This window comes from Trichosurus vulpecula, chromosome 2 (assembly GCF_011100635.1).
Source record: "Trichosurus vulpecula isolate mTriVul1 chromosome 2, mTriVul1.pri, whole genome shotgun sequence".
Lineage (NCBI taxonomy): Eukaryota > Metazoa > Chordata > Mammalia > Diprotodontia > Phalangeridae > Trichosurus > Trichosurus vulpecula.
This window is the reverse complement of record NC_050574.1, coordinates 10228819-10300907: the sequence shown is the minus strand read 5'-3', so window position 1 is coordinate 10300907 and position 72089 is coordinate 10228819. Positions and strand designations below refer to the sequence as shown.

Here is a 72089-nt window from a genome sequence, read left to right as displayed (position 1 = left end):
GCTGTTACCTCAGCTGTCAGGTATGTGGCCATTTTGGACAGCATATCCTGGCACAGCCCCATGATGTCTACCTCAGTGGGCTCAATGATCTCCTTGGCCATCTCCACCACAGCATCATTTTGGCTGGGGAAGGAAGGAAGTAGAAATCATGGGGGGAAGGATGGGGATGGGGATGAGGTGGAGAGAGAGGGGAAGGGAGTGGAAGGGAAAGTGGAGAGGAGGGGAAGGGAGAGGAGGAGAGGGGAGAAAAGGGACTCCTAGATCTATTTTCCAGGTCACTAGTTTTTCCAATGAGATATTTCACATTGTCTTCTATTATTTTTTCATTCTTTTGGTTCTGTTATGTAATTTCTTGATTTCCTATAAAGTTATTTCTTTCCATTTGCTCCATTCTAATTTTTAAGGAATTACTTTCTTCAGTGAACTTTTGGACCTCCTTTTCCATTTGGCCAATTCTGCTTTTAAAGGCATTCTTCTCTTGATTGGATTTTTGGACCTCTTTTGCCATTTGTGTTAGTCTTTTTTTAAGGTGTTATTTTCTTCAGTATTTTGGGGGGTCCTTTAGCAACCTGTTGACTCATTTTTCATGATTTTATTGCATCAATTATTTCTCTTTCCAATTTTTCTTTTACTTCTCTTACTTGATTTTCAAACTCCTTTTTGAGCTGTTCCATAGCCTGCGACCAATTCATATTTTTCTGGGAGGTTTTTGATGTAGGATCTTCATTTTGTTGACTTCTTCTTCTTGTATGTTTTGATCTTCTTTGTCACCAAAGTAAGGTTCTATATTCTGAATTTTTTACACTGTTTGCTCATTTTCCCAGCCAATTACTTTACTTTTGAGTTCTTTGTCAAGGTAGGACTCTGCTTCCAGAATGGAGAGTGCACTGTCCCAAGCTTCAAGGGTTTTGTACAGCTGTATTCAGAAATATTTCTTGGCACCTGTAAATTTTCAGTTCTTCTAAGGTGGTATGAACAAAAGAAAGGTGTTTAGTCCTTTCCTGGCCTGTGCTCTGGTCTGTGAGTGACCTCAAGCACTCTTTTCTGCCTTGGAACTGTGAGAAGGATTCCCTTTCCACAGCTGCCAAAAGCTGTGCCACATCAGCATTCCTTCTCACCCTAGGACGACCACCTAGGACTGCAACCCAGATCCAAGCAGGGCAAAGCAAGAGAATACTGCCTCAGGACCAACAAAGAGATGCCTGCAATCTCCCTCTGGCCACTCACTCCACCCCCCACACTGTCTGTGGTCCTGGAGCTCTGGAAGCTGCTGCCACTGTTGCTGCCACCACCACCACCTCTGATGCCCAGGAGCTTGGGCCAGAATGTGCTCTTCACTCACCCAGGTCCAACAGAGTTTTACCACTGAACTTCTATGTTGTCTTTGGCATTTGTGGGTTTAAAAGTCTGGAAACTGCACAGTTGACAATGATTCAGTCCCCTGAGGCGTGCTCCAACCCTGTCTGTGTGGCCCATGATAGGCTGTGCTCCACTTCCAGCCCAGTGTGATAGACCTTTCCTGTCATCCTTCTAGGTTGTTTTGGGATGGAGATTTGTTTCACTCTGTCATTTTGTAGGTTCTGTAGCCCTAGAATTTATTTAGTCATTTTACAGGTATTTGGAGGAGTTTCAGGGAGAGCAAGTCGATGCTTTTACTCCATCATCTTGGCTCTGCCCCTTGTTTTACATGATTATACATATATAACCTAGATCAAATTGCTTACCATCTTAGGGAGGGGTGAAGGGAGGGAAGGAGAAAATTTACAACTCAAAATTTTATTTAAAAAATTGAAGGGTTTTTTTTAAGTTAAAAGTTAATTCAGCTTTATTTTGAGAATTTTACATTTCCTTTTGAGGAAATGGTTGGATCAGTTCACAATTCCACCAATGAATTAGTGTCCCAGTTTTTCAATATCCCCTCCAATATTTGTTACTTTCCCCTTCAGCATTTTAGTCAATCTGTAAACAACATATTGTAGGAATATGGTTTTTAATGCATTCTGCTATCTGCCTCCATTTTATGGCAGAGTTCATCCCATTCACATTCAAAGTTATGATTACTATGTGTCTTTTTCTCCATCCTATTTATGCCATTATTTCTCCTTTCTCCCTTCTACTCCTCAGACGAGTATTGCTTCTGACCACCATCTTCTGGAATTTTCCCTCCCTAATGACACCCCTCCCTTATCTTACCCTTTCCCCCTTGCTACTTCTTCCATCCCTTCTACCTACTCCCCATTTTGCTTTCTCCTTTCCCCTTCTACTGCCTGTAGGACAAATTTGATTTCTATACTTATCAAAGTATGTTGTTTCCTCCTCGAACCAAATCTGATGAGAGTAAAGTTCAAACACTGCTTTTCTCCCTCTCTTCTTTCCCTCTATGTTTTTGTGCCTCTTCATGTGGAATAATTTACCCTTTTCTACCTCCTCTTTATCTCTTCTCCAAGAACAATCCCTTTGTACCACTTAATTACTGTTTTTATTTTCACATCAGTTACTTTATACTGAAACCCTTAGTCTATGCATATCCCTTTCAATTGTCATAATAACTGTACCATTCTCAAGATTGACAAATATATATAAAAAAATATATAAATCAATGTACTCCTATATAAGGATGTAAATAATTTTCCCTTATTAAATGATGTAGTTCCCCCTCACCACTTACTTTTTTATGTCTCTCTCTTGAGTTTTGTATTTGAAGATCAAATTTTCCATTCAGCTCTGGCCTTTTCATCAGAAAGGTCTGGAATTCCTTTATTTCATTAAATATCCATCTCCTTCCCTGAAAAATTATGCTCAATTTTTCTGGATTCTCAGTGGTAGTCCAAGCTCCATTGCCTTTTGGAATATCATATTCTAATTCCTCCTTTCTTTTATTGCAGAAGTTGCAAGATCCTGAGTGATCCTGATTTGTTCCATGACATCTGAATTGTTTCTTTCTGGCTACTTGCAGTATTTGATCCTTGACCTGATAATTCTGGAATTTGGCTACAATATTCTTTGGAGTTTTCAATGTGGGATTTCTTTCAGGAGGCGATCAGTGGATTCAGTCTCCTTCCACCACCACAAGGAGCGCCTCTCCCCAACTTCTCTTGCTAAAAGGCCACTGAAGCCCCTCTTCTGGCTCCTCTATTTCAGGGTTTGTCCCAAGGTAGTATTATCTGGGTGAAGAAAGGAGGGATGAGAGCCATTTTACCTGGTCATCATGGCTCCTGGAATTTCAAGAAAGTGAGTTTCAAACCTTTAGACTGTGGGCTGGAGGCCTCAGGGATAGCTGTTCCCGAGGCCACGGGCCCTGCACTGGTGTTTCCCATGAGGCCTGGGGATTGATTGCCTCCTTAACCAGTACTTCCACCCTGAACCTGTTCCTGCTCTTGCATTTGGCTAGCCCAGCATTCTCCCAGACCTCTCCCAGACCTGTGCACTGGCTGAGTTCCTCTGCTGTTCCTGGTTGGTGTGGTCTGATGCCTATTCTGTGTGCCCGGTGCTCCTGCTCCACTCAGTCTACTAGTGGCTTTTAACTCTCAAATCTGCTCAGATTCACTTTTTTTAGATGTATCTGGCAGAATTTGTGAGAAAGCTCCAGTAGTTCCTTCCTTTCACAGCACGATCTTGGCTCCACCCCTCATTTTAGCCAATCTGATAGGTGTAAAAATCATATCTCAAGGTTCTTTTAATTTGCAACACTCTAATCAATAATGATTTAGAGCATTTTTTCTACAGATCTATAAATTGCTTTGATTTCTGCATTGGAAAACTGCCTGTTCACATCCTTCCTTTGACCATTTATCAGTTGGGAAATGACTTCCATTCTCATAGATTTGATGAAGTTTGATATTTTTTCCCAATATTCTGCTGCCCTTCTCTTCTTGGCTACATTTGTTTTATTTGCAGAAAACCTTTTTAATTTAATGTACTAAAAATTATTCGTTTTGTACCTCACTCTGCTCTCTAGCTCTGATTTATTCATAAAGTGCTCACCTATCCATAAGTCTGATGAGTAACATGTTCCATGCTCTTCTAATTTTCTTATAAAATATTTCTTTATGTTTAAGTAATGTATCCATTTTGAACTCATCTTGGTAGGTGGTGTAAGATATTTGTCTATGCCAAATTTCTGCCATAGTGATTTCCAGTTTTCCCAATAATTTTTACCAAATAATGAATCCCAAAATCTTACGTGTTTACACTTGCCAAATGCAAGGTTATTGTGTTTATTTGCTGCTCTAAATTGTTTGTCTCCTCTTTCCTACTGATCTACCTTTCAATTTCTTAGCTAGTACTAGATAGCTTTGATAATTACTGCCTTATAATATAGTTTAAGATTTGGTACTGCTAGACCTCCTTCCCATATATTGTTTTTCATTATTTCCTTTGATATTCATGACTTTGTTTTTCTAAATGAAATTTTTTATTTTTTCTAATGCACATTCAAAATTATAACTATTATTTGTGAATTTCCCTCCATCTTATTCTTGTTCACTATTTTCCTTCTCAGTCTCTTTTCATCCTATCCCTGTTACCTCATCTTCTCATCTTACCCACTTATTCCTTATTTTACCCACCCTTCTAAAAGTCCCTAACCCTCAATCCCCCAGTTTTCTTACCTTTTTAGAAATTCAGAAGACTTCTAAACCTCTTCAGATATATATGTTGTTTCCTCTTCAACCCAGATGAGAGTAAGTTTCCAGTATTACCAGGCCTCCATCCTCACCTGCTTGTGTCATATTAGTTTTTCCTTACAAGTCCCATTTTCATGAGAGAATTTCTCCTTTAACCTTTTGCTACCCAATTTGGTTTTTAGAATCACCTCATCATACACAACTCAGCCTCAACCTTTCTTTCAAACTGCCTTAGTAATGATAACAGTTTAGCAATACTATTACTAATAATAATAACTAATAATTAGTAATATTGATAACATTCATATATCATAAGTAAACAGTTTGACCTTAATTATTATCTTATGATTAGTCTTTAATTATTTCCTAATATTTCTTCTATTCCTTCTAGATCTTTTATATCAAATTTTCCATTGAGTTCTGGTGTTTTGTTACAAATACTTGAAAGTTTTTCAGTTCATCAAGAGTCCATTTCTTTTCATTCAAGCTTATACTCAACTTTGCTGGATAGGTTATTGTTAGATGCAATTTCAGCCCCTTTGCTCTTTGAAACATAATGTTCCAAGACCTGTGTTCTTTTAGTATAGAAACTGCTAGATCTTGTGAAATCCTGACTGTTTTTCCACAGTATTTATTTATTTTTATTGTCACTTGCAATATGTTTTCTTTTACCTGGGAATTTTGAAACTTCACTATTACATTCCTGTAAGTTTCCTTCCTAGGATCTCTTTCAGGTGGGGATAACTTTTGATTTCTACTTTACCTTCTTGTTCTAAAACTTCAGAGCAAATTTTTTTTAATAATTTCTTGTAATGTCGTACCCAGATTCCTTTTTTAATCATAGCTTTTACCTAGACTGACAATTCTTGTGTTGCATCTACTCAATCCGTTCTGCAAATCTGTTATTTTTCTAATGAGATGTTTCAGATTCCTTTCTATGAATGTTAAAATGAATGTTAAAAATTGCTTTTACATACAATTGGAAAAAATAAAACACTCCTTTGTAAAAATATCCATGAAGGCTTGAGCTTGGTTCTGAAATTTGGCTGATAGACAACAATGGGGTTGTTGTTGTTGTTGTTGTTTGTCCTTCATTCTTGAAGAAGACCAATGACATCAGGAGGGTGATGTCTTGTGAATTGGGTTTAAGTGAGGCAAGGCTGTGCAAAGTCATTAGCCTCACTCTCTCCTCCAGAGTCATCAGTGTCCAACGGCAAGACATAAGTCTGGACAACTGCTTATGGCCCCAGATACAGTGGGAGATCTTGACCTTTTTAGCTAAGGTCTTTCTGAGGTCTCATTTTTTCTGAGACAACACCCCATCAGTGATTAAAGGCTAGGCAATAATTGAGGCAAAAGATGGCCTAGCTTGCCTTCACAAAAGAATCAGTCTGGGAGTAGAAGACCCTCAGAGTTTCTAGCCAGAACAGAAATAATTGTTATTCACATTCACTCTGAGCCATCAAAATTCAAACACTGAGCAAGTGAGGCATGGGTTGGGGCCCATTATTGTCCAATCGGTGAGAGCCATAGTTATTTGGATTTAATGGCATGGTCAAGTAGCTCCATTTGAATCTCAATAGCTTTATCAAAGCTTGCTTTTGCTGAGTTATATTCCAAGAAATCATAAATGAAATTACATGAGACAAAAGAGTTAATTATCCCTGGTTGGTGGTTTTTTGGTTTTTGTTTCATTTTTTGTTTCATTTTTTGTTTTTTTGTTTTTTGGAAAACAAAACAATGACAAAAATGAGTAAGTGTGTGTGGGGCAATCTAGCCTCCAAATCCCAAGATATCTTGCAAAGTAGAAGTCATCAAAATTTATATTCATCTGGATAGAGCAAAAGAGAAGGAGGGAGGGCTAAGAAAGGGGAGGAGGAGGGAGGAAATAGCAGCGTTGCTCAGCTGGAACTGGCCACTAGTGGCCGAGCTAATACTACTCACAGATTGTTGTTCATCCTTCATTCTCAAAGAGGACCAGTGACATGAGGAGGGTGATGTCTTGACTTGCAAGTGAATTATATTTAATGAAGCAGAGTTGTGTTGGGGAGTAAGAAGACTGAAAATGTAAGAGGGGGCTGGGTTATCCCACGATGGACAACTCAGAGGCAAGAGAGCTTCACTCAGCTGAATCAACTCACAGTGTCCTCTTGTATATCCCCCCTGCTTAATGACTTAAATAAATATCTTATTTAAATAAATAACAAATCTCCTTTGTTTTATATTTGGATGGCTTAGAAGTATCTCATTTTGTGCTAGGGAATTGGCCTTTAGTCAGGTCTATTTTCCAGAACAAGCTAGAAATATAAATTTGACAGTTAAATCCATTATAATGATCATTGAATTAGTGGGAATAGGTATTATCACACACACACACACACACACACACAGAAAGATTGTATAGATTGCATAAGCATAGAGAAGCTCATTTAGAAGTGTGATAAGAAAAAAGGACCTAGATTTTTTTTTAGGACCTAGATTTTAAAAAGCAATATATAAAGACATAGGAGACCCACAAGAGTATACTTTCAAAAAATAAAAGAAAAAGACTATTAGAGAGAAAGTGATCAATAAACAGAGAGTCTTCAAAGATCAATAGGAAGATGACTGAAAAAGGCCATTGGATTAATTTCCAAAGGACATAATTAACGATTTTACAAAGAATAGTTCAGCAGAGTTACATGGATAGAAGTCGGCATACCAAGCATTGAGAAAAAGGGGACTGGTTGTTGCCCTTCATTCTTGAAGAGAACCAAAATGACATCACTACGTTAGAGTCAAGTTACAGGGTGTCCAACTGTGACTGATCCAACCAATACAAGCTCAGAATGCTCTACCACAGCTCAGGCATGGTCCAGGTGAACGTTTGAGGTTGATTCTCTGAATTTGAGCATCTTGTGTTTTTTTCGATATACTTCAGTTCTGCATTGATCATAGAGCAGAGCACTTTCTCTAGTGTGGGCCTGCCATGCTAAGTGCTCCTGTGCCAGTGTCTCCCATGTATCACAATCAATCCCAAAGTTCTTAAGAGAGACCTTGAGAGTATCCTTGTATCACTTCTTCTGATTACCATATGAGAGCTTGCCCTGTGTGAGTTCTCCATAAAATAGTCTTTTTGGCAAATGTATGTTTTGCATTCGAACCATGTGGCCAGCCCATATGAGTTGCGCTCTCTGCAGTAGAATTTGAATACTTGGCAGTTTAGTTTGAGTAAGGACCTCAGTGTCTGGTACCTTATCCTGCCAGGTGATCTTCATATTTTTCCTAAGACCATTCAGATGGAAGCAATTCAGTTTCCTGATGTGGCACTGGTAGACTGTCCAGGTCTCACAGACATACAACAGTGAGCTCAGCACAACATCTCTATAGAACTTTAGTTTGGTAGTCAGTCTAATATGTATTCTCCCCCATACTTTCCTTTGGAGCCTCCCAAACACTGAGCGTGTCCTCTTTTGGCACGTTGATGTTAAGGGTTTCCAGGTTTTAATAAAATTTTTCTTTGACCTCATCAAGGTTCATCATGGTAGGAGCATATGCATTGATGATGGTGGTATGGGATTTTCCTGCAAGAGGTAATCGTATTGTCATGAGCCAGTCATTCATTTGTTTTGATAGGCATACAAGCTTGTTGATTTGATTAGTTTTGATTGCAAAGCCTATGCCAGCTTCAATGCACTCCCTTTCATAGCAGCCACTCCAGAAAATCACATATCCAGCTCCAACTTCAGTAAGCTGGCCTTCATTTGTGAGCCCTGTTTCACTCAGGACTGCTATTTGGATGCAATTACTGGCCAAGCTCTCTTGCAACAAGAGCTGTTGATCTTTCAGGTCTCCTGGATTTCGTGTTGTCTATAAGTATGCATACATTCTGTGTACTGATGGTGAGTGGAATCGTGTTTGCAGAAGTTTTTGTACATTTTTTGTGTTTCAACCACAAGGTGGGATCCCTACTTGCTGTGGTAATCAGGCAAGGGTCGGGTAAGCAGTCAATTTTTAGGGCACCTTTTCTAGCCCCTTCCTCACACCAGGAGGTGAGCAGTGTGGTCCTTAAAAGGCTGGCAGACACCCATGGGGCTGGTAAATCCCACTGCAGCTTCTGGTGAGAAGACAACACTATGGCCTAGGCCATCTGTGTGCAGAGTTGTGACTATAGCTCCCAGTGTATCCACACCTGCTGCTTCCTCACTAGTCTGTCACCCCAGGACTTTGAGATAGGCAAAAACGGTAAAATGATGATCATAAACTCATCAGCCTTGCTCTCTCCTCCAGAGTCATCACAGTCCATCGGGACAACAGTCAAGATGACTGGTGATGGCTCAAGATGCATTGGTGTCTTTGATGTCTAATCAAGTTCTAAGAGCTCCAGTGCCTGCTTCAGCTGCCTTCATGGCCTTTGGAACATACTGTTTTCATCCACCCATTCCACCTGAGGAAGTCTTCACGTGCTTGGAGTAGACACCCCACTAACTTAACAAGTTTGAGTCCCCTCAGTTACCCTCAGCCTGGTTTAGGCTGTCTGTCAAAATGGTCTACTGGGATACAGCTGCTATATATGCTATAGCTTCTTGGAGCCACAGATGAGAGTTAGATGGATCATGTGGACACCAAAGGTGGAAAGTAGCCCTGAAAAGTACTAGGCAGCCTTCACACCAGAGGTGATAGTCTTCCCTGAACACACCCTTCATCCAATTGAGAAAAGAAGGACTAGTGAAGAAAAAGAGATGTAGGTTGATGACTTTTTATAGAAGCTTCATGATGAAGAGAAGAGAGATATTACAGCTTCACTATATGAATTCAGAAATTTGTGATTATGTCGTTTCCTTCCCCAATGGAATGTGAGTCCAACATATTTCAGTGAGCTGTAGTCACATGATATTGGCATACTGGAGTCACTCAGTGCTAAAGCTGACAGGCATACTTAACCTTACCAATATGGCATAGAATTCATAAAGGCAAATGAACATCATTGTAACAAAATTGTGATGTTTGCCTGTATCTTCCTCCCTTTCTCCACCATTTTTCAAAGGTATCTGAGACTATCTCCTTAATTAGATACGCTAATTCTTTTGACACTTTGACATATTAACAGTTCTTTAATGTCAAAGAAAAACATTTTTTAATACATGGTTCTGAACACAGTGCTTGACACTTAGTAGACACTTCAAATTTGCTTGTTAGATGAATGAAAGATTGAACCTAGAGTTTTAAATATTGTTATATTATTAAGTAGTGAATATATGATTGAACCTAGAATGATGAATGATTTACTCATGATCAGGCTACCATACGATAATAAAAGCAATAATAAAGTGATATAATTGTCATTGTTATACATTGATATGCTTAATCATTATGGTCACTATCACATTATTATTAATTATATAATAATAATTCATGTAGGGCTTTCAGGTTTACAAAATCTGTCCCATGTTATCTTATTTCATTTTGGCAGAAAACCTACCTTACTGCAGGACAGAGGTGGGGTATACATGTGATGTAATGTTCTCATCTGTCTGAGGTGTAAGGCGTTCAGGGAAGACTAGTATTTCTGTTGACTCCTTTTCAGGGCTGCTTTCCACATTTAGTATCCACTTGTCACCCAATTCTCATCTGTGGCTCCAAGAAGCTATAGAGTTCACAACAGCCACACCCCAGTAAACCATTTTGGCAAACAGGCTAACCCAGGTTGAGGGTAACCAAAGATTCCCCCTACCCCATCCAGGTAGAATGGGCAGTTAAGAACAATTCATTCCAATGGCCATGAAGGCAGCTGAAGCAGGTGCTGTAGAACACTTAGAGCTTGGTCAGACATCAGAAAAGACTCCAAGGTCGTCCAATGCATCCTGAGCCATCACCACTCATCTTGACTTTGTCTTTCCACTGGACTCTGATGACTCTGGAAGAGGAAATGAGGTTGACAACTTCAAGCAACTCTGCCTTATTTAAATCTAATCTATGCATGAATCAAAAGTTATCACCCAGACCACTTTACCATTTTTACCTACCTCAAAGTCCTGTGGTGACAGGCAAGTGATGAAGAAGCAGGTGTGGATACACTAGGAGTTGTAGTCACAACCCCACCATAGACAGCCCAGGCCAAAGGGGCATCTCACTGGACTGAAGGAAGCTCCCTGGGTGTCTGAGTCTCCTGGCATGTGGAAGGAGCTAGACAAAGTGCCCTAAAAATTGCCTGCTTTACCCAACCCTGTCTTGCTTGTCACAGCAGGAAGAAATCCCACAATGAAGTGCAAACTCAAAATAATATACAAAAACATTTGTAAACATGATTCCACTCACCATCAGGACATAGAATGTGCGATACACTCTCAGGGTCTTCCTGAAGAACTTTGGAATTGATTGTGAGATAAGTCACTCCAAATGTTAATGTGGACTAGATATGCCAGACTTGTGACAGAGTTTCTATTGATCTAATCAGCCATGGTCCAGCACACTGTACCTTGATTACAACATAGTGAAATGATTTTTTTTCTTCTTCAAGAACATAACAACCAACAACGAATCTTATCAACTCATTCTTTTTTTAATTACTATTTATCTATTTACATTTTTTAATTTTCGGCATTTATTTCCATAAAAATTTGAATCACAAATTTTCTTCCCATTTCTACCCTCTCCCCCACTTCAAGATGGCATATATTCTGATTGCCCCATTCCCCAGTAAGCCCTCCCTCCTGTCACCCCACTAACCCCATCCCCTTTTCCCTTACTTTTTTGTAGGGCAAGATAGATTTCTATGCCCCATTGCCTGTATATCCTATTTCCTAGTTGCATGCAAAAACTTTTCTTTGAACTTCTTTTAAAACTTGGAGTTCCAAGTTCTCTCCCCTCTTCCCACCCCATCCACCCTCCCTAAGAAGGCAAGCAATTCAACATAGGCCACATGTGTATCATTATGCAAAACCCTTCCACAATACTCATGTAGTGACAGATAAACTATACTTTGCTCCTTCCTATTGTATCCCCCTTTATTCAATTTTGTCCCTTGACCCTGCACTTTTTGAAAGTGTTTGCTTTTGATTACCTCCTCCCCCTATCTGCCCTCCCTTATATTATCCCCCATTTTTATCTCCTTCCTCCTTCTTTCCTGTGGGGTAAGATACCCAATTTAGTGTGTATATTGTTCCCTCCTCAGGTCAAATCCAATGGGAGCAAGATTCACTCATTCCCCCTCACCTGCCCCCTCTTCCCTTCCAATTAACTGCTTTTTCTTGCCACTTTTATGCAAGATAATTTACCCCATTCCATCTCTCCCTTTCTCCTTCTCTCAATATATTCTGCTCTCATCCCTTAATTTGATTTTATCTTTTTAGATATCATCCCTTCATATTCAACTCACCCTGTGCCCTCTGTCTATATATATATATATATATATATATATATATATATATATATATTTATATATAAATATATATACATATGTGTGTATGTACATATATACACATACATATATATACATATATGTATGTATGTATGTATGTATGTATGTGTATGTATATTCCTTTCAGCTACCCTAATACTGAGGTCTCATGAATTACACACATCATCTTTCCATTTAGGAATGTAAACAAAACAGTTCTACTTTAGTAAGTCCCTTATGATTTCTCTTTCTTATTTACCTTTTCATGCTTCTCTTGATTCTTGTGTTTGAAAGTCAAATTTTCTATTCAGCTCTGGTCTTTTCACTGAGAAAGCTTGAAAGGCCTCTATTTTATTGAAAATCCATATTTTGCCTTGGAGCATGATACTCAGTTTTGCTGGGTAGGTGATTCTTGGTTTTAATCCTAGCTCCATTGACCTCTGGAACAACATATTCCACGACCTCAAGGTAGAAGCTGCTAGATCTTGTGTTATCCTGATTGTGTTTCCACAGTACTCAAATTCTTTCTTTCTGGCTTCTTGCAATATTTTCTCCCTGATCTGGGAGTTCTGGAATTTGGCAACAATATTCCTAGGAGTTTTCTTTTGGAGATCTTTTTCTGGAGGCGATGGGTAGATTCTTTCAATTTCTATTTTACCCTCTGGCTCTAGAAGATCAGGGCAATTTTCCTTGATAATTTCTTGAAAGATGATATCTAGGCTCTTTTTTTGATCATGGCTTTCAGGTAGTCCAGTTTTTTTTAAATGATCTTTCCTATATCTATTTTCCAGGTCAGTGGCTTTTCCAGTGAGATATTTCACATTGCCTTCCATTTTTCATTCCTTTGGTTCTGTTTTATAATATCTTGATTTCTCAAAAAGTCACTAGCTTCCACTTGCTCCAATCTAATTTTTAAGGTATTATTTTCTTCAGTGGTCTTTTGGACCTCCTTTTGCATTTGGCTAATTCTGCCTTTCAAGGCATCCTTCTCCTCTCCATTGGCTTTTTGGAGCTCTTTTGACATTTGAGTTAGTCTATGTTTTAAGGTATTATTTTCTTCAGTATTTTTTGGGTCTCCTTTAGCAAGTCATTGACTTGTTTTCATGGTTTTCTCACATCACTCTCATTTCTCTTCCCAATTTTTCCTCTACTTCTGTAACTTGCTTTTCCAAATCCTTTTTGAGCTCTTCCATGGCCTGAGACCAGTTCATGTTTTTCTTGGAGGCTTTTGATGTTAGCCTCTTTGACTTGGTTGACTTCTTCTGGCTGTATGTTTTGGTCTTCTTTGTCACCAAAGAAAGATTCAAGTCTGAGTCTGAATCTGAGTTCATTTTCGCTGCCTGGCCATGTTCCCAGCCAACTACCTGACCCTTGAGCTTTTTGTTGGGGTATGTCTCCTTGTAGAGTAGAGAGTACTTTGTCCCAAGCCTGAGGGGTGTGCTGTTGTTTTCAGAGCTATTTCTACACAAAACGCTCTGCCACACCAGTACGCCTCCTCCCCCAACAACTGCCAATCTGGACTGCAACTCAGATCTAAGCAGTCTCTGCACTCCTACTCTGATCCACCCTTTAATTCCTCCCACCAGGTGGGCCTAGGGCCAGAAGCAACTGCAGCTGTAGCTCTGTAAGCAGCCTCAGAGCTGCACCACCTCCACAGCCCCCTGGATGTTGGCCCACTGTGAACTCCTTTCACTCTGTCCTGGAAGTTTTTCCCACTAACCTTCTCTGTTGTCTTTGGTATTTGTGGGTTGAGAAGTCTGCTAACTGTCACAGCTCACTGATTCAGGGCACTATGGCCTGTTCTGCCTGGCTCCTGGTCTGGTTGGTCCGGGTGGAGCCCACACTGGGCTCTGCTCTCCTCTACTCCCAGCAGGTGCAATAAACTTTACCCAGTGACCATCCAGGCTGTCCTGGGCTGGAGCCCTGCTTCCCTCTGCTATTTCATGGGTTCTGCAGTTCTAGAATTTGATCAGAGCCATTTTTATAGGTTTTTGGATGGTCCTGGGGGAGAGCTTCAGGCAAGTTCCTTCTTTCCAGCAGCCATCTTGGCTCTCCCCCTTATCCACCCATTCTGCCAGGGGGAGTTTTCATATGTTTGAAGTAGATATCCCCCTAACTCAACCTGTTGGCTTGTCAGTCACCCTTAACCTGGTTTAGTCAATCTGCCAAGATGGTTTTACTGGGGTGTAGCTGCTGAGCATGCTGCAGCTTTTTGGAGCCACAGGTGAGAATTGGGTGACAGGTAGACACCAAAGTTGGATTAGCAGCCCTGAAAAGGGCTAAGCAGGCCTTACACCAGTAGTGCAACATATAATATACATAGAAGTATAGCATATAATATATATCTTTTATATAAAGATAGATTTTTATGGATATGGATGTATATACAATTTATAATTTACATATATAATTATGTGTAATTCTCTATAAGCTTCACCCAAGTTCAAATATTTTTTATAATTCACTTTCTTCTTTGTACATTGAGTTTTTTGTGTGTTGATGATTATTAATCTTGATATGAGATCCACCTCAGCAACCCTTGCTGAAGGGTTATCAAATAGGTGGAAAATGGGAAAGCTCTACAAAAATATTTATAATGAATTATTTTCTCCATCAGAGGGTTGTTGTGAAAATCAAATGAGATATTTATAAAAGCTCAACATAGTGCCTGGCATGCACTGATCCTAAATGCTTGTTTCCATTTCTCGTTCCATAATGATCAGGAATAGAAAAGTGGGCTGGAATGACTTTGGGATACAGAGACTGCAAGTTTCTTCGGGAAGTGAAGTCCTATCTTTAAAATTACGTATATTTTAATATTTTCTGTCATTTTGCATTGCTATGAGTCTTAAAAAAAACTACACTGCCAGAAGGAACGAAGCTGATGATCATCCAAAAGTCAGTGATTTAGTCAATAAACATTCATTAGATTCTTACTACATGCCAGTCACTTTGCTAAGTAAGATACAAAGAAAGGCAAAACATTCTGCTCTCCAGCAACTCACAGTCTAATGGGAGAGGCAATGTACAATGATTTACAAACAAGATATATGGAAGACAAATTAGACATAATTAATTAGCATATGCATAGAGTAAGCAGACTGTTCTGCACACTCACAGAAGTCCCATACTTTTATACAACCTTATAAATAGCAAATCATGTGGGAAGAGTGATGTATGGAAACATAATAAAGAAATATATGATTGAAAAAGATGGTGGGCAAATGGCAAAGAACAATTAAAGAATAGGCTGTGTCTTCCAGTGGTAGCTTGTGAAGTCAATGAAATGAGAGGAAGGATCGCAGAAGGTTGACTGGACACCCTATGTTGACTTCATGAGGAGACCTGGACAAGAGTGGCATGGATCAGGTGACCATGTCACTTTGAGATGCACTGAGGTTCATCAGAGGTTATGCAACCTGTCAGTTCTGAATGAATGTTAAGGCATTAGTATGGTGGTGGCCATGGCTAGTTTTGCAGACAGAGTGGAAGTCTCCCAGGAAAAATGGAGGAGGAGCTATTGTCATCAGCAGGAAGACATCCAGGAAATGTCATTCCCTGACAGTTTTCAAAGGAAGAAATTAAAGATGTCTATAGGCATATGAAAAAAAACGCTCTAAATCACTATTGATTAGAGAAATGCAAGTCAAAACAACTCTTAGATACCACATCTCTCCTGTCAGATTGGCTAACATGACAAAAAAGGAAAATAATAACATTGTTACATTGTTGGTGGAGTTGTGAAGGGATCCAGCCATTCTGGAGAGCAATTTGGAACTATGCCCAAAGGGCTATAAGAATGTGCATATCCTTTGACCCAGCAATGCCACTTCTAGGGCTGTATCCCAAAGAGATCACAGAAGTAGGAAAGAGACCCATATGTACAAATATATTTATAGCAACTCTTTTTGTGGTAGCAAAGAATTGGAAATCAAGGGGGTGCCCATCAATTTGGGAATGGCTAAACAATTTATGGTATATAAATGTAATGGAATACTATTGTGCGATAAGAAACGGGGAAGATACAGACTTCATAATAACCTGGAAAGACCTACATAATCTGATGCTGAGTGAGGGCAGCAGAACCAGGAGAACATTGTACACAACCACGGTCATATTGCTTATGCGATGACTAACTTTGATAGACTTGGCTTTTCTCAACAATACAAGGTTCAAAGATATCTCCAAGGGACTCATAACGGAAAGAGCTATCTACATTCAGAGAAAGAACTATAGAGTCTGAATGCAGATTGAGGCAAACTATTTGCTCTCTTTTTTTTGTTTTGTTTTTCTTTTTTTTTGGTTTTGTTTCTTCTTTCTCATGATTCATTCTATTGGTCATAATTGTTCTTTACAACTTGACTATTATGTAAATAAGTTTAATGCAAAGGTATATGTAGAACATATATAGGATTCCATACCATCTGGGCGGGGGGAGGAAAGGGAAGAAAATTTGGAACTCAAAAACTTGTAGAACTGAGTGTTGCAAACTAAAAATAAAAGAATCTAATTAAAAAAAAAAAGAAATGTCCTTCTCTGAGAAGAGCCAGTACAGCTGAACAAGGAAGTAACTCATCCATTCCTGACCTGACCCCCAGAAAGCAATTTGTGTTCAAATATAGCTTCAGACACTTCCTGGCTGTATGACCCTGGGCAAGTCATTCCTCATCTGTAAAATGGTGACACACTGAAGAAGAAAATAATAAGCCATCCTAGTATCTTTGCCAAGAAAGCCTCAAAGGCAATGTCCATGGTAGAGTTGGACACAACTGAACAACATCCTTTATGCTTTCATGTTGACCCCGCTATCCATAAGTACCTGGTGTAGACAAGGGAAAGTGTAATGTGAGACTTTTTTAAGACATGGTTGGTTGGTTTTTCTGAACTTTTTCTCTTTTTACTCTTTCTTTTTTATTTAAAAAAATCATTGTTGAAGTTAGGTGTTGACCTCCCTCTGTAATCCTCTCACTGCTCTCTATGTCTGCTTCTGCCATTAAACGCCGAAGGGACCTAGCTCTGGCAAGGTGGCTCCTTAGAGAAAGGTGGAGTGCTTCCCTCCTGGACCAGCAGGGGCCCTACCAGCAAAGTCAGCCCACCACTGGACCCGCAGACAGAGGCAGTCTGTCTCTGTCTCTATCTCTGTCTCTGTCTCTCTCTCTCTGTCTCTGTCTCTCTGTCTCTCTCTCTCTGTCTCTGTCTCTCTCTCTGTCTCTGTCTCTCTGTCTCTCTCTCTCTCTCTCTGTCTCTGTCTCTCTGTCTCTCTGTCTCTCTCTCTCTCTCTCCCCACCCCCCTCCCTCCTCCCTTTCAGCACCTTCTCAGTCTAGTCTCATCCTCTTTATAGGAATATTTGTCCACCTCAGATTTCTAGGATTGTTTTCAAGGATTCTAATTTGGTTGCATTCAAGTCCCTAGTGCTGCATTTGCCTGTTGTCGATTCCCCATGTGGTTGGTGTGCCTTGGTTTGGCATACTCATGGACCTGTGAAGCTTGCCCCTCTAGTCTTTATTCTGTTTGTCCCCATTACAATCTTCTCTCTCCCAGGAGTTCTTAAGCTTCTGTCCATGAACTTGTTTGATTTGTTTTGTATTACTCTATTATGCTAGAATGGATTCTTGTTGTAATCCTTTGTGTCTCACTTTATGCATTTAAACGCATGATTCTGAGCAGGAGTCTACAATCTTCCCCAGATTACCAGTCAAAGGGGTCCAGAATACACCAAAAGGAAAAGTCAAGAGCAGAGCAATGGCCTCCTTTTGTGGGTTCAGCTCCTCTGTTCTGTAAAGAAGAAAGCCCCAATGCCAAGGGCCCCAGCATCCTTGGTAGACTTGAGAGGCTTCAGATCCCACAGCTATTCCACATACATGAAACTTTACTGCCTGGCAAGCACTATGGTTGTGATTTATGATCTATCAGACACCTGATTTGTTAAGCTGGACAAGTCCCTTGTCCTACTTAGAAATTAGTGTGTGTAACTTTAAAATGACAAGGTTGGAGAAGATAATTTCTCAAGTCGTGTCCTTCTCTGACATGCCATCATTAACCTATTTGTCAGTGGCACCATGCCAGACTTGCCCCTCTTGACCTGTCATCTGTAGATATACAAGCCAGCAATGATCTCAAGAGAGAAGCCCATGTTTCTGTGAGTCCAGAGCCAGGCTACTCTCCAAATAAACAAAGCTTAGATGAAGTGTTTGTGGTAGGGTGAAGGGGTATCCCCAAGGGGTGTCCCCAGCAGGGACAGTCACTCCAGAAAGAGGAACTGCTAGCACACAGGAGCATGGAAGAGACTGTGTATAGTATTTCAGCTCTATCTTTCATCACGGCCACAGGCTTTGGGAAAATCATCAGGACTGAGAAATGGCGTCCTAAGGGTGTGATGAGCAAGCACCATCGAAGGTCAAGGTGAGAGGACATCAGAATTGCACTGTGTGTAAGTAAGAGACCATTGCAGGGATGGCTGGGCGAAATCCTCTCCTCCCAAGGACTGGAAGGTGGGAGGCACTCTGCCAAATCGTAACAGCAGCTCCCATTTTAGGGAGGACTTCGCCCTCCATACCCGCTTGGGATTGGCAGTCTGGGTATTGCTGCCCATTTTATAGATGAGGAAATGGAAGTATAAAGAAATCAATGAACTTAATAAGTTAATAGTTAGGAAGTGGTAGATATGGCCCCAAAGTCCAGGTTGCTAAGCATTTATCATTATTTCAAGTTTATGGTATGATGAGATTTAAATCAGAATAAAAGGATAAACTCCCATGTGTGAGTGTGAGAGAACATAGAACCACAGGAATCTGTGGAATTTGCTTCTTGAAGGAAGAGCATCATTTCCTCTACCAGGGATAGGATATGTATCATCTTCCTTAAATGCAGGGAGGAAGCCCCTTCCTAGCCCAGGAGTCTAGGATTGCTTGAGATCATATACAATGTACATGTAGGACAATGTGGATGGATGATGCTGTAGGCAGCCACATGTGCAGCACCAGAAATTTAAGTGGTCAAGCAAGGGGGGATGCCGAGGATGCCCCAAATTAGAGATGGAAAAGGGTTCAAGTGTGGAGATTTCCCTGCCTGAGTCTGCTCTCCCAGGATTGCATCCAGGAGAAAGGAGAGGGAGAACAGTCACTGGATATCAGGACACAGGATCTTCAGGTGCTCTTCAAGTGTGGCTGGAGAAATGTTAGTCTTACTCTGAGGTATCCTGCCCCCAGCACTGATCCCAGCACTACTTTCATCTCATCAGGCCTAGAAACCCTTCTCTATAGAATAAGAAAATTGCATTATATTTGAGGTCCTTCCTAAGTCTAAAATGAGAAAGAAAGGTGATCCTTGAGCTCAGTAGAACAGCTGTTGGGTGACTCCAGGGCAGGGAATACTTATGGTTGCTTCAAGGTAAGAAAACCAGGAAGGTTAAATTGATTAATTCCTTACATTGACTCTGATCTACATGAGACAAAGGGAGCTGGGATGAGGAACACAGCAATTGTCACAAAGGGAACTTTGCCCTGGAAGCTGTGGAACAGGCTGTTAGGGTTTGAGTGTGCCTCGTGTATGTGTGTGGGGAGGGGAGAGGGCTTGTGCTCCCTAAGACACTTTCCTGAATTGCTTGTGCCATTTAGCCAAACAACTGGATTGACTAATATTCTTCCCAGACCATTTATCCTGAGATCACATCTCCTCATCCTCATTGTAAACAGCTGGATTGGATGGGCGAATCCAAATAGCATCCCCATGAAGCAGCATGGCTGGATTGGGCTCATCTCTTCCTTCAATGGCAATATTCAGTCAAATGTTCTGCTCGCTATATGTTGGTAAACAGTCTGAATTGTTATTATTGTTTAGTCATTTCTGTCATGAATAACTCTTTGTGACCCCATTTGGGGTTTCTCTTGGCAAAGATACTGGAGAGGCTTTCCATTTCCTTCTCCAGCTCATTTTGCAAATGAGGAAACTGAGACAAATGGTGAAGTGACTTGCCCAGGGTCACACAGCTAGTGTCTGAGGCTAGATTTGAACTCATTTCATGAGTCTTCCTAACTCCAGGCCCAGTGTTCTGTGCACTGCTCCACCTACCTGCCAGAGTCTGAGTAGTCAAGCCAATTAGGTGTTTTGGCATTACGTATATCCAGGTTTCATTTACTCAGGAAAAACTGAGTCTAGTATCAATAAGAAGAAAGAGCCCATGGCCCCCATCTCATTTTACAGCTCCAAGCCTCTCATTTTACAGTGAAGGATACCAAGTCTCAGTGAGGGTGTGCCTTTCCAAAGTACACATAAAGAATAAATAGCAGAAACGGGAGATCTTTTGACATTAGATGTAAGGTAGTAGTGTTAACAGTGCTCATTTATGGTTTTCTTGCTTGGACCTGTTCTTTCATAAATGTGGAAAGTCCCTCCACCAACACAGATCAGCGATTCCTTCGTAATACTGCGTTTTGGAGAGCTGTCTGGGAGCTCTGAGAAACTGTAACTTGTCCATTGTCAGTTAGCTGGTCAGAGACAAATGCTGTCTTTAAAAAAAAGTATTAATATATTTTGTTTATGCTTTGCCTTGCTTTCTCCCTCCGTTTCCCCATGTCCTCCCAAAGAGCCATCCCTTACAATAAAGAATCTGAAAACAAAGGAATAAAAAGCATAAGTTGTCCTAATAGTAATAATGAAACAACATTATATAAATGTTGATTTGTCAAGGGGCAGCTGGGTGTCACAGTTGATAGACAGTCAAGCCTAGAATTGGGAAGACCTGAGTTCAAATCTGGACTCAGATACTTACTGTGTGACTCTGGGCAAGTCACTTAAACCTGTCTACCTCCATTTCCTTATCTACAAAATGAGATGAAGAAAAAAAATGACAATCCACTCCAGTATTTTTTCCAAGAAAACCCCAAGTGCGGCCACAAAGAGACGGACACAACTGAACATCAACGAACATACGATAGAGCTTTTAAATGTTGCCAGGCCTTCCCTCTCACCTCTCTCCCTGGTTCTAGTGCTCTTTTTCCCCGGCCCCTAGGTATTTCAGCAAGACTGTCAAAGGCTTCTGGCACTTTCTACTTCCTTTTTCGATGAAGACATTACAAGTCATATGGGGGATTTGTTTGACCTTGCCATTTCTGATTTTGATGATTGCTATTGTTCTCATGAAGTGTTTGGTTACTGTACTGAATTAATGAATCAATGCAATCTTTGGTGCAGTAGATGGACACATAGATAAAACCTCATATATTTTGGACTTGACTTTGTGAAGATTTGCAGACAGATGAAAGAGAATGGCAAGTGATCTAAAGAGTAGGCTTTGGGTATGCGTCTACCTTAGAGAATTCGGACTCTTAAGAGAGGAGGAGGGAAATGTCTAAAGGATCTTTATAATCTTCGTCAATTGCAAAATGAATATATCAATCATTCAGATAATATAAATAAAATACTGAATAAGATATTTTGAATAAAATAAAATTTTAAGATCAAAAACTAAATAAATAGAATATTTTAATAGAAAATAATTAAAAATAAAATAAAAATAGTAATGTCACATTTAAATCACTTAGCATCATGCCTAGCACAGAGTAAGCACTACATATGTGCTGTTGTCATTCAGTCATTTTTTTGGTGATGTCTGACTTTTCATGGCCCCGTTTGGGGTTTTCTTGGTTGGCTATTATTATTGATAATAACTGTTGTTGTTGTTGGTGTTGCCTAGTTCTTAAAGATTCTTTGTGACCCCATTTGGGGTTTTCTTGGCAAAGACACCGTAGTGGTTTGCCATTTCCTTCTCCAGCTCATTTGACAGATTAGGAAACTGAGGCAAGCAGGGTTAAGTGATTTGTCCAGGGTCATACAGCTAATAAGTGTCTGAGGTTGGATTTGAACTCAGGAAGAGGAGTGTTGCTGACTTCGGACTAGGCACTCTATCTACTACACCACCTACCTGCCCTTATAATAACAATAGTTGCTGTCATTGGTATTATAAATTATTTTTAGAAGCTTCATTTCATTGGAGCCTCCATAAAACCCCATAAATTAAGGATAAAAGCCTTTCATGATGAGACAGATGAAAGCACTTGCCTAATGCGACCCAGACAGGGTGTGGCAGAGCCAGGATTCCAGGCAAGGTCTTCTGCCTCTAAGACTGGTGGCCTTTGGAGATCGCCATTGGGAACATTTTCATTGTTGGAGAATGAACTAGGGACCAGGTGGGCAGGCTTAGCTCCTTTGCTCCAATGCCAAGGTTGCTCTTCACTGACATCCTCTTTCCCTCCATCCAAATCGGAATCACTGTAAAGAACAAAAGGACTGAATCTTCAACAGATCTAACTAAATTAATCTAATAAAACTCTAGTAAACCCAATTCATCTCCATATTTCTTTATTTGAAAAGGCTGTGTTCCTTAATGAGCTTAAACTTCCTTAGTTATTCATGTACAGAGTGGTCTTGATACAAATCTCTCATATTTTGCTTCTCTTTTAAAAGAATCAATCTGAGGTTATAAGAGTGTAAGCTAGAGGCCGACAGTGTGGTTCATCTGCCCTGAGCCCCAGTGTGCTCCTTTTAGACCTGGGCATTACATTGCCACCAGGAAGCTTTTTCATAAAGCATACATATATGTCTCTCTGCATACTGGTTCTCATGCCTAGCAAGAGAATTTGTGTATATGAGAGGCTATGTCATGTAATAAATGAAGCTGTCCTCACAGAAGAACTGAGGTTAAATCCTGGAGTGATGCAGACCAGTCATGTGCCTCGGGCATGTCACTTCACCCCATATGCTCTAGGCTGGCTTTAAGTGAATAAGTTACAGAGACATGGCAACCTGCCTTGGGGAAGGAATTGCCCTCGCCTTTGAATTCCTCATACTAAAGAAATCATAAGCTCAGCCCTTATGAATGAATGCGTGTATGTGTGTGTGTGTGTGTGTGTGTGTGTGTGTGTGTGTGTGTGTGTATTGAGAAGGAGGTGGATGTCACTGGCTGTCTTCACACTCTGCCTCCTGTCTCAAACCCAGCTCTCCACCTCCCACTCAGGGTCCCTGATCTGAATGGGGAAAGTTCTCCATATCTGGGCCAAACTGAACCCACCAATTGCTACTTTTAAGCCATGCACATGTTTCAGTCCTGGAAACCTCATGTTGATAAATTGCCTTATGGATACATTAACCACCCAAGTCACTTTCTAATACAAACTTCACCATCACATCCTTACATATATTGCCTTCCTTATTCAAATGTAAGCTCCTGGAGGGTTAGGACTTTCTTTTTTCATTTGTGTCCCAATGCCTGGCACAGAGCAATGACCTAATAAATACTTTAAAAATTAATTTCATGTGTATAAACATGTATGCATGCATGTCTGTTTGCCTTAATCCACTAGAGAAGGAAATAGCAAACCACTACAGTATCCTTGCCAAGAAAACCACAAGTGTGGTTCACAGGGTCACAATGATTTGGACACAACTAAATGACTGATCAACAATGCATGTAAGTATGCATACCATTTTAATATATAATTGTGTGTATGTGTATGTTGATATCATTTCTCCCATATGCCTTTCCCATCAAACACTATGATAATATTTGAAGAAGTACAAAAAGTCATGAGAGGTGGCCATGACACTGGTGATTGAGAGGTAGACATAGAGTGAGGAAGACCTGCCTTCCACTTCTGCTTCTGACACATCCTGGCTGGGTGAGTCTGGGCAACTGAATACCTCTCTAAGTCTCTACCTTACAGAGCAGGTTCTGATCCACATTCAGAGAGGGAATTCATCACCAAGAGCTTCCAAGACAATGAAAATCACAAGTCTAGGGAAAAATAAAAGCTATTGGAGTTACACACACATATACATACATACATACACACATATGTATATATACACACATACACACACATACAGACATCAATTGCAGTTACTTCAAACAGAATAAGTTGGGATTGAGAGATAAAAATCGACACATAAATACATAAATATGTATGTGTGTGCATATATGTATCTCTGTTTGGGGCAGGGAGATATTAAAGAATAAAAGAGGCCAGGAGAAACAACAAGGATTTTTTTTTTGCTCCAATATGTCTTTCCATTCACTTCTTCAATCTTTCAGGAAAAGAACAGAAAGTTCCTTATGGAGGAATGGAATCAAACTACCACTGATTTCTTCTTACTGGGGCTGTTTCCCCCAACCAAAACTGGCCTGCTCCTCTTCCTCCTGGTTGTCCTCATCTTCCTAATTGCCTTCCTGGGTAACTCAACCATGATTCTCCTCATCTGGCTGGATCACCACCTCCACACTCCCATGTATTTCCTGCTCAGTCAGCTCTCTCTCATGGACCTAATGTACATTTGCTGTACAGTTCCCAAGATGGCTGTCAACTTCCTATCTGGAGATAATTCCATTTCTTTGGTGGCTTGTGGATTCCAAAGTGCCTGCTTCTTAATCATGGCCTGTGCTGAAGGGTTACTCTTGGCATCTATGGCCTATGACCGTTATGTGGCTATTTGCCGCCCCCTCCATTATCCTGTTCTCATGAACAAGAGAATGTGTTTGCTGATGATTGCTGGGTCCTGGGTCTCTTCATCCATCAATTCCATTTTCCATACAGTGTATGCACTCTGTATGCCCTATTGCAAGTCCAGAATCATTAATCATTTCTTTTGTGATATCCCAGCCATGGTGCCTCTGGCCTGCATGGATACCTGGGCCTATGAGTACACAGTGCTTTTCAGCACCAACCTGTTTCTTTTGGTCCCTTTCCTTGGCATCATGGCCTCCTATGGTCGTGTTCTCTATGCTGTCCATCATATGCGCTCCTCACAGGGTAAGAAAAAAGCCTTCACTACCTGTTCTACCCACCTGACTGTGGTCACCTTCTACTATGCCCCTTTTGTGTATACATATCTGAGGCCCCCATCTCTGCGTTCCCCAGAAGAGGACAAGAACTTGGCTGTCTTCTACACCATCCTCACTCCCATGCTCAACCCCATCATCTATAGCCTGAGGAATAAGGAGGTGTTAGGGGCACTTCAGAGAGTCTTTGGGAGATCCTTACCCCAAAAAGAGTAGGTGGGGACATAGAGTCACAGAAACAGACCAGAAACTATTTTACCAATCGCATAGTGGGACTATGTTATTTGACACATTAAGATACAGGCTGTATTAATCCATCAGTCCTGATTAGCCATTATTTTAAATTAAATTTTATTTTTTGCAATTAATATGTATTTACTTGCTTTCTCTCTGCCATGTTGCCCTGGGAAAAAAACAAATGTGGAAAGTCTTGTAGCAACTTGGAAAAGTCAATCAAAACAAATCCCAACATGGGCCATCTCCAAAAATGTGTGACACATTCTGTATAATTGGTTCATCACTATTCTATTAGAAGATGGGTCCAATTCCTTATCACCAGGAGTGTCAAATCATAGTTGGTCTTTTGGATGATCACAGTTCTTAATTGTTTCAAAATTGTTTGTTTTAGCAGTGTTAGCTACTTTAGAAATTGTTCTGCTAGTTTTGTTGACTTTCCTCTTCATCAGTTTACACACATCTCCCCGGTATCTCCAAAACGGTCTCCTATGTTGTTATAGCACAACCATATTCCATTACCTTTATTCTTATACCATCATTTATTCTTCTTTTTATCGGATCCCAATTAGTTTCCAGGTTTTTGGCTCACAGAAAGATCAGCCACAAATGATTTTACATGTAAGCACTTTTGCTCTTTCTTTGATCTCTGTGGGTGTGGGCCATGGAATCAAAGATTGTGCACCATTCAATGACTTTGGCAATATAGTTCCAATTTTTTTCCATATAGCTATACAATTTTATAGCTACACATACAGTGAATTTCTGCACCTACTTTCCCATGCACCCTGTAGTACTTGTTGTCCTCCTACTTTGCCAATATGGAAGATGTTACATGGAATTTTAATTACTCTAATTTATATTTCTCTAATTATTGGTGATTTAGAACATTTTTTCTCTTATAGCTGTGTATTCGTATCTTTGATTTTTTTCCCTTGAGAAAAATTCTTTCATTGTAAATATTGATGATAAACAGAAACTGAGACACAGAAATTTCAGCATAATCTATTTATTTGAAAGGCTAGAAGTTGCCAGCAGTACAGGTCAATGGCCCCTCAGTGAGCAGAGACTCCTTATAGCAGAGAGAGCAGTTGTTTAGTTTTTTATACAGTTGGTTACATAAGGTTTATTGATGCTAAACTAGGATTGTGGTTCGTCTATAGTAGAGGATTGAAGGTGCAGGGTGGGCTTATGTTTGGATGATTTGCTGACCTACAAAGGGGTGTTTCCAAAGTCCAGAGCAATGAGGAAAAGTGAATCAACACTCTCTGAAAAGTTCTATTTTAGGCAAGTCCCTCCACCAGAATGGTCTGACGCTAGTTGCAACCAGGAAGAACATCTGTGACCATATTGAATCAATGAGTGTGGGCTGTAGCCCAGAGAAATGGGGAAGTTAACCTCTTATAAAAAAGACAAACTATCCTATAGACCCTGATGTCAATAATACAGAATAAAGTGGGGTATCAATTTCAACGTCACAATTCCCTTTTTCCGTTCTCTTACTAGTTTCACCATTTATCAATTAGAGAATGGTTATCATTCTTATAAATTTGAATAAGTTCTTTATTCTTTGGCCTAGAGGCAATCAATGAGCCAACATTTATTAAGCACATACTATGTTTCTGACATTGCGCAACTTTTGGGGGGGGCTTACAAAAACAAAAGTGAAGTAGTCCAAAACTTTAATCAATTTAAAGTCTCCTGAGGGTTACAACATGTTCACGTATTACTGAAGTGTTTATGCAAATTTAATGCCAGGAACATAGAAACATATACATATATGTATATACATGCATCTTTATGTGTATACTTAGATACCATATGTATGCATGCATATAACTACCAGACTTCCATTCCCAAATCCAACTGAAACAATTGCCTTTTGGACATTTCAAATGGATGGCCCAAAACTATTTCAAATTCAACTTGTCTATGGTGGTGCTTACGATGTTTCCTTGCCATCCCAAATTTCTCCTTAGCTTCCCTACTTCTGTTGAAGGTACCGTCATTTGCACCATCATCCTCAGAGTCAATCTGGACACCACACTCATGTTCACCCACCATATTCAATCAATTGCCAAGTCTTGTCCACAGCTCTCAAATCATTCTCTTTTTTCCCCTCACTGATAGGGCAATCACACAAGTTCAAGCTCTTATCACCTGTTACCTAGACTATGGAAGCAGCTTCACAGATGGCATCCAAACAGCTAGTGTAGCCTCTCTCCAGTCTATCCTCCATTAAGCTACCAAAGAGAGTTTCTTTAAGCATAAATTCAGATTATGTCAGTCTCTTAGTCAATAATCTCCAATGGCTCCCTGATATTTCTTGGATAAGAAGCAAGCATTCCATTTAGTATCAAAAACATTTCAAAAACTGACTCCAACCTATCTTTCCAGTTTTATTCTATATTGCTCTGCTTCCTATGAAGCCTGTCCCACAGGCTTCTAGGGACTGAAGCAACATCAAGAAAGGAGAATTAAGATTGTAGCTATCCATGGTTTGTGATGAGAGAGAAGTAGATCTGAAAAATTAGAAAGTGGAACAGAAATGTGATGTCACATGAAGGTAGCCCATATCCATGGAAATCAGGATGAAATCAGTCAACAAATATTGATTAAGTACTTCCTAGGTGCCAGGTACTATACTAGTTGTTAGGCATGAATATGCAAAGAATGAAATAAAATCTACTATTAATATATTTATATTCGAATGTGGAATATAGACAGTACATTTGAAATTATACACATCAGGTAGTAATACAAACATGCATACAGGTGCATATATACATGTCTGTGTGTATAAACCTATCTGGTAGTTGAACACAAGGTAATTTGGAACCAACCTTACTAGCTTTTGGGGGGAGGGGAAGAGGAGATAATAAAAGGCATAATGAAGAAACTGATTCCTGAGGTGCTTCTTACAGGAAAAAGAGGACTCCAGAAGAGAGATGTAAAGAGAGAGTAAGTTGGAGACATGAAGGACATCTAATGTAAAGACACAATGATGGAAGATGGAATTCTCTGTGAAGAAGAGAGAGGAGGCAAATTTGGCTGAATTGCGTGATACAAGAGATATGAATTTTCCCCTGAGGATTGCCTTGGCTGCATCCCAAAAAATATTGGTGTGTTGTCTCATCAGTGTCAAAATATTTATTGAAATTATTGTATATTTCTCTGATTTGTTCACTTTACCTTTTTGCCTCAGTTTCCTCATCTGTAAAATAAGCTGGAGAAGGAAAAGGAAAAGCATTTCCAAAGAAAACCCTAAATGGGAACACGAAAAGTCAAACACAACTGGAAAATGGCCAGCAAAGCTTAAGCCAAGTCAAATAATAGTATGAGAGTTTAAGATAATAATACTGGAAAGACTTTTCTTCATGTCTGCAACTTGGCATGAGGTGCACGTCCTCCACAGTTATGCAGGGTAGATTCCCTAGCTTCCTTCAAGATTCCCTAGCTCTGGGGCTCCAACCTACCAGACACATTTTCTGAGGCTCTCCGTTGTTCACCTTCTGTTTCAATCACTTGGCCTGCTCTTTATATTTTGTTACATGGGCATAGGCTGTGTGCTCCCTCCCCTACAGTGAAAATTCCTTTATGAAAGTGTATGGGTCAACAGACCACTGACTCAAATAAAAAAAAACAGAGGTGACTCAGCTTTCTCAAGGTAGAAACAAAACAGAAGCTTTATTTGATCAAGTCTCGCAAGAATTGGGCATCTCCCACTACCAGGGCGGAGATGGTACTGAAGAGAGGCAAGTGGGAGAAGGCAAGCAAGGGGATATATATCCATGTGCAAACAATTCTAAGAAATCCCACCCCAGAGGCTGGACCTCTGTCCCCATTTGCGGGGACAGGTGGCCTCACAATCTAACCAAGAATAAGTTTTACCCAATACCAGCACAGAAACTACAGAATTACCTTATAAGGAAACTTTAATGTTAAGATGGTGGTTTGTGAGTAGGCTAGGGGAGGGGGAGAGGGGAATACCACCTGATTTCCCCGAAATCATATGATTTACAGGAAAACGAAACTTAGGCCTAGTGAGGTCCACATCCTAACTAAATTTGTACTGTTTGAGTATCACCTTGCCTGAGTTATTCATAGGGAAAGTTTCACAATCTTGTATTCCATTCACAGCTGAGGTGACATCTACAAATCTAAAGAAGAAGGGGGAGAAAGGCATTCCTAAAGGCTAAATAATCAGATTCCCACAGACTCAAATTTATCCCATTTCCCTTTTCTCTAAATATTGATTCTCAAACATTAATAATACATACATATATATATATATATATATATATATATATATATATATATATACCCTGTGAAGTCTTCACACTTTATTCTCTCACTACCTCACACAAAAGGTACTGTTTCAGGGTTTTATTTGTATACCCAGTGCCTAGCATAATACACATAGCAAACTCTTCGTAAATGTATATCAATTACAGTAAGTTCTGGGAAATGCTTTTGCCTTGTAAAGGCTATTATTAAGTGAATGCTATGTAGAAACTGCCCAAAGTTTGAACCAACCCTAGTCAGTGACCAAGGTCATCTGGGGAGAGTGTGTCTCCAAGTTTCTTTGGGGAAAGCCTTGTACATCTGTCTTTATACCTTCTCACTAAGGTTGAGGTTGTTTTTTAAGGCACTATTAAGTAGACAGATAATGAACTTTGAGATTATTCCCTGGAGCTGGCTGTTAATTCCCTGTCTAACTATAACTCTTACTTTCTTGTGAAAGAATTTTTTTTACCAAAAAAAGTAATTCCGTCACTCAAGCAATCCTTTGGACACACCAGCTACCAATCACAGTATTGCCACTGGGCTTTGGATTCCTCACTTCTCCCATGAAGAGTATGATTGTTGCAACATTTACTGCCATGGGTGGTGTGGTGCTTAAAATCTATACTGCAAGCACAGTGCTTTGTGGACCACTGATCAACATGTGCTTGCTATCTAGGTGGCACAGTGGATAAAGCACTGGGCTTGGAATCAGGAACATTCATCTTCCTGACTTCCAATCTGGCCTCATACACTTATTTAGCTGTGTGACCCTGGGCAAGTCACTTAATCCTGTTTGCCTTAGTTTCCTCAGCTGTAAAATGAAATGAAGAAGGAAATACGAATGACTCCATTCCTATCCTTGCCAAGAAAACCTCAAATGGGGTCATGAAGAGTCACCCTCAACTGAAACAATTCAACCACAACCAAGAGTGGTTTGGGTAAACCAAATGAGATTATATTTGTAAATCTCCAAGTCTCATATAAATGCCACTATTAAGTGGAATGAACTTTCATGTCTCCCTGCATCCCCAGTGCTCACTTGGCATGAACAGAAGGTCTTTGGCCAACCTGTTTATGCTCTCCCTGTCACCCTTCACAAAGCTATTTGGTGAATCATTCATGGTTCTGCAGGAAACATACAAATACTCTGTAAAACCGGAAGGGGACAGCTGAGCAAAGAGATTCTCAGAAGGATTATAATAAATCCCAAAGGGGACTTTACCTCTGATTCAGACCAATGAACAGGCATCTACTTTAGCAACACCACCCGATGTCCCATGCATCCATCCTTGGGCTTTATAGATTTAGTGCAAATAATAAAGAGCCAGCAGCATCATTCACTTACTCCACCTCAGGCTGCTTTTCCACCAGACCATTTTGACTGCAATAACCAGGCAAGTTACTTTAAAAAAGCAGGTATTAAAAATAAATGTTTTAAATTGTAACAGTGTTTTCTCAGTTTTGTTAGTGTCAAGTAACTGAATTTTTGGAGATGGCAAAGGGATCTTCTAGGTGTGTCCTAGCCTCGAAGGATACAGGTAAGAATGAGGGCATCCCAGGCATTAGGATACGAGGTCAGCTGATTTCTGAGTTGTCTTCCTGTGTTTTCACAAAAATTGGATCACAGGGTAAGAATAACCACAACAGCAACGGTAAGAGATATTTAGACACTGCTTTGCAATGTGTGAATGCTTGCAATATCAGGTACATTGCAATGACTTTTTAAAAATGTTCGTGGACTGAGTGACTCCTTACATCCATATCCCACTTGATCTTCACAGCCAATGTGGGGCAGTAGGTATTATTCCCATTATGTTGATGAAAACACTGAAACTAAGAAAGGTTGAGTGAATAGTCTGGGGTCACTGGAGCATGGAGCTTGACTTGAACCTAGGTCTCTGTGATTCGTTTCAACATGCCATGTTGCCTCCCACAGGATCTTAAGGTCATTGATTTAGAAGTGTGGTTGATTTTAGAAATCACCTAGTCCCACCCCCCCCCCACTTACATTTCATTTTCACACGTCAGGAAACTGAGGGCTTGTAAAGTGAATTGATTTGCTGATGGTTGCAGAAGTAGTAAACAGCAGGAGAACTAGAACTCCAAATCCAATATTCTTTCCATTATAGTCTTCTGATTGCCCTGTTATTTTTGAGTGGGAATCCAATGTTTACATGAGCAGTGTCTACATGAAGTTAGTGTGTTTGGAATGAAATGAAATGATCGGGGATTCCATCCAGCAAGGAAATCTGCTGCCTTGCTGATTGAATGATTCATTTTAATTAATCTGGAATCTGCCAGTAAAGAATTAAGAGAGACCTTTGAGATCAGTGCGTTCAACTCACTACAGAATGCAGGAAGACGTCCCTTGGCAAGATTTTGGACAAGTGGTTATCTAGCTTCTTCTTCAATGTCTCTGCTACCAGGAAGCCCACTAATTCAAGTCAGCCCATGCCATTATTCCACAGTACTCATTGTTTGACTTTTCTATCTTCTTTTAAGCTAAAATGATTTCCCTAAATGTCTATGCATCTCTCTGGCAAGTTATAACCTAGGACTACATGCATTGGGAGGAGCTTTATAAAGCCCCTGAAGGTAATATTTTATGTGGTTTATATGCTTGCACCCATTAGATCCTAGCTCCTGGAAGGGTCAGAGGTAAGTGTGCAGAAAGGCAGATAGGTCAGGACATGAGATAAGAATGTAAAAATGGGGCAACATTTAGGTAATGCCTTCTCTTGTCTTCTGAGCCAGGAGACAGAAAAATGCATGGTCCTTTTGTCAAACATTAATTATGCATCTCCACCGATTGGATTGTTTCCTTTTTTTTACATTCAGTGAATTGAATGAATGGGATGGGGGGATACTTTCTCCATGCAAGGGGGTATATCCAACTTTGTCTGGGAAAAATGTAAGGCTGAGTGGTAATAGATAGCCTCCCTTTTAGCCCAAAAACCATTTCTGAGATAAATGATGATGACTAACTAATCTCTGTTGAAGGCAGAAAAGGAGTCATTCTGCTTGACTGTGGACTAAGATATTCATGGCATAGGATGTTCCAGATAAGGAGAGATGGGGAGATGAGTGGTTGAGGAAGGTGGAAGGTTATTCTTCTGTGGTAGTGATCAACTGGACACAGACTGTGCTGTGCCTACTTACAGAAACTGTTTCAAAAAGCTTTTAAATTAAATAATGAAGTTCTATCCACGTCTTAAGTGCAGGTTCTGGGTGAGGCTAGGTGCTCTCACAGTTCTTAGATTGTGTGAGTTCTTGGAGGGCAGAGTATCATTGCTTTCCTTCATATACCCATTGCTTAACATAGTGCCTGACGCAGAGGAGGCACTTAATAAATACTTTCTGACTGACTATTGGGTTTACAATCATTTCAAAACTTAAAAGCTGCTTACACAGCGCTTACAATTAAATATGGATGACCCAACAAGCAGCCAGCTGATGTGATCAGAGCAGAAAAGTTCTCCAGGTGTGGTGCTCTCAGAAAGCCATAAGAAAATAGGAGGAACAACAGTTCACAGTCATCATGTAGACAGGGTCGATCCTGTGGAGGGGCTAATAGTTGAGTTAGGACTTGAAGGAAGAGAGGAATTCCCACCTGCAGAGAAAAGAATCTCTATGCCAGACACATGGCATGGTCTGTAGGAGGGGAAAAGAGGAAGTCCTTGAGTGCTTCTAGAGGGCTGGGGAAGGGGCAGTTTGTCTTTGTCTCTGTATCCCCCTTTCAAAGTGGAGTTTTTTTCATATTGTAGGCCCTTAAGAAATGCTTCATGATTTGAATTGCATGACAATGTAGATAGGATTGAGGGGAGTATTGGTGTCATCAGCCACAGTCTGACATATTGAAACTTGACTGTAGCATAGTGATGTCACTTTGGCCTCTTCCAGAATGAAGGACACAACCAAACGACTGTGAAATGCAACTGGATAGAAAGATTAGGACCAGGTTGTTAGGGGCTAATAAGTCTTTGTTTTATCATATCAACAGTGGGGAATCACACGATTTGAATTTGCTGAAACAATAACTCTAGGAACAAGTTACTGTTTATGTCAATCAATGGATCAAATCCACTCTCTATCTTAGATCTATCTACCTCGATGTCTGTCTATCTGTCTAGTTCTAGATGGCAACAAGCAGAAAAGGATTTGACTGTTAAGCACAAGACATTGCTATGACAGTCACCCAAGTGGTTTGAGGAAGGAGACAGTCTAATCAGATGCAGTCTGCCTTAACAGAACAGCTCATCTCCACAGGAGTATCTGGTACCCAAAAATGTTTTGGGCAGTTCTTAGTATGAGGGTGGCATTCTTCAAATCAGTATGGCTGGATTTTAGAGCCATTTCCTGAGAACACTTAAAACATAGTACCTGAACAACCTCCTAATTTGGTCAATTAGGTCAAACAACAGTTACTTTGCTAAGTTCAAATATACCAGTGGTATTTATTTGGAAAGATTCGCTGATTAATTCTGTAAAGATAGGATCGTAGACGGAACTGGAAGGACCTCAGAAACAAGTGAGTTTAAGGATTTAATTTGTTTGATTTTACTTAATTTTACAATTGCGATTTACAATGGAGATGTAGCAAGGTAAAATGCTTTTCCCAGAGCCACATAGTAAATAAAGGTTTGATAGGGCATTTGAACCCAGCTCTTCCTGACTCCAAATCCAGTGCCCTCTCTATTATACCACAATCCTCTCTAGAACTTAGGACATTTATAAATTTCTTTTTGAAAATCTCTTTGCATTTTATTATCTCTCAGAACTATACATTCTAGATAATCCAATGAGTACACTGATTCCTCCAGTGTGATAGAATCTCTACCTTGTCATATTTTCTTGGAGAAATGTTGAAATAACCAAGGAGTGACATTTCCACTAATAGTCATGTATTCTTTTTCATGAATGTATGAGAGGTGCAGTTGTGGTAATTTTGGCAGGACGGTTTTACTGGTTTCTCTTTCAGAATGCTGAAGTAATCAAGTACCTTAGATGAGAATTGTCTTTCAAATGTAATGGCAAGCAAAGTGGACTTTTTATTGCCTTTTGTTTCTTTGTTTGAATCAAGAGGCTTTGACCTGCTAAAGAAATAAGAAAGCCTACTTCACATAGGTGAGTCCCAGGGTGGAGATGCCCTTTGATCATGAAGAAGTGTATATAAAATCAGATGTTAGTGTTTTTCCTTTGGGAGCACACTCATTGGAAGAGCATTGGTGATGAGACTGAGTAGCTGAAGGCGCCTCCCTGGCTTTGAAAACCAAGATGTTGGACAAACAGCTGGAAGCCTGTCTACTGGTTTGTGTTATTTGCTCTGTTTATATAATGTATACTTGTAATTTCTATTTGTGTTCTCCCTGAAGTTCAGGGTGCTGGCTTTTCCCCCTGAACTAAGTGAATGATATAGGTATGTTTGATTAAAGTAAGATTGTTAATGCCTTAAAGTTTGCTTTCCTTAGAAAAGCAGATCAAAGGAGCCTATGCTAGGAGCCCTTTTAGGTGCTCTTGTGTTGGTCTTTCACCCCCACAACAGCTGCTAGCAACACTGTTGTTACAGGTGCTCCCCTGAAAGCAAATTTTAATGAGGGATAAGAAGGATGGATATTAAGAGTCCAGTTACCTGAGAAGGTGGTATGAGAAGGGCACCAAGTGTGGAAAAGCAGTGCCTGCATGAGAAGGCTCCACCCTCTGAGACTAAAGTTGGGTGGTTTTGCAGTTTCTGCTAAAAGTTGACAATGAATAGAATTTCTAAAAACAGTTTCCTTATTTTTTTTAATCTCAGTGATACTTATTGAAAGACACTCTCCCTAGTACTTTGTGGGATGTGTGTAAGATAGGACACTGACATTTTTTTCAAAGACAACTGGAAAACAAGGCTGGTCAGGAAAGCAATAAGAGAGTTTTCTCTTAGGTACATGAAGTGGAAGAGCAAGATCAAAGAAAGGGAAAGACCACTGCTCAACATGATTGAGATGATGATCACCACTATTCAGAGAGAAGTGAGAGCTGCTCAGTTTACACTTGGTTTTCCCTTTTTCTGCTAAAGGAGGATGACTTTAGTGATGGAAAGAACATAAGAGAAATGACTACTAGGATTTTATTAGTCAGAGTTAGGGAAGAGAGAGTGTAGTAAGATGTAACCCTTCATGGATTCAGTTAAGCTAACTTAAATAATCCTAGGTATTGATATGATTTGAATACTGTCCATGAGGTGTTCTTGGTAAAGATATTGGAGGAATTTGCTCTTTCCTTCTCTAATGGACAGAGATCTAGGTGATCAAAGCTATGGTTTTTCCAATAGCAATGCATGGCTATGAGAGATGGACCCTAAGGAAAGCTCAGTGCTGCAGAACTGATGCTTTTGAATTGTGGTGCTAGAGAAGACTTTTGAGACCCTAGGACAACAAGGAGTTCAAATCAATCAATACTTAAAGAAATTAATTCAAGTTATTCACTGGAAGATCGAATACTAAAGTTGAAGCTTAAATCCTAAACGAACACCTAGAAAAGGAAGCAAGGAAAAAAAAAACAGTATGGCTCCATCAAACATAAGTTAGGGAGCATTATTTTGTTGAATTTGTTGACAGGGTTTCAAAACTAACAGATCATATCAGTACTGTGAATATAATTTAGGAGTAAACTGGGCATTGTGTCAATACCCTCTGTGGACACCCTCCCCCTTCTTTGTAGTGGTTGATCTTATTACACATTATCATCCGTAGATCTAAGGTGACTAATGAATATAGAATATTTCTACACAAATCACTTAGATAAAAATATTCTTCATTAATTAATCAATAAACTCTGAGCTCCCAACACAATTTATAAAATATTTCTAAAATAAATGAGAAATCTTTCCTTATCATATCTAGCTCACCCCTCTTTCTACTCTTTTTGTGCATGTGTGTGTGTGTGTGTGTGTGTGTGTGTGTGTGTGTGTGTGTATTAGGAAGGAGATGGATGTCATTGGCTTTATTCACACTCTGCCTCCTGCCTCAGACACAGCTCCCCAGCTCCCATTCAAGGTGTGTGATATCCTGAATGGGGAAATTTCTCCATCACTGGCCCAACCTGAATCCACTAATTTTTACTCTTAAGCCACGGACATGTTCCAGCCCTGGAAACCTCATGTCCATAAATTGCCCTATAGACACATTAACCATCCAAGTCACTTTCCAGCCCAAAACTTGCCATCACATCCTTACATATATTGCCTTCTTTATCAAAATGTAAGCTCCTGGAGGGTAAGGGTTTTCTTTTGTCATTTGTGCCCCAATGCCTGGCACATAGTAAGCACCTAATAAATACTTTAAAATTAATTTCATGTACATACACACGTATGTTTGCATGCATGTCTGTTTGCTTAATCCACTGGAGAAGGAAATAGCAAACCACTCTAGTATATTTGCCAAGATAACCACATGAGTATGGTTAACAATGTCACAATGATTTGGACACAACTAAATGACTGAACAACAACTCATATGTGTATGTATACAGCTATAATATGTGTGTGGGGGGGTGTGCGTATCACTTCTCCCACATCCCTTTTACACCAACGACTATAATACTATTTGAAGTACAAAAAGCCATGAGAGGTGGCCATGACATTGGTGCTAGAGAGGTAACCATAGAGTAAGGAAGATCTGCCTTCCACTCCTGCTTCTAACACATTCTGGCTGGGTGATTCTGGGCAGCTGGATACCTCTCTAAGTCTCTACCTTACAGAGCAGGTTCTGATCCACATTCAGGGAGGGAATTCATCACTTATACCTTCCTAGACAATGGAAATCGCAAGTAAGGGTGGAAAAAAGAAAAATAAAACCCATTGAAAATAGACACAGATATACATCCTTACATACATGCTTACACACATAACAATATATACACATGCACTTACATATATATTTGTATACAAACATGCACATACATACACACATACAGACATCAATTGAAGGTACTTCAAACAAAATAAGCTGGACTTCAGGTATTGAAATAAACCCATATAAATACATAGACATGTATGTATATGTACATGTATGTGTTTCTGTTTGGGGCAGGGAGATATTAAAGAATAAAGGAGTCATGGGGAACTTATAGGAATTCTTTTTTTCTGCTCCAAAAGCTCTATGCTTTTTTTCTTTCAGGAGAATAACATAGAAAGTTCCTTATGGAGGAATGGAATCAAACCACAACTGGTTTCTTCTTAATAGGGATATTTACCCCAACCAAAACTGGCCTGCTCCTCTTCCTCCTGATTGTCCTCATCTTCCTAATTGCCTTCCTGGGTAACTCAACCATGATTCTCCTCATCTGGCTGGATCACCACCTCCACACTCCCATGTACTTCCTGCTCAGTCAGCTCTCTCTCATGGACCTAATGTACATTTGCAATATAGTTCCCAAGATGGCTGCCAACTTCCTATCTGGGGACAATTCCATTTCTTTGGTGGCTTGTGGATTCCAAAGTTTCTGTTTTTTACTCATAGCTGGTGGCGAAGGGTTACTGCTGGCATCAATGGCCATTGACCGTTATGTGGCCATTTGCCGCCCCCTCCATTATCCCATTCTCATGAATAAGAGAATGTGTTTGCTGATGATTGCTGGGTCCTGGGTCTCCTCATCCATCAACTCCATTTTCCATACAGAATATGCACTCTCTATGCCCTATTGCAAGTCCAGAATCATTAATCATTTCTTTTGTGATATCCCAGCCATGGTGCCTCTTGCCTGCATTGATACCTGGGCCTATGAGTACACAGTGTTCTTCAGCACCAACCTGTTTCTTTTGGTCCCTTTCCTTGGCATCATGGCTTCCTATGGTCGTGTTCTCTATGCTGTCCATCATATGCGCTCCTCACAGGGGAGGAAGAAAGCCTTCACTACCTGTTCTACCCACCTGACTGTGGTCACCTTCTACTATGCCCCTTTTGTGTATACATATCTGAGGCCCCCATCTCTGCGTTCCCCAGAAGAGGACAAGAACTTGGCTGTCTTCTATACCATCCTCACTCCCATGCTCAACCCCATCATCTATAGCCTGAGGAATAAGGAGGTGTTGGGGGCCCTCCAGAGAGTCTTTGGGAGATTCTTACCCCAAAAAGAATATGTGGAGACATAAAGTCACAGAAATAGATCAAGGAACAATCTTACCAATCACATAGGTGGACTACTTTATTTGACACATTAAGCCACAGGCTATATTAATCCATCAGTCCTGATTAGCCATTATTTTAAATTAAATTTTATTTTTCAAAATTAACATCTTTGCTTTTTTTTTTCTCTCTTCCATGTTCCCCCGGAAACAAACAAATGTATGAACCCTTGTAGCAACTTGGAAAAGTCAATCAAAACAAATCCCAACATGGGCCATTCCCAAAAATGTGTGACACATTCTTTATCATTGTTTCATCACTATACTGTTAGCAGATGCGTCCAATTCTTTATCACCAGTAGTGTCAAATCATGGTTGGTCTTTTGGATGACCAGAGTTCTTAATTGTTTCAAAATTGTTTGTTTTAACAGGGTTAGTTACTTTAGAAATTGTTCTGCTAGTTTTGCTGACTTTCCTCTTCATCAGTTTACACACATCAGCCCGGTATCTCCAAAATTGTCTCCTGTGTTGTTACAGCACAATCATATTCCATTACATTCTTATACCATTATTTGTTCTCCATTTTATGGGATCCCAATTAGTTTCCAGTTCTTTAGCCCCCAAAAGATCTGCCACAGGTGATTTTACATGTAAGTACGTTTCCTCTTTCTTTGATCTCTTTGTGGACAGAGCCCATGGAATCAAAGATCATGCACCATTCAATGACTTTGGCAATACAGTTCCAATTTTTTTTCCAAATAGCTGTACAATTTCATAGCTACAGCAACAGCGAATTCATGCACCTGCTTTCCCATGGACCCTATAGTACTCGTCGTGTTCCTACTTTGCCAGCATGGAAGATATTACTTGGAATTTTAAGTCCTCTAATTTTCAGTTCCCTAATTATTGGTGATTTGGAACATTTTTTTCTCAAATAGGTATCTATTCATAGCTTGGGTATTCTTCCCTTCAGAAAAAGTCATCATTGTTAAAATTGGTGATAAAGACAAATTGAGAATCAAAATTTTTAGCTAATCGTCTTATTAGCAAGGCTGGAAGTTGCCAGCAATAGAGGTCGATGGCCGCTAAGGGACCAGAGACCCGTTACAGCAGAGAGAGCAGTTGTTTATACATTTGGTTACATAAGGTTCAGTGATGCTAAACTAGGACTATGGTTTGCATATAGTAGAGGATAAGTGAAGGTGCAGGGTGGGCTTCTATTAGGATGACTTGCCGACTTCAAAGTGGTGTTTCAAAGCCCAGGGCAATGAAGAAAAGTGAGTCAACACCTTCTGGAAAATCTTATTTTAGGCAAGCCCCTGTACCAGAATGGTCTTTTGCTAGTTGTGAACAGGGAGAATATCTTATGACCACATTGACTCAATGAGTCTGAGCTGTAGCCCAGAGAAATGGGGAAGTTAATGACTTATAAAGAAGACAAACTAGTTTATAGACCCCAACGTCAATAATACTGAATAAAGTGGGGTATCAATTTCAATGTCACTCTTCCCTTTGTCCTGTTCTCTTCCTAGTTTCACCATTTATCAATTAGGCAATGGTTCTCATTCCTATAAATCTGAATCACTTCTTTACTCTTTGTCCTGGAGGCAATCAATCAACCAACCTTTATTAAGCACATATTATGTTTCTGACATTGTTCAACTTTTGGGGGGCTGACAAATACAAACGTGAAATAGTCCAAATCTTTAATCAATTTAAAGTCTCCTGGGAGTTACAACATGTTCACATATTCTTTAAGTGTTTATGCAAATTTAATGCCAAAAACATGGAAACATATGCATATATGTATATACCTGCATCTTTGTATGAATACTTAGATACCATATGTATGCATGCATTCAACTACCAGACTTCCATTCCCAAATCCAACTAAAACATTTGCCTTTTGGACTTCTCAAGTGGATGGCCCAAAACTATTTCAAATTCAACTTGTTTATGGTGGTGCTCATGATGTTTCCCTCCCTTCCCAAATTCCTCCTTTGCTTCCCTATTCCTGTTGAAGGTACCACCTTTTGCACGATCATCCTCAGAGTCATCCTGGACATCTCACTTGTGTTCACCCACCATGTTCAATCAATTGCCAATCTTGTCCACATCTTTCAAATCATTCTCTTTTTTCCCTCACTAATAAGGCCATCAGCTAAGTTTGGGTCCTCGTCATCTATTACCTTACAGAATTAACCACACAGATGGTCTCCTAAGAGCTGGCGTAGCCTCTCTCCAGTCTACCCTCCATTCAGCTACCAAAGTAATTTTCTTTAAGCATAAATTCAGGTTATGGCAGTCTCTTAGTCAATAACTCCATGACACCTTTTGGATAAGATGCAGCCCTTCCATTTAGTTTCAAAAACATTTCAAAAACTGACTCCAACCTATCTTTCAGGTTTATTCTTTATTGCTCCACTTCCTATGAAGCCTGTCCCACAGGCTTCTAGGGACTGACATAACATCGAGAAAGGGGAATCAAGATTGTAAGTATTCTTGGTTTGAGATGAGAGATTAGTAGATCTGAAAACTAGAAAGTGGAGCAGAAAGTGATGTGCCATGAAGACAGCCCATAGCCCTGGAGATCAGGATGAAATCAATCAACAAATACTGATTAAGCACTTCCTAGGTGCCAGGTACTATACTAGTTGATAGGCATGAAACTGCAAAGAATGAAATAAAATCTACTATTAATATATTTATATTCTAATGTGGCATATAGACAGTGCATATGAAACTATACCCATCAGGTAGTAATACAAATGTACAAGCATGTGCATATATACATGTATGTGTGTATAAACCTATCTGGTAGTTGAACACAAGGTCATTTGGAACCAAGAGCACTAGCTGTTGGGAGGAGGGGAAGAGGAAACGAGAAAAGGCATCATGAAGAAATTGGTTCCTGAGGTGCTTCTTAAAAGAAAAAGAGGACTCCATAAGACAGATATAGAGAGAAAGTTTGAGACATGAAGGATGTCCAATGTAAAGATGCAATGATGGAAGATGGAATTCTGTGTGAAGAAGAGAGAGGAGGAAAATTTGGCTGAATTGCATGATGTAAGAGATATGAATTTTCCCCTGACGATTGCCTTGGCTGCATCCCCAAAAATGTTGGTAGGTTGTCTCATCAGTGTCATCACATTCAGTGAAATTATTGATTATTTCTCTAATTTGTTCACTTTTACCCTGTTTTCCTCAGTTTCCTCATCTGTAAAATAAGCTGGAGAAGGTAATGGAAAAGCATGCCAGCATCTTTGCCAAGGAAACCCCAAATGGCATCACAAAATGGCAGCTGAAAAATGACTGACCAGGAAAGCTTACGCCAAGGCAAATATTGGTATGAGAGATTAAGATAATAATGCTGGAAAGACTTTTCTTCATGTCTGCAACATAGCATGGGATGCACGTCCTCTTCAATTCTGCCTGGTAGATTCCAGAGTTTCCTTCAAGCCATAGCTCTGAGACTCCGTCCTACCAGAGTCATTTTCCATAAATTGTAGACATAATCTCTCTCCACAAATCCCCTTGTATCGCTTGGCTTGCTCTTTGTATTGTTTTACATGGGCACAGGCTCTGTGTTCCTTTCCCTATGATATAAATTCCTTGAGGGAAGGTGCTGTTTAAGGTTGTAGTTGTATGCCCAGTGCCTAGCAAAAAATTTACACATAGCAAACTCTTACTAAATGTATGTCAATTTGAGTTGAAATCCATTGTTTCAGTAAGTTCTGAGGAATTTTTTTGGCTTGTGAAGGCCATTATTAAGTTAATGCTATGTAGAAACTGCCCAAAATTTGAGACCAAACTAGTCAGGGGCTAAGGTGGTCTTGGGGAGAGTATGTCTGCAAGTGTTTGAGGGAAAAGCCTTGTACTTCTGTCTTTGTATTTTCTCACTAAAAACATCTTTGTCAAAGGTTGTTTTTTTTTAAAGACAATTTAACCAGAGGGATGATGAACATCCAGTTTGTTCCCTGGCCCTAGATGTCACATCCTTGTGTCTGTCCTTCTTGTAGAAGAATTTATTTACAGAAAAACGGTTAATGCAATCATTCAAGCAATACTTTGGACACACCAGCTATCAATCACAGAATTGCCTCTGGGCTTTGGATTCCTCACTTCTCCCATGAAGAGTATGATTGTTGCAATATTTACTGCCATGGTTGTGGTGCTTAAAATCTATGCTGCAAGCAAAAGCTTTGTGGACCACTGATCAACATATGCTTGCTATTTAGGTGGCACAGTGCATAAAGCACTGGGCTTGGAACCAGGAACACTCATCTTCCAGATTTCAAATCTGGCCTCATATACTTACTTAGCTGTGTGCCCCTGGGCAAGTCACTTAATCCCGTTTGCCTTAGTTTCCTCAGCTGTAAAATGAGATGATGAAGGAAATACGAAATGACTCCATTATCCTTGCCAAGAAAACCCCAAATTGGGTTATGAAGAATCACCCTCAACTGAAAAAATTGAACTACAATCCAGAGTGGTTTGGGCGAATCAAGGGAGACTGTAATTGTGAATTTTCAAGCCTCATATAAATGCTATTATTAAGTGGAATGAATCTTCATGTCTCCCTGCATCCCAGTGCTCACTTGACATGAACAGGTCTTTGGCCTACCCATTTGTGCTCTCCCAGTCACCCTTCACAAAGCTATTTGGCGAATCATTCATGATTCTGAAGGAAACATGCAAATACTCTGTAAAACCAGAAGGGGACAGCTGGGCAAAGACTTTCTCAGAAGGATTATAATAAATCCCAAAGGGGACTTTACCTCTGATTCAGACCAATGAACAGGCATCTACTTCAGCAGCCGTGCCCTATGTCCCATGCATCCATCCTTGGGCTTTATGGATTTACCGCAAATAATAAAGAGCCAGCAGCATCATTCACTTTCTCCATCTCAGGCTGCTTTTCCTCCAGACCATTTTCACTGCACTAATCAGGCAAGTTACTTTAAAAAAGCAGGTTTTGAAAATAAATGTTTTAAATTGTAACAGTGTTTTCTCAGTTTTGTTAGTGTCAAGTAACTGAATTTTTGGAGATGGCTAAGGGATCCTCTAAGTGTGTCCTAGCCTTTAAGGATACAGGTAAGAATGAGGGCGTCCTGGTCATTAGGATACCAGGTCAGCTGATTTCTGAGTTGTCTTCCTGTATTTTCACAAAAATTGGATCACAGGGTAAGAATAACCACAACAGCAACAACAGTAAGAGATACTTAGACACTGCTTTGCAATGTGTGAATGCTTGCAATACCAGGTACATTGCAATGACTTTTTAAAAATATTCGTGGACTGACTGACTCCTTACGTCCATGTCCCACTTGATCTTCACAGCCAATGTGGGGTGGTAGGCATTATTCCCATTGTATTGATGAAAACACTGAAACTCAGAAAGGTTGAGTGAATAGTCTGGGGTCACTGGAGCCTGGAGCTTGACTTGAACCTAGGTCTCTGTGATTCGTTTCAACATGCCATGTTGCTTCCCACAGAATCCTAAAGTCATTGATTTAGAAGTGTGGTGGATCTTAGAAGTCACCTAGTCCCCCCCCACTTATATTTCATTTTCATACATCAGGAAATTGAGGGCCTATAAAGTGAATTGAGTTGCTGATGGTTGTAGAAGTAGTAAACAGCAGGAGAACTAGAACTCCAAATCCAATATTCTTTCCATTATAGTCTTCTGATTGCCCTGTTATTTTTGAGTGGGAATCCAATGTTTACATGAGCAGTGTCTACATGACGTTAGTGTGTTTGGAATGAAATGAAATGATCGGGGATTCCATCCAGCAAGGAAATCTGCTGCCTTGCTGATTGAATGATTCTTTTTAATTGGTCTGGAATCTGCCAGTAAAGAATTGAGAGACCTTTGAGATCAGTGCATTCAAATCTCTACGGAACGCAGGAAGAGGTCCCTTGGCAAGATTTTGGACAAGTGGTTATCTAGCCTCTTCTTCAATGTCTCTGCTAACAGGAAACTCACTAATTCAAGTCAGCCCATGCCATTATTCCACAGCACTCATTGTTTGACTTTTCTAGCTTCTTATAAGCTAAAATGATTTCCAAAAATGTCTATACATCTCTCTGGCAAGTTATAACCTAGGACTACATGCATTGGGAGGAGCTTTATGAAGCCCCTGAAAGTAATATTTTATGTGGTCTATATACTTGCACCCATTAACTCCTAGCTTCTGGAAGGGTCAGAGGTAAGTGTGCAGAAAGACAGGTCAGGATGAGGGGTAAGAATGTAAAAATGGGGCAACATTTAGGTAATACCTTCTCTTGTCTTCTGAGCCAGGAGGCAGAAAAATGCATGGTCCTTTTGTCAAACATTAATTATGCCGCTCCACTGACTGGAGTGTTTGTTTTTCTTACTTTCAATGAATTGAATGAATGGTGTGGGGGGATACTTTCTCCATGCAAGGGGGTATATCCAACTTTGTCTGGGAAAAATGTAAGGCTGAGTAGTAATGGATAGCCTCCCTTTTGGCCGAAGAACCATTTCTGAGATAAATGACGATGACTAACTAATCTCTGTTGAAGGCAGAAAAGGATTCATTCTGCTTGACTGTGGACTAAGATATTCATGGCATAGGATGTTCCAGATAAGGAGAGATGGGGAGATGAGTGGTTGAGGAAGGTGGAAGGTTATTCTTCTGTGGTAGTGATCAACTGGACCCAGACTGTGCTGTGCCTACTTACAGAAACTGTTTCAAAAAGCTTTTAAAATAAATAATGAAATTCCATCTATGTATTAAGGGCATGTTCTGGGTGAGGCTAGGTGCTCTCACAGTTCTTAGATTGTGTGAGTTCTTGGAGGGAAGAGTATCATTGCTTTTCTTCATATACCCATTGCTTTACATAGTGCCTGACATAGAGGAGGCACTAAATAAATACTTACTGACTGACTATTGGGTTTACAATCATTTCAAAACTTAAAAGTTACTTACAAAGAGCTTACAATTAAATATGGGTGACCCAACAAGCAGCCAGCTGATGTGATCAGAGCAGAAAAGTTCTCCAGGTGTGTTGCTCTCAGAAAGCCACAAGAAAATAGGAGGAAGAACAGTGCAGAGTCATTATGTAGATAGGCAAGATCCTGTGGAGGGGCTAATAGTTGAGTCAGGACTTGAAGGAAGAGAAAAATTCCCACCTGCAGAGAAAAGGATCTCTATCCCAGACACATGGCATAGTCTGTAGGAAGGGAAAAAAGGAAGTCCTTGGGTGCTCTTGGAGGGCTGGGGAATGGGCAGTTTGTCTTTGTCCCTTTATCCCCCTTGCAAAGTGGAGTTTTTATTCATATTGTAGGCCCTTAAGAAATGCTTCATGATTTGAATAGCATGACAATGTAGACAGCATTGAGGGGAGTATTGGTGTCATCAGTCAGAGTCTGACATATTGAAACTTGACTGTAGCATATTGATGTCACTTTGGCCTCTTCCAGAAAGAAGGACAACAACGAAACAACTGTGAAATGTGACTGGATAGAGAGACTAGAACGAGATTGTTAGGGGCTAATAAGTCTTTGTTTTATCATATCAACAGTGGGGAATCACATGATTTGAATTTGCTGAAACAATAACTCTAGGAACAAGCTATTGTTTATGTCAATCAATGGATCAAATCCACTCTCTATCTTAGATCTATCTACCTCGATGTCTGTCTATCTGTCTAGTTCTAGATGTAATTGAAGGTTATGGCAACAAGCAGAAAAGGATTTGACTGTTAAGCACAAGACATTGCTATGACAGTCACCCAAGTGGTTTGAACAAGTAGACAGTCTAATCAGATGCAGTCTGCCTTAACAGAACAGCTCATCTCCACAGGAGTATGTGGAACCCAAAAATGTTTTGGGCAGTTCTTAGTACGAGGGTGGCCCTCTTCAAATCAGTATGGCTGGATTTTAGAGCCATTTCCTGAGAACACTTAAAACATAGTACCTGAACAACCTCCTAATTTGGTCAATTAAGTCAAACAACAGTTACTTTGCTAAGTTCAAATATACCAGTTATATTTATTTGGAACGACTCGCTGATTAATTCTGTCAAGATAGGATCATAGACGGAACTGGAAGGACCTTAGAAACAACAGAGTTTAAGGACTTAATTTGTTTGATTTTACTTAATTTTACAATTGCGATTTACAATTGAGATGCAGCAAGGGAAAATGCTTTTCCCAGAGTCACACAGTAAATAAGGGTTTGATAGGACATTTGAACTCAGCTCTTCCTGACTCCAAATCCAGTGCCCTCTCAACTATACCACAATCCACTCTAGAACTTAGGACATATGTAATTTTTTTTTAAGATTGCTTTGCATTTTATTATCTCTCAGAACAATACATTCTAGACTATCCAATGAGTAGGCTGATTCCTCCAGTGGAATAGCATTTCTACCTTGTCATATTTTCTTGGAGAAATGTTGAAATAACCTAAGAGTGACAGTGACGTTTCAACTAATAGTCATGTATACCTTTTCATGAATACATGAGAGGTGCTGTTATGGTAATTAGGGTGGGGACTGTTTTACTGCTTTCTCTTTCAGAATGCTGAGGTAATCAAGTACCTTTGATAAGTATTGCCTTTCAAATGTAATGGCAAGCAAAGTGGACTTTTTATTGCCTTTTGTTTCTTTGTTTGAATCAAGAGGCTTTGACCTGCTAAAGAAATAAGAAAGCCTACTTCACATAGGTGAGTCCCAGGGTTGAGATGCCCTTTGACCCTGAAGAAGTGTATATAAACTCAGAGGTTAGTGTTTTGCGTTTGGGAGCACACTCTTTGGGAGAGCATTGGTGATGATATTCTGAGTAGCTGAAGGAGCCTCCCTGGCTTTCAAAACCAAGATGTTGGACAAGCAGCTGGATGCCTGTCTACTGGTTTGTGTTATTTGCTCTGTTTATATAATGTGTGCTTGCAATTTCTATTTGTGTTCTCCCTGAAGTTCAGGGTGCTGGCTTTTCCCCCTGAACTAAGTGAATGATATAGTTATGTTTGATTAAAGTAAGATTGTTAATGCCTTAAAGTTTGCTTTCCTTAGAAAAACAGATCCAAGGAGCTATACTAGGAGCCCTTCTGTGTGCTCTTGTTGTTGGTCTTTCACCCCCACAACAGCTGCTAGCAACACTGTTGTTACAGGTGCTCCCCTGAAAGCAGATTTTAATGAGGGATAAGAAGGATGGATATTAAGAGTCCAGTTACCTGAGAAGGTGGTATGAGAAGGGCACCAAGTGTGGAAAAGCAGTGCTGCATGAGAAGGCTCCACACTCTGAGACTAAAGTTGGGTGGTTTTGCAGTTCTGCTAAAAGTTGACAATGAAATTTCTAAAAACAGTTTCCTTATTTTTTTTAATCTCAGTGATACTTATTGAAAGACACTCTCCAGAGTACTTTGTGGGATGCGTGTAAGATAGGACACTGACATTATCGTTTCCAAAAACAACTGTAAGCTGAGGCTGGTCAGGAAAGCCATAAGAGAGTTTTCTCTTAGGTACATGAGGTGGAAGAGAAAGATCAAAGAAAGGGAAAGACCAGTGCTCAACATGATTGAGATGATGATCACCACTATTCAGAGGGAAGTGAGAGCTGTTCAGTTTATACTTGGCATCCCTTTTTCTGCTAAAGAAGGATGACTTTAGTGCTGGAAAGAACATAAGAAAAATGACTACTAGAATTTTATTAGTCAGAGTTAGGGAGGAGAGAGTGTAGTAAGACGTAACCCTCCATGGATTCAGTTAAGCTAACTTAGATAATCATAGGTATTGATACGATTTGAATACTGTCCATGAGGTTTTCTTGGTAAACATATTGGAGGAATTTGCTCTTTCCTTCTCCAATGGACAAAGATCTAGGTGATCAAAGCCATGGATTTTCCAATACCAATGCATGGCTTTGGGAGATGGACCCTAAGGAAAGCTCAGTGCCACAAAACTGATGCTTTTGAATTCTGTTGCTAGAGAAGACTTTTGAGACCCTAGGACAGCAAGGAGTTCAAATCAATCAGTGCTTAAAGAAATTAACTCCCGTTATTCACTGGAAGATCAAATACTAAAGTTGAAGCTTAAATCCCAAATGAACATCTAGGAAAGGAAGCATGGAAAACAAAAAACCAGTATGACTCCATCAAACATAAGTTAGGGAGCATTACTTTATTGAATTTGTTGACAGGGTTTCAAAACTAACAGATCATATGAATACTGTGAATATAATTTATGAGCAAACTGAGCACTTTGTCAATACCCTCTATGGACACCTCCCCTTCCTTGTACTGGTTGATTTTATTATACATTATCATCCCTAGTTCTAAGGTGACTAAGGAATATAGAATATAGAATCACTTAGATTAAAGTATCCTTCATTAATTAATCAATAAACTCTGAGCTCCCAACACAATTTATAAAATATTTATAAAATAAACAAGAGAAATCTTTTCTTATCACATCTTGCTCACGCCTCTTTCTACACTTTTTGTGCATGCATGCATGCATGCATGTGAGTGCGTGTGTGTGTGTGTGTGTGTGTGTGTGTGTGTGTGTGTATTGGGCAGGAGATGGATGTCACTGGCTTTCTTCACACTCTACTTCCTGCCTCAGACACAGCTCCCCAGCTCCCATTCAAGGTGTGTGATCTCCCGCATGGGGAATTTTCTCCATCATTGGCCCAACCTGAATCCACTAATTTTTATTCTTAAGCCACACACATGTCCCAGCCCTGGCAGTCACATGTCAATAAAATGCCCTATACATACATTAACCATCCAAGTCAGTTTCCAATCCAAAACTTGCCATCACATTCTTACATATGTTGCCTTCCTTATTCAAATGTAGGCTCCTGGAGGGTAAGGGCTTTCTTTTTACATTTTTATCCTAAAGCTGGAACAAAGTAAGCATCTAATAAATACTTTAAAACTTAATTTCATGTACATGCACACATATGTATGCATGCATGTCTGTTTACCTAATCCACTGGAAAAGGAAATGGCAAATCACTCTAGTATCCTTGCCGAGAAAACCACATCAGTATGATTCACAGGGTCACAGTGATTTGGACACAACTAAATGACTGAACAACAATGCATATGTGTATGTATACAGCTATAATACATGTGTGTGTGTATCATTTCTCCCATATCACTTTCGCACCAACAACTATAATAACATTTGAAGAAGTACAAAAAGCCATGAGAGGTGGCCATGACATTGGTGCTAGAGAGGTAACCATAGAGTAAGGAAGATCTGCCTTCCACTCCTGCTTCTAACACATTCTGGCTGGGTGATTCTGGGCAGCTGGATACCTCTCTAAGTCTCTACCTTACAGAGCAGGTTCTGATCCACATTCAGAGAGGGAATTCATCACTTATAGCTTCCTAGACAATTTAAATCAGAAAATAAAACCCATTGAAAATAAAGAAATACACACACATATACGTGCAAACATACATACATACACATATCCACATATACACATGCACATGCACACATATATATGTTATATATTTATATACACACACACATGCATGTACATACATTCAGACATCAATTACAGGTACTTCAAACAAAATAAGCTGGGCTTCAGATATTGAAATCTACTCATCCAAAAACATATATACATATCAGTGTGAGGTTTATGTATTTCTGTTTGGGGCTGGGAGATGTTAAAGAATAAAGGAGTCCAGGAGAACTCATAGGATTTTTTTTTTTGCTCCAAAGTGTCTTTCCATTCACTACTTTTGTCTTTCAGAACAATAATTTAGAGAGTTCCTTATGGAGAAATGGAATCACACCACAACTGGTTTCTTCTTAATAGGGATATTTCCCCCAAACGAAACTGGCCTGCTCCTCTTCCTCCTGGTTGTCCTCATCTTCCTAATCGCCTTCCTGGGTAACTCAACAATGATTCTCCTCATCTGGCTGGATCACCACCTCCACACTCCTATGTACTTCCTGCTCAGTCAGCTCTCTCTCATGGACCTAATGTACATTTGCTGTACAGTTCCCAAGATGGCTGCCAACTTCTTATCTGGGGACAATTCCATTTCTTTGGTGGCTTGTGGATTCCAAAGTTTCTGTTTTTTACTCATAGGTGGTGTTGAAGCGTTACTCCTGGCATGGATGGCCATTGACCGTTATGTGGCTATTTGCCGCCCCCTCCACTATCACAATCTCATGAATAAGAGAATGTATTTGCTGATGATTTCTGGGTCCTGGGTTTCTTCATCCATCAATTCCATTTTCCATACTACGTATATACTCTCTATGCCCTATTGCAAGTCCAGAATCATTAATCATTTCTTTTGTGATATCCCAGCCATGGTGCCTCTGGCCTGCATGGATACCTGGGCCTATGAGTACACAGTGATGTTCAGCACCAATCTGTTTCTTTTTGTCCCTTTCCTTGGCATCATGGCTTCCTATGGTCGTGTCCTCTATGCTGTCCATCATATGCGCTCCTCACAGGGGAGGAAGAAAGCCTTCACTACCTGTTCCATCCACCTGACTGTGGTCACTTTCTACTATGCCCCTTTTGTGTATACATATCTGAGGCCCCGATCTCTGCGTTCCCCAGAAGAAGACAAGAACTTAGCTGTCTTCTATACCATCCTCACTCCTATGCTCAACCCCATCATCTATAGCCTGAGGAATAAAGAGGTGTTGGAGGCCCTGCAGAGAGTCTTTGGGAGATCCTTACCCCAAAAAGAATAGGTGGGGACATGAAGTCAGAGAAATAGATGAAGAAATAATCTTACCATTCACATAGGTGGACTACTTTATTTGACACATTAAGACAAATTCTGTATTAACCCATCAGTCCTGATTAGCCATTATTTTAAATTAAATTTTATTTTTCTCAACTAACATGTGTTTCCTATCTTTCTCTCTGCCATGTTCCCACTGTAAACAAACAAATGTGCAAACACTTGTAGCAACTAGGAAAAGTCAGTGAAAACAAATCCCAACATAGGCCATCTCCAAAAACGTGTGACACATTCTGTATCATTGGTTCATCACTATTTTGTTAGAAGATGGGTCCAATTCCTTATCACCAGGAGTGTCAAATCATAGTTGGTCTTTTGGATGATCACAGTTCTTAATTGTTTCAAATTTTATTTTTGTATTAGCAGTGTTAGTTATTTTAGAAATTGTCCCTTCTGGGGCAGAGCCAAGATGGCCATGTGAAAACAGCTTCTTACTGGAGGTGTCTCAAAAGTTCTGTCAGATACCTCTAGAAAAGTGAATCTGAGCAGATTTCAGAGAGTTAGAAGCCCCTAGTACACTGGGTGAGGCACATTTCCAAGCCAGGAGGGTCCAAAAGGTCGATGGGACAGATCTGTAGGCTGGGAGAGCACCTAGCATGCAGAGCTGCCCCAGACAGCAACAAAGCAGATGCAGCTGCGGAAAGCAGACAGAGATCCAGGCTGCATGAAAGCTGGGCATCACAAACCGGTGGAGATGGCCAAGCCTCCCAACACAGGTCAAGAGTCTGTTGAAGCCATGGGAGGCAGCAGGGCAGTGCCTGTGTCTGTGAGACATCTACTCCTGAGGCTTGTAGCCCAAAGGTTTGAAAACTGCCTTCTTCAACTTCTGGAAGACATAATGGCCAGGTAAAGGCCTCTCATCCATCCCTTCCTCCCTCACTGACCAAGAGAATTCCTCAGGGAAAAATACAGGGATAGAGGAGACAGAAGGGGAGCTTCAGTAGCCAAACAGTGGGAACTCCTGAGTCCCAGAGGGGCACACCCAGCAAGGGTCAACATCAGGAACCCAGATGTGCCTTTGCACGGCAAGGGAAGGTGGCAGACACTAGCACAGACAACAACTGAGACCACTGCTGCTGGAGAGCACCCCCAATGAGCAGAGACGTCTTGTAGCAGAGAGAGCAGTTGTTTATACATTTGGTTATGTAAGGTTCAGTGATGCTAAACTGGGACTGTGGTTTGCTTAGAGTAGAGGATAAGTGAAGGTGCAGGGTGGGCTTCTATATGGATGACTCGCCGACTTGCAAAGTGGTGTTTCAAAGTCCAGGGCAATGAAGAAAAGTGAGTCAACACCTTTTGGAAAATCTTATTTTAGGCAAGCCCCTCTACCAGAATGATCTTTTGCTAATTGTGACCAGGGAGAATATCTTATGACCACATTGACTCAATGAGTCTGAACTGTAGCCCAGAGAAATGGGGAAGTTAATGTCTTATAAAGAAGAAAAACTATCTTATAGATGCCAATATCAATAATACTGAATAAAATAGGGTATCTATTTCAATGTCGCTCTTCCCTTTGTCCTGTTCTCTTCCTAGTTTCACCATTTCACCAATTAGGGAATGGTTCTGATTCCTATAAATCTGAATCAGCTCTTTATTCTTTGTCATAGAGGCAATCAATCAACTAACATTTATTAAGCACATACTGAACATTTCTGACATTGTGCAACTTTTGGGGGGCTGACAAATACAAACATGAAATAGTCCAAAACTTTAATCAATTTAAAGTCTCCTGGGGGTTACAACATGCTCACATATTCTTAAAGTGTTTATGCAAATTTAATGCCAAGAACATAGAAATATATGTATATATGTATACACAGGCATCTTTATATGCATACTTAGATGCCATATTTATACATGCATATAACTACCAGACTTCCATTCCCAAATCTAACTGAAACAATTGCCTTTTGGACATTTCAAATGCATGGCCCAAAACTATTTCAAATACAACTTGTCTATGGTGGTGCTTATGATATTTCCTTGCCATCTCAAATTTCTCCTTAGCTTCCCTCTTCCCGTTGAAGTTACCTCCACTTCTAACATCATTCTCAGAGTCATTCTGGACACCTCACTCGTGGTCACCCACCATATTCAATCAATTGCCAAGTCTTGTCCACAGCTCTCAAATCATGCTCTTTTCTTCCCTCACTAATAGGGCCATTACCCAAGTTCAGGTTCTCGTCATCTATTACCTTACAAAATTAACCACACAGATGGTCTCCTAAGAGCTAGTGTAGCCTCTCTCCAGTCTATCCTCCATTCAGCTACCAAAGTGATTTTCATTAAGCATAAATCAGATTATGTTGGTCTCTTAGTCAATTAACTCTAATGGCTCCCTGATACCTCTTGGATAAGATGCAACTCTTCCATTTAGTATCAAAAACATTTCATAAACTGACTCCAACCTATTTTTCCAGTTTTATTCTGTATTGCTCTGCTCACTATGAAACCTATCCCCCAGGCTTCTACTGACTGAGATAACACAAAGAAAAGAGAATCAAGATCATAGCTATTCATGGTTTGTGATGAGAGAGAAGAAGATCTGAAAAATTAGAAAGTGGAGCAGAAATATGATGTGCCATGAAGACAGCCCATAGCCATGGAGATCAGATGGAACCAATCAACAAATACTGCTTAATCACTTCCTAGGTGCCAGGTACTATACTAGTTGATAGGAATGCAAATGCAAAGAATGAAATAAAATCTACTATTAATATGTTTATATTCTAATGTGGTGTATAGACAGTGCATATGAAATTATACCCATCAGGTAGTAATACGAATGTACGTACACGTGCATATATACGTATGTGTGTATAAACCTATCTGGTAGTTGAACACAAGGTCATTTGGAACCAAGAGCACTAGCTGTTGGGAGGAGGGGAAGAGGAAATGAGAAAAGGCATCATGAAGAAATTGGTTCCTGAGGTGCTTCTTAAAAGAAAAAGAGGACTCCATAAGAGAGATATAGAGAGAAAGTTTGAGACATGAAGGATGTCCAATGTAAAGACGCAATGATGGAAGATGGAATTCTGTGTGAAGAACAGAGAGGAGGCAAATTTGGCTGAATTACATGGTATAAGAGATGTGAATTTTCCCCTGAGGATTGCCTTGGCGGCATCCCCAAAAACGCTGCTATGTTGTCTCATCAGTGTCATCACATTCCGTGAAATTATTGATTATTTCTCTAATTTGTTCACTTTTGCTCTGATTTCCTCATTTTTCTCATCTGTAAAATAAGCTGGAGAAGGAAATGGAAAAGCATCGCAGGATCTTTGCCAAGGAAACCCCAAATGGCATCACAAAAAATCAGATGCAGCTGAAAAATGACTGACCACAAAGCTTAAGCCAAGATAAATATTAGTATGAAAGATTAAGGTAATAATACTGGAAAGACATTTCTTCATGTCTGCAACATGGCATGAGGTGCACGTCCTCCTAAATTCTGCTGGTAGATTCCCTAGCTTCCTTCAAGCTGTACCTCTGGGCCTCCATCCTACCAGACATATTTTCTGAGGCCCTCAATTGTTCACATTCTCTATCACTTGGCATATTCTTTATGTTTTGTTACACGGGCATAGGCTGTGTGCTCCCTCCCCTACGGTGAAAATTCCTTGATGTAAGGCATTGTTTCAGGGTTTTATTTGTATTCTGAGTGCTTAGCATAATACACATAGCAAACTCTTCCTAAATGTATTTCAATTTCAATTGATATCAATAATTTCTGTAGGTTGTGAGAAATAGTTTTGCCTTGTAAAGGTTATTATTAAGTGAATGCCATGTAGAAACTGCCCAAAGTTTGAACCAACCCTAGTCAGGGACCAAGGTCGTCTTGGGGAGTGTGTGTCTCTAAGTTTTTTGGGGCAAAGCCTTGTACTTCTGTCTTTATATCTTCTCAGTATATACATCTTTGTAAAAAATTTTTTGATGATGAACATTGAGTTTGTTCGCTGGCCCTAGCTGTCACTTCCTTGTCTCTGTCTTTCTTGAAGAAGAATTTATTTACTAAAAAAAGGCTAATGCGTTCATTCAAGCAATACTTTGGAAACACCATCTACCAATCCCAGAATTGCCGCTGGGCTTTGCATTCCTCACTTGTCCCATTAAGAGTATGATTATTGCAATATTTACTGTCACGGGTGGCATGGAGCTTAAAATTTATACTGCAAGCACAGTGCTTTGTGGACCACTGATAAATATGTGCTTGCTATTTAGGTGGCACATTGGATAAAGCCCTGGGCTTGGAACCAGGAACACTCATCTTCCTGACTTCCAATCTGGCCTCATAAACTAACTTAGCTGTGTGACCCTGGGCAAGTCACTTAATCCTGTCTGCCTTAGTTTCTTCAGCTGTAGAATGAGATGAAGTGTTCCACCATCCTTGCCAAGAAAACCCCAAACTGGGTCATGAAGAATCACCCTCAACTGAAACAATACAACCACAACCCAGAGTGGTTTTGGTGAATCAAGTGAGGTTATATTTGTAAATCTCCCAGCCCATATAAATGCTACTATTAAGGGGCATGAACCTTCATGTCTCCCTGCATCCTCAGTGCTCACTTGGCATGAACAGAAGGTCTGTGGCCAACCTGTTTGTGCTCTCCCAGTCACCCTCCACAAAGCTATTTGGGGAATCATCCATGGTTCTGCAGAAAACATTCAATTACTCAGTAAACCCAGAAGGGGACAGATGGGCAAAGGGATTCTCAGAAGAACCATAATAAATCCCAAAGGGGACTTTAGCACTGATGGAGACCACTGAACAGGCATCTACTTCAGCAGCCGTGCCCTATGTCCCATGCATCCATCCTTGGGCTTTATGGATTTACCGCAAATAATAAAGAGCCAGCAGCATCATTCACTTACTCCACCTCAGGCTGCTTTTCCTCCAGACCATTTTCACTGCACTAATCAGGCAAGTTACTTTAAAAAAGCAAGTTTTGAAAATAAATGTTTTAAATTGTAACAGTGTTTTCTCAGTTTTGTTAGTGTCAAGTAACTGAATTTTTGGAGATGGCTAAGGGATCCTCTAAGTGTGTCCTAGCCTTTAAGGATACAGGTAAGAATGAGGGCGTCCTGGTCATTAGGATACCAGGTCAGCTGATTTCTGAGTTGTCTTCCTGTATTTTCAGAAAAATTGGATCACAGGGTAAGAATACACAACAGCAACAACAGTAAGAGATACTTAGACACTGCTTTGCAATGTGTGAATGCTTGCAATACCAGGTACATTGCAATGACTTTTTAAAAATATTCGTGGACTGACTGACTCCTTACATCCATGTCCCACTTGATCTTCACAGCCAATGTGGGGTGGTAGGCATTATTCCCATTGTATTGATGAAAACACTGAAACTCAGAAAGGTTGAGTGAATATTCTGGGGTCACTGGAGCCTGGAGCTTGACTTGAACCTAGGTCTCTGTGATTCGTTTCAACATGCCATGTTGCTTCCCACAGAATCCTAAAGTCATTGATTTAGAAGTGTGGTGGATCTTAGAAGTCACCTAGTCCCCCCCCACTTATATTTCATTTTCATACATCAGGAAATTGAGGGCCTATAAAGTGAATTGAGTTGCTGATGGTTGTAGAAGTAGTAAACAGCAGGAGAACTAGAACTCCAAATCCAATATTCTTTCCATTATAGTCTTCTGATTGCCCTGTTATTTTTGAGTGGGAAACCAATGTTAACATGAGCAGTGTCTACATGAAGTTAGTGTGTTTGGAATGAAATGAAATGATCGGGGATTCCATCCAGCAAGGAAATCTGCTGCCTTGCTGATTGAATGATTCATTTTAATTAATCTGGAATCTGCCAGTAAAGAATTAAGAGAGACGTTTGAGAAAAGTGCGTTCAACTCTCTACAGAATGCAGGAGGAAGTCCCTTGACAAGATTTTGGACAAGTGGTTATCTCGCCTCTTCTTCAATGTCTCTGCTACCAGGAAGCTCACTAAGTCAAGTCAGCCCATGCCATTATTCCACAGTACTCATTGTTTGACTTTTCTATCTTCTTTTAAGCTAAAATGATTTCCCTAAATGTCTATGCATCTCTCTGGCAAGTTATAACCTAGGACTACATGCATTGGGAGGAGCTTTATAAAACCCCTGAAAGTAATATTTTATGTGGTTACATGCTTGTAGCCATTAAATCCTAGCTTCTGGAAGGTTCAGAGGTAAGTGTGCAGAAAGACAGGTCAAGATGTGAGGTAAGAATGTAAAAATGGGGCAACATTTAGGTGATACCTTCTCTTGTCTTCTGAGCCAGGGACAGAAAAATGCATGGTCCCTTTGTCAAACATTAATTATGCATCTCCATCAGGTGGATTGTTTGTTTTTCTTACTTTCAATGAATTGAATGAATGGGGTGTGGGGATACTTTCTCCATGCAAGAGGGTAGATCCAACTTTGTCTGGGAAAAATGTAAGGCTGACTGGTAATGGATAGCCTCCCTTTTAGCCCAAGAACCATTTCTGAGATAAATGATGATGACTAACTAATTTCTGTTAAAGTCAGAAAAGAGTCATTCTGCTTGACTGTGGACTAAGATATTCATGGCATAGGATGTTCCAGATAAGGAGAGATGGAGAGATGAGTGGTTTAGGAAAGTGGAAGGTTATTCTTCTGTGGTAGTGATCAACTGGACCCAGACTGTGCTGTGCCTACTTACAGAAACTGTTTCAAAAAGCTTTTAAATTAAATAATGAAGTTCTATCCACGTCTTAAGTGCAGGTTCTGGGTGAGGCTAGGTGCTCTCACAGTTCTTAGATTGTGTGAGTTCTTGGAGGGCAGAGTATCATTGCTTTTCTTCATATACGCATTGCTTTACATAGAGCCTGACATAAAGGAGGCACTAAATAAATACTTACTAACTGACTATTGGGTTTACAATCATTTCAAAACTTAAAAGCTGCTTACAAAGAGCTTACAATTAAATATGGGTGACCCAACAAGCAGCCAGCTGATGTGATCAGAGCAGAAGAGTTCTCCAGGTGTGGTGCTCTCAGAAAGCCATAAGAAAATAGGAGGAACAACAGTTCACAGTCATCATGTAGATAGGGTCGATCCTGTGGAGGGGCTAATAGTTGAGTTAGGACTTGATGGAAGAGAAGAATTCCCACCTGCAGAGAAAAGAATCTCTATGCCAGACACATGGCATGGTCTGTAGGAGGGGAAAAGAGGAAGTCCTTGAGTGCTCCAGGAGGGCTGGGGAAAGGACAGTTTGTCTTTTGTCTCTGTAACCCCCTTTCAAAGTGGAGTTTTTTTCATATTGTAGGCCCTTAAGAAATGCTTGATGATTTGAATAGCATGACAATGTAGACAGCATTGAGGGGAGTATTGGTGTCATCAGTCAGAGTCTGACATATTGAAACTTGACTGTAGCATAGTGATGTCACTTTGACCTCTTCCAGAAAGAAGGACAACAATGAAACAACTGTGAAATGTGACTGGATAGAGAGACTAGAACCAGATTGTTAGGGGCTAATAAGTCTTTGTTTTATCATATCAACAGTGGGGAATCACACGATTTGAATTTGCTAAAACAATAACTCTAGGAACAAGTTATAGTTTATGTCAATCAATGGATCAAATCCACTCTCTATCTTAGATCTAGCTACCTCGATGTCTGTCTTTCTGTCTAGGTCTAGATCTAATTGAAGGTCATGGCAACAAGCAGAAAAGGATTTGACTGTTAAGCACAAGACATTGCTATGACAGTCACCCAAGTGGTTTGAGCAAGTAGACAGTCTAATCAGATGCAGTCTGCCTTAACAGAACAGCTCATCTTCACAGGAGTATGTGGAACCCAAAAATGTTTTGGGCGGTTCTTAGTATAAGGGTGGCCTTCTTCAAATCAGTATGGCTGGATTTTAGAGCCATTTCCTGAGGATACTTAAAACATAGTACCTGAACAACCTCCTAATTTGGTCAATTAAGTCAAACAACAGTTACTTTGCTAAGTTCAAATATACCAGTTATATTTATTCGGAATGACTCGCTGATTAATTCTGTCAAGATAGGATCGTAGACGGAACTGGAAGGACCTTAGAAACAACAGAGTTTAAGGACTTAATTTGTTTGATTTTACTTAATTTTACAATTGCGATTTACAATTGAGATGCAGCAAGGGAAAATGCTTTTCCCAGAGTCACACAGTAAATAAGGGTTTGATAGGACATTTGAACTCAGCTCTTCCTGATTCCAAATCCAGTGCCCTCTCAACTATACCACAATCCTCTCTAGAACTTAGGACATTTATAATTTTTTTTGAAAATCGCTTTGCATTTTATTGTCTCACAGAACAATAAATTCTAGATAATCCAATGAGTAGGCTGATTCCTCCAGTGGAATAGAATCTCTACCTTGTCATATTTTCTTGGAGAAATGTTGAAATAACCAAGGAGTGACATTTCATCTAATACTCATGTATATTTTTTCATGAATGTATGAGAGGTGCTGTTATGGTAATTAGGGTAATTAATGATTTCTCTTTCAGAATGCTGAGGTAATCAAGTATCTTTGATGAGTATTGCCTTTCAAATGTAATGGCAAGCAAAGTGGACTTTTTATTGCCTTTTGTTTCTTTGATTGAATCAGGAGGCTTTGACCTGCTAAAGAAACAAGAAAGCCTAGTTCACATAGGTTTGAGTCCCATGGTTGTGATGCCCTTTGATCCTGAAGAAGTGTATATAAACTCAGAGGTTAGTGTTTTGCCTTTGGGAGCACACTCTTTGGGAGAGCATTGGTGATGAGACTCTGAGTAGCTGAAGGAGCCTCCCTGGCTTTCAAAACCAAGATGTTGGACAAGCAGCTGGATGCCTGTCTACTGGTTTGTGTTATTTGCTCTGTTTATATAATGTGTGCTTACAATTTCTGTTTGTGTTCTCCCTGAAGTAGAGTTTGCTGGCTTTTCACCCAGAACTAAGTGAATGATATAGGTATGTTTAATTAAAGTAAGATTGTTAATGCCTTTAAGTTTGCTTTCCTTAGGAAAGCAGATCCAAGGAGCTATGCTAGGAGCCCTTCTGTGTGCTCTTGTTGTTGGTCTTTCACCCCCACAACAGCTGCTAGCAACACTGTTGTTACAGGTGCTCCCCTGAAAGCAGATTTTAATGAGGGATAAGAAGGATGGATATTAAGAGTCCAGTTGCCTGAGAAGGTGGTATGAGAAGGGCACCAAGTGTGGAAAAGCAGTGCTGCATGAGGAGGCTCCACACTCTGAGACTAAAGTTGGGTGGTTTTGCAGTTCTGCTAAAAGTTGACAATGAAATTTCTAAAAACAGTTTCCTTATTTTTTTAATCTCAGTGATACTTATTGAAAGATACTCTCCAGAGTACTTTGTGGGATGTGTGTAAGATAGGACACTGACATTATCATTTCCAAAGACAACTGTAAGCTGAGGCTGGTCAGGAAAGCAATAAGAGAGTTTTCTCTTAGGTACATGAGGTAGAAGAGCAAGATCAAAGAAAGGGAAAGACCAGTGCTCAACATGATTGAGATGATGATCCACTACTATTCAGAGAGAAGTGAGAGCTGCTCAGTTTATACTTGGCTTCCCTTTTTCTGCTAAAGAAGGATGACTTTTAGTGCTGGAAAGAATATAAGAGAAATGACTACTAGGATTTTATTAGTCAGAGTTAGGGAGGAGAGAGTGTAGTAAGATGTAACCCTTCATGGATTCAGTTAAGCTAACTTAGATAATCATAGGTATTATTGATAAGATTTGAATACTGTCCATAAGGTTTTCTTGGTAAACATATTGGAGGAATTAGCTGTTTCCTTCTGCGATTGACAAAGATCTATGGGATCAAAGCTATGGATTTTCCAATAGCAATGCATGGCTATGAGAGATGGACCCTAAGGAAAGCTCAGTGCTGCAGAACTGATGCTTTTGAACTGTGGTGCTAGAGAAGATTTTGAGACCCTAGAACAGCAAGGAGTTCAAATCAATCAATACTTAAAGAAATTAATTCAAGTTATTCACTGGAAGACCAAATACTAAAGTTGAAGCTTAAATCCTAAATGAACATCTAGAAAAGGAAGCAAGGAAAACAAAAAAACAGTATGGCTCCATCAAACGTAAGTTAGGGAGCATTATTTTATTAAATTTGTTGACAGGGTTTCAAAACTAACAGATCACATGAATACTGTCAATATAATTTAAGAGTAAACTGAGCACTTTGTCAATACCCTGTATGGATACCTCCCCTTCCTTGTACTGGTTGATTTTATTATACATTATCATCCTAGTTTTAAGGTGACTAAGGAATATAGAATATTTCCACACAAATCACTTATATTAAAGTATCCTTCATTAATTAATCAATAAACTCTGAGCTCCCAACACAATTTATAAAATATTTATAAAATAAACAAGAGAAATCTTTTCTTATCACATCTTGCTCACGCCTCTTTCTACACTTTTTGTGCATGCATGCATGCATGCATGTGAGTGCGTGTGTGTGTGTGTGTGTGTGTGTGTGTATTGGGAAGGAGATGGATGTCACTGGTTTTCTTCACACTCTGCCTCCTGCCTCAGACACAGCTCCCCAGCTCCCATTCAAGGTGTGTGATCTCCTGCATGGGGAAATTTCTCCATCATTGGCCCAACCTGAATCCACTAATTTTTATTCTTAAGCCACACACATGTCCCAGCCCTGGCAATCACATGTCACTAAATTGCCCTATACATACATTAACCATCCAAATCAGTTTCCAATTCAAAACTTGCCATCACATTTTTACATATATTTACACATATTTACATATATTATTCAAATGTAGGCTCCTGGAGGGTAAGGGCTTTCTTTTTACATTTTTATCCTAAGTCCTGGCACACAGTAAGAATCTAATAAATACTTTAAAAATTAATTTCATGTACATGCACACATATGTATGCATGCATGTCTGTTTACCTAATCCACTGGAAAAGGAAATGGCAAACCACTCTAGTATCCTTGCCGAGAAAACCACATCAGTATGATTCACAGGGTCACAGTGATTTGGACACAACTAAATGACTGAACAACAATGCATATGTGTATGTATACAGCTATAATACATGTGTGTGTGTATCACTTCTCCCATATCACTTTCGCACCAACAACTATAATAACATTTGAAGAAGTACAAAAAGCCATGAGAGGTGGCCATGACATTGGTGCTAGAGAGGTAACTGTAGAGTAAGGAAGATCTGCCTTCCACTCCTGCTTCTAACACATTCTGGCTGGGTGATTCTGGGCAGCTGGATACCTCTCTAAGTCTCTACCTTACAGAGCAGGTTCTGATCCACATTCAGAGAGGGAATTCATCACTTATAACTTCCTAGACAATTGAAATCACAAGTAAAGGCAGAAAAAAGGAAAATAAAAGCCATTGAAAATAAAGAAATACACACACATATACATATAAACACACATACATACACATACCCACATATACACATGCACACACACACACACACACACATATATATATACATGCATGTGCATACATTCAGATATCAATTACAGGTACTTCACACAAAATAAGCTGGGCTTCAGATATTGAAATCTACTCATCCAAAAACATATATACATATCAGTGTGAGGTTTTTGTATTTCTGTTTGGGGCTGGGAGATGTTAATGAATAAAGGACCCAGGAGAACTCATAGAAATTCTTTTTTTGCTCCAAAGTGCCTTTCCATTCACTGCTTTTGTCTTTCAGAACAATAATTTGGAAAGTTCCTTATGGAGAAATGGAATCAAACCACAACTGGTTTCTTCTTAATAGGGATATTTCCCCCAAACGAAACTGGCCTGCTCCTCTTCCTCCTGGTTGTCCTCATCTTCCTAATCGCCTTCCTGGGTAACTCAACAATGATTCTCCTCATCTGGCTGGATCACCACCTCCACACCCCCATGTACTTCCTGCTCAGTCAGCTCTCTCTCATGGACCTAATGTACATTTGCTGTACAGTTCCCAAGATGGCTGCCAACTTCTTATCTGGGGACAATTCCATTTCTTTGGTGGCTTGTGGATTCCAAAGTTTCTGTTTTTTACTCATAGGTGGTGTTGAAGCGTTACTCCTGGCATGGATGGCCATTGACCGTTATGTGGCTATTTGCCGCCCCCTCCACTATCACATTCTCATGAATAAGAGAATGTATTTGCTGATGATTTCTGGGTCCTGGGTTTCTTCATCCATCAATTCCATTTTCCATACAGTATATGCACTCTCTATGCCCTATTGCAAGTCCAGAATCATTAATCATTTCTTTTGTGATATCCCAGCCATGGTGCCTCTGGCCTGCATGGATACCTGGGCCTATGAGTACACAGTGTTCTTCAGCACCAACCTGTTTCTTTTGGTCCCTTTCCTTGGCATCATGGCTTCCTATGGTCATGTCCTCTATGCTGTCCATCATATGCGCTCCTCACAGGGGAGGAAGAAAGCCTTCACTACTTGTTCTACCCACCTCATCGTGGTCACCTTCTATTATGCCCCTTTCGTGTACACATATATGAGGCCTCCATCTCTGCGTTCCCCAGAAGAGGACAAGAACTTGGCTGTCTTCTATACCATCCTCACTCCCATGCTCAACCCCATCATCTATAGCCTGAGGAATAAGGAGGTGTTGGGGGCCCTGCAGAGAGTCTTTGGGAGATTCTTACCCCAAAAAGAATATGTGGAGACATAAAGTCACAGAAATAGATCAAGGAACAATCTTACCAATCACATAGGTGGACTACTTTATTTGGCACATTAAGACAAATTCTGTATTAACCCATCAGTCCTGATTAGCCATTATTTTAAATTAAATTTTATTTTTCTCAACTAACATGTGTTTCCTATCTTTCTCTCTGCCATGTTCCCACTGTAAACAAACAAATGTGCAAACACTTGTAGCAACTAGGAAAAGTCAGTGAAAACAAATCCCAACATAGGCCATCTCCAAAAACGTGTGACACATTCTGTATCATTGGTTCATCACTATTTTGTTAGAAGATGGGTCCAATTCCTTATCACCAGGAGTGTCAAATCATAGTTGGTCTTTTGGATGATCACAGTTCTTAATTGTTTCAAATTTTATTTTTGTATTAGCAGTGTTAGTTATTTTAGAAATTGTCCCTTCTGGGGCAGAGCCAAGATGGCCATGTGAAAACAGCTTCTTACTGGAGGTGTCTCAAAAGTTCTGTCAGATACCTCTAGAAAAGTGAATCTGAGCAGATTTCAGAGAGTTAGAAGCCCCTAGTACACTGGGTGAGGCACATTTCCAAGCCAGGAGGGTCCAAAAGGTCGATGGGACAGATCTGTAGGCTGGGAGAGCACCTAGCATGCAGAGCTGCCCCAGACAGCAACAAAGCAGATGCAGCTGCGGAAAGCAGACAGAGATCCAGGCTGCATGAAAGCTGGGCATCACAAACCGGTGGAGATGGCCAAGCCTCCCAACACAGGTCAAGAGTCTGTTGAAGCCATGGGAGGCAGCAGGGCAGTGCCTGTGTCTGTGAGACATCTACTCCTGAGGCTTGTAGCCCAAAGGTTTGAAAACTGCCTTCTTCAACTTCTGGAAGACATAATGGCCAGGTAAAGGCCTCTCATCCATCCCTTCCTCCCTCACTGACCAAGAGAATTCCTCAGGGAAAAATACAGGGATAGAGGAGACAGAAGGGGAGCTTCAGTAGCCAAACAGTGGGAACTCCTGAGTCCCAGAGGGGCACACCCAGCAAGGGTCAACATCAGGAACCCAGATGTGCCTTTGCACGGCAAGGGAAGGTGGCAGACACTAGCACAGACAACAACTGAGACCACTGCTGCTGGAGAGCACCCCCAATGAGCAGAGACGTCTTGTAGCAGAGAGAGCAGTTGTTTATACATTTGGTTATGTAAGGTTCAGTGATGCTAAACTGGGACTGTGGTTTGCTTAGAGTAGAGGATAAGTGAAGGTGCAGGGTGGGCTTCTATATGGATGACTCGCCGACTTGCAAAGTGGTGTTTCAAAGTCCAGGGCAATGAAGAAAAGTGAGTCAACACCTTTTGGAAAATCTTATTTTAGGCAAGCCCCTCTACCAGAATGATCTTTTGCTAATTGTGACCAGGGAGAATATCTTATGACCACATTGACTCAATGAGTCTGAACTGTAGCCCAGAGAAATGGGGAAGTTAATGTCTTATAAAGAAGAAAAACTATCTTATAGATGCCAATATCAATAATACTGAATAAAATAGGGTATCTATTTCAATGTCGCTCTTCCCTTTGTCCTGTTCTCTTCCTAGTTTCACCATTTCACCAATTAGGGAATGGTTCTGATTCCTATAAATCTGAATCAGCTCTTTATTCTTTGTCATAGAGGCAATCAATCAACTAACATTTATTAAGCACATACTGAACATTTCTGACATTGTGCAACTTTTGGGGGGCTGACAAATACAAACATGAAATAGTCCAAAACTTTAATCAATTTAAAGTCTCCTGGGGGTTACAACATGCTCACATATTCTTAAATGTTTATGCAAATTTAATGCCAAGAACATAGAAATATATGTATATATGTATACACAGGCATCTTTATATGCATACTTAGATGCCATATTTATACATGCATATAACTACCAGACTTCCATTCCCAAATCTAACTGAAACAATTGCCTTTTGGACATTTCAAATGCATGGCCCAAAACTATTTCAAATACAACTTGTCTATGGTGGTGCTTATGATATTTCCTTGCCATCTCAAATTTCTCCTTAGCTTCCCTCTTCCCGTTGAAGTTACCTCCACTTCTAACATCATTCTCAGAGTCATTCTGGACACCTCACTCGTGGTCACCCACCATATTCAATCAATTGCCAAGTCTTGTCCACAGCTCTCAAATCATGCTCTTTTCTTCCCTCACTAATAGGGCCATTACCCAAGTTCAGGTTCTCGTCATCTATTACCTTACAAAATTAACCACACAGATGGTCTCCTAAGAGCTAGTGTAGCCTCTCTCCAGTCTATCCTCCATTCAGCTACCAAAGTGATTTTCATTAAGCATAAATCCAGATTATGTTGGTCTCTTAGTCAATTAACTCTAATGGCTCCCTGATACCTCTTGGATAAGATGCAACTCTTCCATTTAGTATCAAAAACATTTCATAAACTGACTCCAACCTATTTTTCCAGTTTTATTCTGTATTGCTCTGCTCACTATGAAACCTATCCCCCAGGCTTCTACTGACTGAGATAACACAAAGAAAAGAGAATCAAGATCATAGCTATTCATGGTTTGTGATGAGAGAGAAGAAGATCTGAAAAATTAGAAAGTGGAGCAGAAATATGATGTGCCATGAAGACAGCCCATAGCCATGGAGATCAGATGGAACCAATCAACAAATACTGCTTAATCACTTCCTAGGTGCCAGGTACTATACTAGTTGATAGGAATGCAAATGCAAAGAATGAAATAAAATCTACTATTAATATGTTTATATTCTAATGTGGTGTATAGACAGTGCATATGAAATTATACCCATCAGGTAGTAATACGAATGTACGTACACGTGCATATATACGTATGTGTGTATAAACCTATCTGGTAGTTGAACACAAGGTCATTTGGAACCAAGAGCACTAGCTGTTGGGAGGAGGGGAAGAGGAAATGAGAAAAGGCATCATGAAGAAATTGGTTCCTGAGGTGCTTCTTAAAAGAAAAAGAGGACTCCATAAGAGAGATATAGAGAGAAAGTTTGAGACATGAAGGATGTCCAATGTAAAGACGCAATGATGGAAGATGGAATTCTGTGTGAAGAACAGAGAGGAGGCAAATTTGGCTGAATTACATGGTATAAGAGATGTGAATTTTCCCCTGAGGATTGCCTTGGCGGCATCCCCAAAAACGCTGCTATGTTGTCTCATCAGTGTCATCACATTCCGTGAAATTATTGATTATTTCTCTAATTTGTTCACTTTTGCTCTGATTTCCTCATTTTTCTCATCTGTAAAATAAGCTGGAGAAGGAAATGGAAAAGCATCGCAGGATCTTTGCCAAGGAAACCCCAAATGGCATCACAAAAAATCAGATGCAGCTGAAAAATGACTGACCACAAAGCTTAAGCCAAGATAAATATTAGTATGAAAGATTAAGGTAATAATACTGGAAAGACATTTCTTCATGTCTGCAACATGGCATGAGGTGCACGTCCTCCTAAATTCTGCTGGTAGATTCCCTAGCTTCCTTCAAGCTGTACCTCTGGGCCTCCATCCTACCAGACATATTTTCTGAGGCCCTCAATTGTTCACATTCTCTATCACTTGGCATATTCTTTATGTTTTGTTACACGGGCATAGGCTGTGTGCTCCCTCCCCTACGGTGAAAATTCCTTGATGTAAGGCATTGTTTCAGGGTTTTATTTGTATTCTGAGTGCTTAGCATAATACATATAGCAAACTCTTCCTAAATGTATTTCAATTTCAGTTGATATCAATAATTTCTGTAGGTTGTGAGAAATAGTTTTGCCTTGTAAAGGTTATTATTAAGTGAATGCCATGTAGAAACTGCCCAAAGTTTGAACCAACCCTAGTCAGGGACCAAGGTTGTCTTGGGGAGTGTGTGTCTCTAAGTTTTTTGGGGCAAAGCCTTGTACTTCTGTCTTTATATCTTCTCAGTATATACATCTTTGTAAAAGATTTTTTGATGATGAACACTGAGTTTGTTCGCTGGCCCTAGCTGTCACTTTCTTGTCTCTGTCTTTCTTGAAGAAGAATTTATTTACTAAAAAAAGGCTAATGCGTTCATTCAAGCAATACTTTGGAAACACCATCTACCAATCCCAGAATTGCCGCTGGGCTTTGCATTCCTCACTTGTCCCATTAAGAGTATGATTATTGCAATATTTACTGTCACGGGTGGCATGGAGCTTAAAATTTATACTGCAAGCACAGTGCTTTGTGGACCACTGATAAATATGTGCTTGCTATTTAGGTGGCACATTGGATAAAGCCCTGGGCTTGGAACCAGGAACACTCATCTTCCTGACTTCCAATCTGGCCTCATAAACTAACTTAGCTGTGTGACCCTGGGCAAGTCACTTAATCCTGTCTGCCTTAGTTTCTTCAGCTGTAGAATGAGATGAAGTGTTCCACCATCCTTGCCAAGAAAACCCCAAACTGGGTCATGAAGAATCACCCTCAACTGAAACAATTCAACCACAACCCAGAGTGGTTTTGGTGAATCAAGTGAGGTTATATTTGTAAATCTCCCAGCCCATATAAATGCTACTATTAAGGGGCATGAACCTTCATGTCTCCCTGCATCCTCAGTGCTCACTTGGCACGAACAGAAGGTCTGTGGCCAACCTGTTTGTGCTCTCCCAGTCACCCTCCACAAAGCTATTTGGCGAATCATCCATGGTTCTGCAGAAAACATTCAATTACTCAGTAAACCCAGAAGGGGACAGATGGGCAAAGGGATTCTCAGAAGAACCATAATAAATCCCAAAGGGGACTTTAGCACTGATGGAGACCAATGAATAGGCATCTACTTCAGCAGCTGTGCCTTGTCCCATGCATCCATCCCTGGGCATTATAGGTTTAGTGGAAATAATAAAGAGTCAGCACCATCATTCACTTTCTCCATTCTCAGGCTGCTTTTCCACCAGACCATTTTGACTGCACTAATCAGGCAAGTTAGTTTAAAAAAAACAGCTTGGAAACATGAGTATTTTAAATTATATCAGTGTTTTCTGAGTTTAGTTAGTGTCAAGTGACTAAATCTTTTGGAGATGGCAAAGGGATCTTCTAGGTGTGTCCTAGCCTTTAGGGATACAGGTAAGAATGAGGCCATCCTGTTCATTAAGATACAGGTCAGCTGATTTCTGAGTTGTCTTCCTGCATTTTCACAAAAATCAGATCACAGGGGAAGAATAACCACAGCAGCAACAGTAAGAGATATTTCAACAGTGCTTTGCAATTCGCCATGCTTGCAATACTAGGTACATTGTAATGACTTTTTAAAAAATGTGTGTGGACAGACTGACTGACTGACTCCTTACATCCGTATCCCACTTGATCTTCACCGCAAATGTGGGGTAGTTAGTAATATTCCCATCTTATTGCTGAAAACACTGAAACTGAGAGAGGTTAAAGTGAATAGTCTGGCGTCACTGGAGCCTGGAGCCTGACTTGAACCTAGGTCTCTATGATTTCTGTTTCAACATGCCATGTTGCCTACTACAGAATCCTAAGGTCATTGATTTAGAATTGAGGTAGATCTTAGAAGTCACCTAGTCCCCCTCCCCCCTACACTTCATTTTACATATGAGGAAATTGAGTGAATTTAGTTACTCATGGTTGTAGAAGTAGTGAATAGCAGAAGAATTAAAATTCAGCACTTCTAACTCCAAATCCAGTATTCTTTCCATTATAGTCTTCTGATTGCCCTGTTATTTTTGAATGGAAATCCAATGTTTACATGAGCAGTGTTTACATGAAGTTAGTGTGTAAAACTGTTTGGAATGAAATTAAATGATCAGGGATTCAATCCAGCAATGAAATCTGCTGCCTTTCTGGTTGAATGACTCTTTATAATTATTCTGGAATCCTTGAGTCAAGAATTAAGAGAGACCTTTGAGATCAGCTAGTTCAACTCTCTACAGAACGCAGGAGCAGGTCCCTTTGGTTATCTAGCCTCTTCTCTGCTACCAGGAAACTCAGTAATTCAAGTCACCCCATTCCATTATTCCACAGCACACATTATTGACTTTTCTTACTTCTTTTAAACCAAAATGCTTTCTCTCTGGCAAGTTCTACCCTAGAATATCTCTAATCTCTAGGACTGCATTCATCGGGAGGAGCTTGACAGAGGCGCTGAAATTAGTATTTTTCCATGATTTATATGCTCGCATTCCTTAGATCCTAGCTCCTGGAAAGGTCAGAGGTAAGTGTGCAGAAAGGCAGACAGGTCAGGATGAGAGGTAAGAATGTAAAAAATAGGGTAACATTTAGGTAATACCTTCTCTTGGCTTCTGGTCCAGGAGACAGAAAAATGCATGGTCCTTTTGTTAGACATTAATCATCTTATCCACCCATTGGATTGTTTCTTTTTTTCTTTCAAAGAATCCACTGAATTGAGGGGTGGGGTGGGGGGCGGGATGCAAATGCTTTCTCTATGGAAGAGGGTAGATCCAACTTTGGGAAAAAATTTAATGCTTGAGTGGTAATGGATAGACTCCCTTTTAGTCCAAGAACCATTTCTGAGACAAATGATAATGACTAACAAATCTCTGTTAAAGGCAGAAAAGAGTCATTCTGCTTCAATGTGGACTAAGTTCTTCATGGCATAGGATGTTCCAGATAAGGGGAGATGGGGAGATGAGCTGTTTAGGAAAGTGGAAGGTTATTTTTCTGTGGTAGTGATCAACCGGACCCAGACTGACCTACAGAAACTGGTTCAAAGAGCATTTACATTGGATAATGAAATTCCATCCATGTATTAAGTGCATGAGGCTAGGTGTGCTCACAGTCCTTAGATTGTGTGAGTTCTTGGAGGGCAGACTGTCATTGCTTTTCTTCATATAGCCATTGCTTAACATAGTGCCTGACACAGAGGAGACACTTACTAAATGCTTATTGATTGACTATTGGGTTTACAATCATTTCAAAAGTTAAAAGCTGCTTACAAAGAGCTTACAATTAAATATGGGTGACTCAATAAGCAGTCAGCTGAGTAGAGTGTGATCAGAGCAGAAGAGCTCTCCAGGTGTGGTGCTCTCAGAAAGCCTTAAGAAAATAGGAGGAAGAACATTTCACAGTCATTATGTAGACAGAGAAGATCCTGTGGAGGGGCTAATAGTTGAGTTAGGACTTGAAGGAAGAGAAGAATTCCCACCTGCAGAGAAAAGAACCTCTATCCCAGATGCATGGCATGGTCTGTAGGAGGGGAAAAGAGGATGTCCTTGACTGCTCCGGGAGGGCTGGGGAAGGGGCAGTTTGTCTTTGTCTCTGTATCCCCCTTGCAAAGTGGAGTTTTTTTCATATTGTAGGCTCTGAAGAAATGCTTGATGATTTGAGTTGCATGACAATGTAGAGAGGATTGAGGGGAGTATTGGTGTCATCAGCCACAGTCTGACATATTGAAATTTGTCTGTGGCATAGTGATGTCACTTTGGCCTCTTCCAGAATGAAGGACAACAACCAACCACCTGTGAAATGGGATTAGATAGAGAGATTAGAAACAGGTTGTAGGTGCTAGTAAGTCTTTGTTTTATCATATCAACAGTGGGGAATCACAGGATTTGAATTTGCTGAAACAATAACTCTAGGAACAACTTATTCTTTATTTCAATCAAAGGATCAAATCCACTGTCTGTCTTAGAATTCTCTAGATCTAATCTAAGCATTAATGGACTTGACAGGTTGAACAAGCACAAGACATTGCTATGACAGTCACCGAAGTGGACTGAACAACTAGATAGTCTTATCAGATGCAGTCTTCCTTAGCCTGAGGGACAAACAGCTCATCTTCACAGCAGTATTTAGAACCCAGGAATATTTTGGGTAGTTCTTGGTACAAAAGTGGCCTACTTCAAATCAGGCTGACTGGATTATAGAGCCATTTCCTGAGAACACTTAAAACACAGTACCTGAACAACCTCCTAATTTGCTCAATTAAGTCAAACAACAGTTATGTTGCTAAATTCAAACACACTAATTGTGTTTATTTGGAGGGATTCTCTGATTAATTCTGTCAAGATAGGATCATAGACTTAGAACTGGAAGGACCTTAGAAACAAGTGAGTATAATGCCTTAACTTTGTTGATTTTACTTAATTTCACAGTTGAGATGTAGCAAAGTGAAATGGTTTTCCCAGAGTCACATAGTTAATAAGGGTTTGATGGGATATTTGAACCCAGCT

The 72089-nt window shown here is 40.1% G+C and overlaps 4 protein-coding genes across 4 annotated transcripts; all 4 read left to right on the top strand.

Moving 5' to 3' along the window:
* Positions 1-24113: 24113 nt before the first annotated feature.
* On the top strand, positions 24114-25052 carry LOC118839692 (olfactory receptor 2L3-like). Its single transcript, XM_036747213.1, has one exon. It carries the CDS (start codon positions 24114-24116, stop codon positions 25050-25052), a length of 939 nt encoding a protein of 312 aa, XP_036603108.1.
* Positions 25053-37536: 12484 nt separating this feature from the next.
* On the top strand, positions 37537-38487 carry LOC118836204 (olfactory receptor 2L3-like). Its single transcript, XM_036743555.1, has one exon. The coding sequence runs from the start codon at positions 37537-37539 to the stop codon at positions 38485-38487; it is 951 nt and encodes a 316-aa protein (XP_036599450.1).
* Positions 38488-50219: 11732 nt separating this feature from the next.
* LOC118839772 (olfactory receptor 2L3-like) lies at positions 50220-51158 on the top strand. The gene has a single exon (XM_036747294.1). It carries the CDS (start codon positions 50220-50222, stop codon positions 51156-51158), a length of 939 nt encoding a protein of 312 aa, XP_036603189.1.
* An 11787-nt stretch (positions 51159-62945) lies between these two features.
* On the top strand, positions 62946-63896 carry LOC118836203 (olfactory receptor 2L3-like). The gene has a single exon (XM_036743554.1). The coding sequence runs from the start codon at positions 62946-62948 to the stop codon at positions 63894-63896; it is 951 nt and encodes a 316-aa protein (XP_036599449.1).
* Positions 63897-72089: the final 8193 nt, after the last annotated feature.

Bases quoted from the DNA above. Each gene is read 5' to 3' on its own strand.
- LOC118836203 (XM_036743554.1), top strand. From the start codon at position 62,946: ATGGAGAAATGGAATCAAACCACAACTGGTTTCTTCTTAATAGGGATA.
- LOC118836204 (XM_036743555.1), top strand. From the start codon at position 37,537: ATGGAGGAATGGAATCAAACCACAACTGGTTTCTTCTTAATAGGGATA.
- LOC118839772 (XM_036747294.1), top strand. From the start codon at position 50,220: ATGGAGAAATGGAATCACACCACAACTGGTTTCTTCTTAATAGGGATA.
- LOC118839692 (XM_036747213.1), top strand. From the start codon at position 24,114: ATGGAGGAATGGAATCAAACTACCACTGATTTCTTCTTACTGGGGCTG.